Here is a 72,089-nt window from a genome sequence, read left to right as displayed (position 1 = left end):
CTGAGACCTCGATTACATGTATGCTCACACCTCCTCACTCCATGCTCCATGTCTCCTTTATATTTTCTAACTTTTTGTCTTTCTGCACTGCATTCTGGTAATATCTTTAGATCTTTCTTCAACTTCATCAATTCTTTTTCTCCTGTATTGAATCTTGGCTCATCTGTTGTATTTTATATTTTTAGTCATTCTGTATTTTTTTTTATTTCTAGAATGTCTGTTGTTTTTCATTTTACCCAAACTATTTCTGATGGCCCTTTATTTCTTCGTCATATTTCAATATCTTCCTTTATTTCTTTAAATGTATTAATATACCCATTTTATTTTATATCCTTTCAGTAGAGTGAAAATGCCTTTTTTTTCATGGTGATAAGAGTACTCTTTAATCATCATCCCCTATTTTCCCCATCCCCTAACCACCTCCTCTCTGATAACCATCAGTTTGTTCTCTACAGTTAAGGGTCTGTTCTTGATTTGTCTTGCTCTCTTTCTCTTTTTTTCCTTTGCTTGCTTGTTTTGTATCTTAAATTCCACATATGAGTGAGATCATATGGTATTTGTCTTTCTCTGACTGACCTATTTTGCTTAGCATTATACTCTCTAGCTCCATCCATATTGTTGCAAATGGCAAGGTTTCATTCCTTTTTTATGGCTAGATAATATTCTATTTTATACACACACACACCATATCTTCTTTATCCATTCATCTACCGATGAACACTTGGACTGCTTCCATAGTTTGGTTATTATAAATAATGCTGTAATAAACATATGGGTGCATATATCCCTTTGAATTAGTGTTTTTGTAATTTTGGGATAAATACCTAATAGTGTGATTCCTGGATCATAGGGTAGCTCTATTTTTAATTTTTTGAGGAACTTCCATACTGTTTTCCAGAGTGGCTGCACCAGTGTGCATTCCCACCAACAGTGTATGAGGGTTCCTTTTTCTCCACATTTTCACCAACACTTGTTGTTTCTTGTGTTTTGGGTTTTAGCCATTCTGACAGGTGTGAGGTGATATTTCATTGTAGTTTTGATTTGCATTTCCCTAATGATGAGTGATGTTGAGCATCTTTTCATGTGTCTGTAGCCATCTATATGTCTTTGGAGAAATGTCTGTTCATGTCTTCTGCCCATTTTTTAAAATTGGATTGTTTTTTGAGTATTGAGTTGTGTCAGTTCTTTATATCTTGGATACTAACTCTTAATCAGATATATCATTTGCAAATATCTTCTCCCATTCAGTAGGTTGTCTTTTAGTTTTGTTGATTGTTTCCTTTACTGTGCAGAAGCTTTTTATTTTGATGTAGTCCCAGTAGTTTATTTTTTAATATACTCATTTTGCATTCTTTATTTATAATTTCTGTATCCAAAGTCTTCATGGGTCTGGTCTTGAGGTTTGATGCTTTTGCTAATTCTGACTTATGCTGGCTCAGTTCCTTGGGTGTTTTTGATTTTTGAATATGAACTCATATTACTTGGAATTTTACCCATGGGTATGCCAGGCAGCTTCAGTTTATGCCTCCAGATCCAGCTTCACCACAACCTTTTCCACTCTGCTTTGCCTATTTGGGTCTAATTGGACCACATCAGGTATTTAATTCTCTGGATCTCTCCCTGTGAGGTTGCCTCACCTTGACTGGTTTCCTTCGCCAAAGATTCCTGCTCCTCTCAAGGTAATCTGCTGTACATGACCCTCTCCTTCCGGTTCTGGAAACCTCTTCTTCCCTTTGTCCTTTTAAGCCTAAAGGTGGGAGCAGTTCATATTGCCATTATACTGTGAAGACCAGGTTACTGCACTAGTCCCTGGGGTGCCCCTACTAGCCCACACATTTGGAAGTAGCCTTTATAAATAAACCATCTATTTCTTGTTGAGATCCCACACTGGACTGAGCTTATGTGCCTCCCCAAGACTTAGTGGGGCCTTCTGAACATTGGCTGCTTTCTGGCCAGAGCACCTCTGTGGTGGCTTATGCACTCACCACCATTGTGAAGTGTAGGCCTCCACCTCCCTAACCTCAGTTCCTAATAGTGCCTGTGTCAGCCTCCCCAGGGATGAGAGCAAGGCTTTAGGGCAGAATCCATCATGCCCACAGCACCAGGAGACATGGCAGCTCTGGTTCTAGGTCTGATCTGGCTACACCTATGGAGCCTCTGGCTTTCCCAGCAGCTCTCCAGAAAGTCCAGTTTATACAAGCTGGAAGTGCAAGGAAGTGAATGCTCCATGGAGGACATATTGACCAAAGAGACAGGAGAAGAGAAAGAACTGAGAATAAAATTGCTTGTCCCTGCAACCCACTGTTCTAAGAAATGGTGGTTCTGTGGGTCTTTACCAGAGGTCACACAGGAGTAGGTGATCACCTATGCTTTTTCATGAAGCTGTAGCAGCTCAGTCATGCACTGCTTTGTATTTGTTTTTTATCTCCCACTACACTTCCCTTTTCCTTCCCTTTGTTCCCTTGAATCTTGTACCCTATTATGGCATTGCCGCACAAACTCTGCCTCAGTCTCCATCTTCTAGGGAAGGAGCTAAGATAGGCATCGAGGAGGCTGCCCTTTGGGGATACTGGCTTTGTGTGGGTCTTCAAAAACTCCCAGCCTTCCCAGCCCAGACCTTGTCATTTGCAAGGGCATGACCCTCGAAGACCAGGCTCCTGGCCCTGAAGGACCGCAGGGGCCCAGGGCTATGTAGGCTCTAGCTGTCCTCATCTCTCTAGATTTGCATTCTGGGCTCAGGGGATTTCCCTTACCTTTCTGCCATATCAGTCATTTATTTTAAAAGGTGTTTTCAAATAATTTTCCAGCATCTTAGGTGTTCTGTACCAAAAGCATGTCTCTAGACATTCTTGCTACCTATAATACCTGGAAATTGCTTCTTTTCTCCTTAGTTTTTCTCTCTCCCTCTTTGTTTTTCCCTTGGTCTCCAGTCTTCCATGCCTTCCAGAATATGATATAGGTGTGTCTCTGGGAAGCTCCACACTAAATCTCTGGGATTCAAATTTCTGCAACCCACACCCCAGACCCAGCTCCATGTAGTGTATCTACAAGCAAATTTAGTAAATTTATTAGAACTGGCAAAGAATGGCAAGGACACTGTATAGAGCTGGAGAGGTCCTAGGGGAGGACATGGTCACTCCCTCATTGTGCAGAATGGGAAACAGAGGCACAGCATGTGGGCTCAGCATCCAGCCAGCCAGCACTTGCTTCTCACACACAGTTGTAGAGAGGGTGGAAAGAATGACTGAAAAGCACTTTTTAAATAGCTGTCAGCAACCATTACCAGTCAACCTACATAGAGGTCTTATTCACTGTGAAGAAAAAACATACACTGAGTCATTTGCTCATAGTGACACTCCACATGAAGTCATCTACTGAGACCCAGTGTCATCCTGTATGTCCTCAATACCTAAGTTCAGAATCAATTACCCTGAACAAATGGAGGGTTAGGAAATTAGCAGGTACTAATAAAGACAGGAGAGGAATGAGCAATTGCATGAATCCTCTGTGTGTCTGCTGTCTGCTGTCTGCTAGTGTGGGGAATTTCTGAAGGTTTCCTGACTGTTTCTTCAGCTCTGTTGTCACCTGAGTGGGAATTCCTTTGTGACCTGGCCACCCACAGTGCAGTGTCTCCAAAGCCTACTTTTGGAATGGGGGCAAAGCCAAATTAAAGGAACTTTCAAGATGGTTCAAGCAGACAAGATCAGGAGCGTTCAGGGTGGTATGGTCAAATGCTTTTTCTGCATCAATTGAGAGAACCATATGCAGAGAAAGCATTTGACAAAATATAGCATCCTTTCCTGATTAAAACTCTTCAGAGTATAGGGATAGAGGGAACATTCCTCAAGCTCATAAAATCCATCTATGAAAAACACACAACAAATATCCTCAGTGGGGAAAAGCTGAGAGCTTTTCCCTTAAGATCAGGAATACGACAAGGATGCCCACTCTCGCCACTATTGTTCAACATAGTACTAGAAGTCCTAGTAACAGCAATCAGACAACAAAAAGAAATAAAATGTATTCAAATTGGCAAAGAAGAAGTCAAACCCTCTCTCTTCGCAGATGACATGATACTTTATGTAGAAAATCCAAAAGACTCTACCCCCAAATTACTAGAACTCATACAGCAATTCAGTAATGTGGCAGGATACAAAATCAATGCACAGAAATCAGTTGCTTTCTTATACACTAACAATGCAACTGTAGAAAGAGAAATTAGAGAAATGATTCCATTTACAATAGCACCAAAAACCTTAAGATACCTTGGAATAAACCTAACCAAAGAGGTAAAGGATCTATACTCTAGGAACTACAGAACACTCATGAAAGAAATTGAAGAAGACACAAAAAGATGGAAAAACATTCCATGCTCATGGATCGGAAGAATTAACATTGTTAACATGTCTATACTACCCAGAGCAATCTATGCCTTCAATGCCATTCCAATCAAAATTCCAATTACATTTTTCAAAGTGCTGGAACAAACAATCCTAAAATTTGTATGGAATCAGAAAAGACCCTGAATCATCAAGGAAATGATGAAAAAGAAAAACAAAGCTGGGGGCATCACGTTGCCTGATTTCAAGCTATATTACAAAGCAGTGATCACCAAGAGAGCATGGTACTGGCACAAAAACAGACATATAGACCAATGGAACAGAATAGAGAACCCAGATATGGACCCTCAACTCTATGGTCAAATAATCTTCGACAAAGCAGGAAAAAATATGCAATGGAAAAAAGACAGTCGCTTCAATCAGTGGTGCTGGGAAAATTGGACAGCCACATGCAGAAGAATGAAACTCGACCATTCTCTAACACCATACACAAAGATAAATTCAAAATGGATGAAAGACCTCAATGTGAGACAGGAATCCATCAAAATCCTAGAGGAAAACATAGGCAGTAACCTCTTTGAGGTTGGCCACAGCAACTTCTTTCAAGATACATCGCCAAAGGCTAGTGACACAAAAGCAAAAATGAACTTTTGGGACTTCATCAAGATAAAAAGCTTCTGAGGTACAGGTCTGTGATTCAATAGTCTTACACAATTCACAGCGCTCACCATAGCACATACCCTGTACCTCTGAAACAAATAATACATTATACGTTAAAAAAAAAGAAGAAGATAGTAGGAAGGGAAAAATGAAGGTGGGAAAATTGGAGGGGGAGATGAACCATGAGAGACCATGGACTCTGAGAAACAAACTGAGGGTTTAGAGGGGAGGGGGTTGGGGGGGGTGGGTTAGCCTGGTGATGGGTATTAAAGAGGACACGTACTGAATGGAGCACTGGGTGTTATATGCAAACAATGAATCATGGAACACTACATCAAAAACTAACGATGTAATGTATGGTCACTAACATAACATAATAAAAAAATTTAAAAATTTAAAAAATTTAAAAAAACTAATGATGTATGGTGATTAACATAACATAATAAAATTTAAAACATGCAAAAAAAAAAGATAAGTTTCTGCACAGCAAAGGAAACAGTCAACAAAACAAAGAGGCAACCCACAGAATGGGAGAAGATATTTGCAAATGACACTACAGATAAAGGGCTGGTATCCAAGATCTATAAAGAACTTCTCAAACTCAACCCCCAAAAAACAAATAATCAAGTCAAAAAATGGGCAGAAGACATGAACAGACACTTCTCCAAAGAAGACATACAAATGGCTAACAGACACATGAAAAAATGTTCATCATCATTAGCCATCAGGGAAATTCAAATCAAAACCACATTGAGATACCACCTTACACCAGTTAGAATGGCAAAAATTGACAAGGCAAGAAACAACAAATGTTGGAGAGGTTGTGGAGAAAGGGGAACCCTCTTACACTGTTGGTGGGAATGCAAGTTGGTACAGCCACTTTGGAAAACGGTGTGGAGGTGCCTCAAAAAATTAAAAATAGAGCTACCCTATGACCCAGCAATTGCACTACTGGGTATTTACCCCAAAGACACAAATGTAGTGAAAAAAAGGGCTATATGCACCCCAGTGTTCATAGTGGCAATGTCCACAATAGCCAAACTGTGGAAAGAGCCGAGATGCCCTTCAACAGATGAATGGATGAAGAAGATGTGGTCCATATATACAATGGAATATTACGCAGCCATCAGAAAAGATGAATACCCAACTTTTACATCAATATGGATGGGACTGAAGGAGATTATGCTAAGTGAAATAAGTCAAGCAGAGAAAGTCAATTATCATATGGTTTCACTTATTTGTGGAACATAAGGAATAGCATGGAGATCATTAGGAGAAGGAAGGAAAAAATGAAGGGGGGGAAATCGGAGGGAGAGATGAACCATGAGAGACTGTGGACTCCGAGAAACAAACTGAGGGTTTCAGAGGGGAGATGGTTTAGCCCAGTGATGGGTATTAAGGAGGGCACGTACTGCATGGAGCACTGGGTGTTAATCGAAAACAATGAATCGTGGATCACTGCATCGAAAACTAATGATGTATTGGATGGTGACTGACATAACAACAACAAAAAAAAGATGGTTCAAGCAGTTTTTCCACCTGGGCCTCCAGTGGAAAATCCACACAGTACAGACTCAACTCTTGGCTCTCTTGCCTGGCTGAATTCACATGGGCCCCATGGATATTCCCTGGGACATTGGACAGCCTGCATGTGCAGGCTTCCCCTCCCTACAAGATCCTCTGAGATTTTAACTTCTGTATCTCCCCTCCTCCATTCTCTGCCTCCCTCAGTCTTCAGCAGATCCTTTGTCTACTCTTGCGCTTTACCATTTTCAGTGTCTTTGGCAAACTTGATAAGTCAATGTTAGTATCATCTCTGCGTGTTTCTGTGCAAGGCAGAAGCCTAGCAAAGTAGGTCTTGTGATATGTGCCCATGAGGTTGCAAGAGGTGTGCATATTCAGGTCTGCCTACTAGGGCTCCCTGTTGTGAGGAGGGCAGGAGGGGTGTGTCAGAGCGTCACTTTGTTGTTCTCACCTCCCTCCCCTTAGAGCATCGTCTCCTCAGCCCTCTCTCACAAAAGTCCTTCCACCTCAGGTTTCCCCCTTCTGAGGCTACTATTGTTTTGTTCTTATTCACACTCCTGCTTGTCAGACTTGTTTTCTGCCAACCTGGTCTGTTTGTGCATCTAAGAACTCTCCTCACCAGTTCAGTCCACCTGGGAGAGGGAAAGGTGAGGACAGGCGCCTCAGAACGCTTTGTGGGCCCCCCTCCCCTCCAGTTTCCTCAGCCTGGATAGGAAGGATGACACCTACTAGGCTACTGCTTTATGGAATTTTCCTGGCCTTGCTTCTGAGCACAACTTCTGCCTGCTCCCACTCTTCCATCTGGCTGCTGGAACCACCCCATGCTTGAGGATCAGGGCCCCTTGCCTCTCTACTCTGTCAGGGAGAAAATTTTCCTCTACCCCTCTTAGTTCTTTGGCTGGTCTAATAATTAAATTAACACAGATTGACAAGAGAAAAAATATTTAATTAAGTATATACGGGGGCCCCTAAGAATATGAGACTCAAAGAGGACACCAAAGCAGGGAGCTTTTAGACAAAGAAACAATAAATTTATGAAGAACTGAGAAGATGAAGAAACTTAGTTTTGGGTACTAATTAGTGAAAAAACCAAGCACAGTGTTTGCATAGCCTTTCTGGCCCTGAATTCCCTGACTCTGGTGATAAGAATGTTTTTCTACTTCTTGGTGCAGGGAGGGTGCCTTTCACACGGGAAATGTATTTCCTGCCTTCAGGGGGACAAAGATTGTCCTTCTTTCAAGGGGTATTTCTGAAGTAACTTTAATTCAAAATAATCAATACACCAAAGTGGGATATTCTGATGGCCTGCCCTGAACCCCATTGATGAGGAGAACAAAGGTAAGAAAAATGTAGCTTAAATTAAATCTCCTTACGGCCTGTAGCCCACTGATAAATACTTGAGACATGCAGAGCGTGACACTCCTCAAGGAACTCATGGCAGCCTTAATGTTGATATTTTGCTAGAGAGTAAAAGCAACCTTATCTTGACAATAGCCAGACCTGCAAGGTCCTGTAGACCCTGCTTTCAGCATACAGAAATTCCTTAGAAACTTATGTTATTTTTACCTCCCCTCCCTCCACAAACTTAAAAATATATAATCAGTCACTCCTCACAATCACATATGCAGCTTTTTCTGCCCATGAGTCTGTCCCCGTGCTATATAAAAACAACTTTTTGCACCAAAAATGTCTCAGGAATTCTTTTTTGACCATTTGCTCTCAGACCCAAACTTCAAATCACATCATTTTGGTACCCAGCGTGGGGCCTGAGTTTTCTCATCTGGACTCTGAGCCTTGGTGAGTACTTTCTCTTCTCTTCCTTTACTCTCATTTCAGGGGCTTTTCAAGGAGTACCGTCTTATTGAAAAACTTTCATGCCTATTGCTCAGGGTGCAATGCTCTAGCCCATGGCTACTCTATGGGGAGGAGAAAGCCTGCCTTTTGCCTGGAAGTTAGTACCCTGGCCAGCATGGTAATTAGACCCAGAAACTTGATGCCCTCTCTCTATTCCTATTCTCATACAAAGTTATCTTTCTTGGGCAGGGGACAGCCACCTAAGTCACTAGGATGGCTGCCAACCTTAAGACTTCCATATGAGGTTTCCTCCTCATTGGTCTAATGTGATCCCCTTCATGTCTCTGGTCTAGCCAATTCTGGCCATGAGACCTCTGCACAGAGAGGGCCAAAACCAGTACCCAACTGAATTAAAATCCAACTAGGGACCATTTCCTAGGGAAGTTGGTTATAAGGACTATATGTGTGGGAATGTCAGTTAGATCATGGTGGATTTCTGCCTTTACTATTTTCCATCAATGTCCCCTACTAACTACTTAAATTACAAAATTGGGTAATTCCCCCTTGTAAAACTTTTTTAGCATTTTCGTTGGGTTAAAAACAGTGGGTTCTTCATGGCACGGCATCTCAGTCCATTCACCAGCACCCATTTGTAGCCTAGGATGCAATGTGGAAGTGGGGGAATGCCAGCATCCCTCCTACAAGGCAAGGTGGTGTTCATAGCAGCTCCTTAGAGGGACACCGCTAGTCACTTTGGCACCAGGAACCTCTGACATTTCCTGTGTGGAATGCCATCTGGGAGTTGGGGGGGGGGCGTGCAGAATTTTCTTGGTAATGGAACTTCTTTGTTTCTTTTTCACTTCCCAAGGACTTTTAACCCACTGGAAATAATTCAGATTGCAAGATTTAAGAAACCTTCTGGTCTTCTGTAACACTGCATGGCCTCAGTACTCCTTAGGAGATGAGGGAAAATGGCCTGTTAATGGGACATTAAGCTTCAATACGATGTATCCATTAGATCTCTTCTGCAGGAAACAGTGCAAATGGATTGAGATACCCTACGTTCAGACCTTCATGGCCCTAAATCAGGATCTAAGGGCCTTTTACAGAATGTGTTTGGCCACTAACCAGGCTAGAAAACCCCATCCTAATATATTGGATGATGATTGAACAGGCTTCTTTCAAATAAACCCAGGTTGCTGGAGGAATCCCTGACAAAGGGGACACTGACTCTCTTTCACTGTTCCTCCTAGTAGACCCAGATTACTCTTACTGTACCTATGGTCTTCTTTCTCATTCATTTCCCAGGTTAATGACTGTGATGACTGGAGCCAACTGTGGTTAGTCTACCTTGGGATGGGGACTTAAAGGAATATTCCCAAGCAGCTGCTGAAACTCCTTTTTTTCGGGGAAGTTCCCTGTCTTCTCCAGCCCCACATGGACTGCCTATTTCCACTTGTTGGTAGAAAGAAAACCTGTCTTTTCATCTGTCCTAGCTGATGAGCTTTAAGACCAAGGAATCCTCATTCTCTGCCCTCTGGGCTTTTATCCACCTCCAGACTTGCTGGCAGCACCTCACCTCTCCTGCCTTCCCCTCCCCCTCCTTCTGTTTCTTCACTTCCTTGGGTGCAGCTTGCATAACTGGCTCCTACCATCCTGGGTGCCTCTGGCACCTTTGGCCCCTGCTCCTCCTCCCCTCACTGTCAAGGAGCAAAGAGCACCCCTTTGGACTTACACCACCCACTTCAGATTTCCCCACCAGTGCCCCAGGTAAAAATTGACAATGGGGAACAAATTGATTGACATTTAAGTGAACCCAGGTGAAACATATTCGATCTTTAAACTAATTTAAGTTTGTTGGTTTAATTAAGATAGACATGTCTTTTTTTTTTTATTTTTTTTCTTTTTTTAGGATTTTATTTGCGAGAGAGAGAATGAGAGACAGAGAGCATGAGAGGGAGGAAGGTCAGAGGGAGAAGCAGACTCCCTGCTGAGCAGGGAGCCTGATGTGGGACTCGATCCCGGGACTCCAGGATAATGACCTGAGCCAAAGGCAGTCGCCTAACCAACTGAGCCACCCAGGCGCCCAAGATAGACATGTCTTTAGAGTTGTCAGCATTAAATATAAAACTTTTATTCTACCAAGGTTTGTTGAAGGTCAAATAAGCTCATGATCTTTATTGCAATTTGTCAACAAAAAGACTTAAAATGGTGGTTCATTTTGTCAGTCTCAAAGTTTTCATGGGTAATTGTTAAGATAGCTTTCAAAGTCTTTGGTAACCTGAAACCTTAAAGTTTTGCTTGGATGATAAATTGGATTGAATTCATTGGACACCTAGGTTTTTTCCAAATAAAACAAAATACTAAAGCATTGATTACTGAACATAGGTTTGTGCTTTTGACTTCTTATTGCAGGGAAGCCGAGGATGCTTGGGTCTATTGATAAACATGTTTTGTGCTTTCTTAAAATGCTGCACCATGGAGAAACAGGTCTTTAAAATTATGAAATATATTCATAAATTTGCCAACTAAAGAATTCTGGTGTAACAGATAGTTCACATTGGAAACATGGGTTATTTTACCAAAGCTTTTTACTAGAATGCCATATTTGAGAGACATGCATGGACTCAGATATGACTATACAGTTTTAAGGAACTAAGACTGACTTTATGAAGCATGAAGGCAATAGAGCCCCTTAGGAATGCTGGCCTGATACCTTGCTTACAGAATTCCCTGCAGCCTTACCTGGTGAGCAAAGAATGTCACTTCCTGGCAGGTGCAGGCAACTCAGGATATATTTGAGACCTCAAGCAGAGGAATTCACCCAAATCTACAGATATTGCAGGCTTGTCTGATAGCAAGCACTTGGCTTGGCTTCTGGCCTAGAGAGGCTACTAAAAGTTCAATTGAGATTCCGTACAGAAGTTCCAACAAAGCAGATTCTGAAAGATTTATATGATCAATCACTATTCTTGGTGAGCTTATGTAAATCCTTAGGCCAAGTTTGTTAAAATTGGGCTTTTCTTTTTCCCAAGTGAATTAGTCTTGATTTGGCTGCCTATCTTTGATAAAAATGAGGGTGATTATAGAGAGAAAGTATCTCAATAACTTATCTTTATAGATAGTATATTTTAATACTATTTCTCATAAACTAGACTAGATTCTGAATTTTTCTGGTTTCCTCAAATATCTAGCTAATGAATACTCAGACTGATGAAGAATAGTTGGAAGACAGGCAGGCAGGGACAAGTCCCCCGCCCCCCTCCCCACCCTAAGAGGAAACCACCCTTAAAAGGATTTTACACTGCCCAGGAAGGAGCCCTCCACCCTTTCCCATATGATAGGTGACAAAAACCTGATTGGATGACGGGTGCAGGGAGGGTTAATCATATTAAAACAGCCCACACCAGAGAACCCATAAAACTCCTAGACTTAGAAACTCTGGTGGCAACCCACTTGGGTCCCCTCCCTCCTCTGGAGCTTTCTACTCTCACTTTGCTATCGCTCAATGAACCTTGCTTTGCTGCCCACCACTCTGTCTGGTCTACCTCTTCATTCCTCGAAGCTGTGTGACCAAGAACCGCGAGCACCAACAGAGAAAAATTCTGTAACAAGACCACATGCTCCCTAAAACTGATCTGACAGTCACTAGCAACCTACCCCATATAAACCCAGGAGACAAGGTTTATTTAAAGGATTAGAAGTCTAATACAACAGGGGATTTTAACTCCAAAATGCAAGGGCCCCTACTGGGTCATATTATGTACTCCCACGGTCATAAAATTAGAAGGACATTCCTCATGGGCTCATATATCAAGAATTAAACCTGTACATTCCTCACAGAAATCCTGTGTTACCAGCTAACACACGTTCTTTTTCCTGTGAACCTGTGGAAGACCCCAAACTTCTCTTCAAATGACAACGAAGGACTGGAGGAGAATTTTGGCCAACTATTGGAAGTCTTTTTTATTAGGCTTCTTTTTCTCATAATAATATTAACCTTATTTTATTGTCTTTTCTGGTTTCTCCCTACCTGGTGCCAAGACTCCTTCAAGCCAACAGATGGTCCTTTCTACTCAAGGAGGTTCAAATATGTTGTCTACATTGGATTCGGCTGCCGGGCTTTGGTAACTCCTATATGTAAGTTCCCCAGCTGACCAATGTTGACCCATAAGTAGGGACATCTCTACACCCCTATTTAGCAGGAAGAAGTTACAGAAGATAAGACCTTCCACACTCAGCAACCTTAAAGATGTAAAGGTCAAAATTGCTCAGGGGGAAAAATGATGAGAACAAAGTCAAGAAAACTGTTGCTTAAATTAAATCTCCTTACAACCTGTAGCCCACTGATAAATACTTGAGACAGGCAGAGCGTGACGTTCCTCAAGGAACTCATGGCTGCCTTCATGTTGATGTTTTGCAGCAACCTTATCTTGACAATAGCCAGACCTCCAAGGTCTTGTAGACCTTGCTTTCTGCGCACAGATATTCCTTAGAAACTTACCTTATCTCTACCTCCGCCCCTCCACAAACTTAAATGTATATAATCAGTCACTCTTCACAATCACAGATGCAGTTCTTTCTGCCCATGGGTCCTGTCCCTGTGCAATAACAAAAACACCTTTTTGTACCATAAACGTCTTGAGAATTCTTTCCTGACTGTTTGCTCTCAGACCCAAACTTCAAATCACATTACCATCAACTTGTTGCCTGTGTAGGGGAGAAAATTTAATCCTCCTTCCACTCTAGGTTCTTTGAGCTGATCTAAAAATTAAATTGATATGAGACAGATTAACAGGAGAGAAACAAAAGTTTAATAACTTGCATACTTCCTGTATACACGGAAGAGACCCAGGAACACTGAGTAACTCTCTGAAATGGCAGAAACCATCACCTTAAACACCATCTTCAGCTAAGGACAAAAGAAGATGTTGAGGGTGGGGGTTCAGTTTGGGGAACTTACCAGGAAAAGCACAGTGAACATGAGTAAGGTCGTTATGTACATTTAAGTCCTTGCTTCTCCACTGAGAAGAGTTCTAGAGATTTAGAGTCATCCCCCTCTTCATGGTACAGTGAGGGACCTGCACTTACAAGTTGAGATTTCCCTTATAAATGTCAATGTCTCTCACAAGAGTAACTTTTATATGGTTTTTAGAGGTTCTCCAGTGTTTGCAGTTTCCTCATGCCAAAGAGACATATTTTTGGGTTGGCAAATTCTGCTCCCTTTTGCCTGCACCCACCAGCCATCAGGACCCTGTGGTCTTCTCCCCTTGGTTCTGCTGTGCCAAGATAAGCACAAACCCTCTGAGATTTCAGGGCTTGGATACTGCCCACCCTGGGAAGCATGTTATCTCCTAAAGAACAGAGTAGAGCCAAGCTTGAAGGGATGAGCAAGTTCCTCTGAGATGGAAACTGAAAGCAGGGGCCACCCCCTGGTGAGGTGGAAAGCACTGGTATGGGAACCTGCCAGGCCTGGCTTCTAGTCCTGTTCCTGCTCTCACCCCACGGTGACTTTGGGTAGGTGGCTTTCCCTCCCAAGCTGGTGTTCCACCCCATAACTTAATTGTGACAGTGGCGGGGGCTGCCATGGGAAGTGATGACAAGGTGACACAGTGCCTACCGCAGAGTGGGTCCCTGGCAAAGAACCACTTCTCCCCTAATTGTGCCAAGAGTCAATGACAAATCCTTGCCGAGAGTTGACCATGTTGGTACTGCTTACAGCAGTGGACAGATCCCTGCACCCATGATGCTCCTGTTTAGTGAGCAGACAGACATTAAACACATTCCATACACAAGGGGTAGTGATGAAGTGTGCTTAGCTCTGTGAAGAGGAAATAATGGACTGAGACAATCAACAGTGTGGGAAACCTAATACAGCTTAGAGGGACAGGGAGTTCTCTATACAGAACCAACTTGCCATCTAGAGGGGCAGCCAAGTAGAGCATCCTGTTCTCTGCTCCCCTGTCTCCTGGCTAGAGGAACACTTCAGTGTGCCCATCTGGCAGAGAGACAAGACTTTAAGGTCACCTCTCCCCCAACCCCACCAGCCACCCCTAAATACTTCAGCAGACAAGCAGGCCTGCATTGTGGGACATCTCCAGGGCTTCCAGTATGTCATGAGTGTGTTAAAAAGAAAACCACAGGCACCTGGGTGGCTCAGTCAGTTGAGTGTCTGATTCTTGATTTCAGCTCAGGTCATGATCTCAGGGTCGTGGGATGGAGCCCTGCATCAGGCTCCGTGCTCAGCAGGGAGCCTGCTTGAGATTCTCTCTCCCTTGCCCTCTGCCCCTCCCCCCCCACAAGCACATGTGTGCATGCTCTATTTTTCTTAAATAAATAAATCTTAAAAAAAAATCATTAAAAAAAAAAGAAAGAAAGAAAAGAAAACCATAAGCCCCAAGATGGGGACTTAGGCTAGGCAAGTCACCAAACTAGGGCTTAATACCTAACTTAATTGCAGTTTCAAGCTCCCTGAGAAATAAAGTCTAAACCGGTCAGTCAGGAATTTTCTGGTCAGCATGAGTGAGGTAATCCGTCACCTGGGCCCCCCATTCCCCAAAGGAGATGACATAATCTGCATGATAAGACCCTCTGCCCTTATCCCTAAACTAAGGTGACTTTGCTTGGAACAATCTTTCTTTTCTTTTCCTAATAACTTCTTGCCCCACCCTCCTTCCTATAAAAACCTTCCACTTTGTACAACTCAGAACATCTGTCAGTTTGCTGGACAGCCTGCTGCCCCGTTCAAGAATCGCTTCAGAAAGCCAATCAGATCTTCAAATCCACTTGGTTGAATTTTGCTTTTACTAAGGGTCAACCTAAATCTGTCAGGAGGCAATAATTAAGCAAAAGCATTGATTTGGGATCAAAGAATTGCAATTCAGCATACAGAGGTACAGGCAGCAACCAAATTGTGTCCCAGTAGGGAGCAAATGTCCCAGGTTTGCAGAGCAAAAGGGAATGCTTATATATGTTGTTTACAAAGAATTGTGACTGATGCTGGTGGCAGAAAGCTGATCTTCACCAAACGTAATTCGTTGCTAAGGTTATCACTAAGCAAAAGTCCATCATTGTAACAAGCTTCAGGTGTTCATGCAGAGTCCTTGGAGTATTTGTGCTTTGGCTTAATTCAAAAGTTCAGGGTTCCACATGATGAGGACGTGAATAGAGGACGCACATATAGCTCATCTCTTTAATGGCCTCTGGCTCCATTTTAAAACCCTTGGCCTCATTTTACTTCACCTTTCACATAAGCAAATTCACCAAGACCAAAACTCTAGATCAGTGATATCCAGTAGTAACATAATGCAAGCCACATAGGGTAATTTAAAATTTTCTGGTAGTGACTTTAAAAGTAAAGAGAAAAAGCTAAAATTAATTTTAGTAAATACTTTTTATTTCTTTCTTTTTATTCTTATGTTAATCCCCATACATTACATCATTAGTTTTAGATGTAGTGTTCCATGATTCATTGTTTGTGCATAACACCCAGTGCTCCATGCAGAATGTGCCCTCCTCAATACCCACCACCAGGCTAACCTATCCTCCCACCCCCCTCCCCTCCAGAACCCTGTTTGTTTTTCAGAGTCCATCGTCTCTCAAGGTTCGTCTACCCCTCCGATTTCCCCCGCTTCATTCTTCCCCTCCCGCTACCTTCTTCTTCTTCTTTTTTTTCTTAACATATATTGCATTATTCGTTTCAGAGGTACAGATCTGAGATTCAACAGTCTTGCACAATTCACAGCGCTTACCAGAGCACATACCCTCCCCAGTGTCTATCACCCAGTCACCCTATCCCTCCCACCCCACCCTAATTTTAATAAATACTTTTTAAACCAAATACCTCCAAAATCGTATTTCAACAGGTAACTAATGCAAAATTATTGCATATATATCATATATAATATATTCTACATATTAGATTACATTGTATTATTATACAAATATAATGCTACATTATATTATATATAATGTAATATATATGACACACATATATTATACATTATATCACATTATATATATTACATATTACATATATTCTTTTTCATACTAAGTCTTCAAAAAATCTGGTAAAATATTTTACATTTACATCACATTGCAATTGAGACTAGCCAAATTTCAAGTACTTGATCACTAACACGTGGCCAGTGCTAGACCTTGTAATATTGAAACCACCGCTTCCAGGAGACACGGACCCATCAGCACAGGCTTTGGTCACCTGCCAGAGCTGCTCTAGAACCATAGTGGGGGTGGGGGCGGGGGGCAGCCAGCACTTACAGCAACTTGTGTGGAATGACAAGGCACTCCCTCCTCCAGGGACATACAGTCAGGCCTGGAGAGGAGCCTCGACCTCCGTCCCCTCTTGCAGAGCCCCCCTCCCCAGGAGTCTGCTCTCATGCATCTTTCCAACTTGTTCTTTCTCCCCAAAAACTGACTGTACCTGATCTTTTTTTTCTCTCTCTCTCTAAGCTTTCACCTGTAGTGTTACCTGCAGATACTGCAACCGGATGTCAGGGCCAGTGTGAGGTGGGAGAAAGAACGTGATCCAGTGTGTCAGAGAAGACAGGTCCCAGTTCCTGTCCATCTTTTACCAGACATTGATAAATGGTGATTAGTAAACCCTGCTTTATAGGGTTCTGTGAGGACCCCAAGAAATGACAAATGTGGAAATGTCTTGTGAAACCGGGAAGCCCTTTGTAAAGCCAGAAACAACTCCTGGGTTCCACAGCCTCGTCCAGGCCCTGCCTCTAAAAAGCCATTACAAACTCACAGTTAGGAAGGGGAGTCTGTGTTAGACCGGGAGCTCCCTCCCCGGACGAAGTCTAAAGCCCAAGCTTCAGCACCCTTTTCCTGAATAAACTCTGGCTTCAGTTCCGTCTTCTCATTTTTGTGATGTGCTATGAACACCCGGCTCAGGGTGTTCAGGTCAACAGGCTGAGGATCAAATGAGCCCCTGGCTATGGCGCGCCTGGCACACGGGCCACCGAGGGGACCTTGCTGCCTTCAAAGGGCTCAGCCCTGGCCTTGGCCCGCAGTTCATGTGATAACCACTAGAGAGAGCGCCAAGACTTCCATTTCGAACATGCTTCCACCCACCAGCAACCCCAGCTGCTCTCCCAGAGCCAGGAGGAAAGCCCTTTAGGAAGGAGCTGTGGTTGCCCACCTTGAGCGTGCCTGGAAGGCATCTGTGTTGTGTTCTGTAAGCTCAAGAGAAACAGCCAGACACTGCATGTAGGGAAATTCCTGACCTCGGGGGACTCCCTGCCCACCCACCAACCTACATGCCAAGTGGCCCCAGGTAGGTTACTCCTCTAACCTCCTCACTTGAAAGGGGACCGGAGCCCATGGGCATGCTTCATAAACCGTGTCTGAGCTGCCCATGCACATCGTGGCTGGCCTGTGCATCGTTCCCATTCTGTGGGCTGACCATGTGGGAATCCCTCATATAAGAAAAGAGAAAGAAAACTTGCCTGTCAGTGGCCTGACCAAGAAGTTCCCCCCGAACATCACCGATGCTCAGACAGGACCACCCCACAACTGCAAAATTACCAAAACACCCATCATCCCTGACCAGCATCAGTAATCCCTGCCTCTTTACCAGTGAAGTCTCTCAGCCAACTCCAATCCCCCCGCCCCCAACCTCCCAGGCAGAATTTCATAATATACCCGTCACTGAATGCCTCTGTGTCCTCATAGCCTCTGACCCAGAACTGACCCTGTCTCCTGCATCCCTCCTGAGCCTCATCCATCAGGAGCCCAGATCCTCTATGTCCTTCCCAACTGCCCCTTACGGAGATGCTCCCTCATTCCTCTGGCTCCTCACTGTTGCTCACAGTCTTCAGTCTGCAAACACTGAGAAAGAATTCCATTCGGACTGACATCAAACTGGGGGTATTTGTTTGTTACGGCTGCGAGAACAAAATACCATAGACTGGGTGGCTTAATCGACGGAATTTATTTCTTACATTTCTGGAGGCTGGAAATCCCAGATCAAGGTGTTGGCGGGGTTTGTTTCTCTGGTGTCAATGGTAACGTTCGTGCTGTGCCTTTGCATGGCCTGTCTTCGACATGCACATCCCTGGTGTCTCTTCCCCTTCTTGTATGGACACTGGTCCTGTTGGATCCGGGCCCTACTCTTATGAATTCACTGAACCTTAATTACCTCCTTAAAGATCATATCTCCAAATACGGTCACATTAGAGGTTAGGGCTGTAACATGAATTATGGAGGGATGCAAACATTCAGTCCATAACACTTGGATTTTAATTTTTCTTTAAGCACAGTACAAAGGTCATTTGGGGGAGGACCTGGAGAAGACTGTCAGAGTTCGAAGTAGAAGAGTCACTGTCACTCAGAAATCCTAAGCCCTGGAGACCCCAGGAGAAGGGGCACATTGAACGGCTTCCCCGGTGTGAGGCCTCTGACCCTCTGTACAGCTCGGTCCGTCTGCTGGTGTGTCCTCACGAGGGGCACACATCCACCAAGCCCTCTTAGGAAAAGATTATTCCTTCCCCCACGTGACCCCAGCATTCAGATTTCTAGTACTCATGACCCCATTTGGGACCTTCTTGCTTTGAATAATCCTTGATTTGCTGAAGGCCCACCATGTTCCAGGCACCGTGTGAGGTACTTGACCTGTGTTGTTGCTAATCCTCATGCCACCCTGCCACATGGGTTTTATTATCTTGACTTTCACAGAGAAATAACTTGTTCGAGGCCACGCAGCTTGAAAGTGGCAGGGTCCGCCTTTTAACCAGCACAACGTGACTCCAGATAATTGTAGGTCTGCAGGTTCTATATAAAATCGTCATCCAAAACCTCACAGTGTCACCCACACATACCACTCCTTCCTGGGAAATGCAGCTGTGGCAGATGTTTTGGGACACAAAGCCATGAGCTTTGAATGAAACCAGTAAACTGGGAAGAGTCCTGCAGACAAAAGTTGTCCCCGAGGCTGGGCCGTGTCTGCTGATGGGCAGCCCAGCCAGATGCTCCTGACCCTGGGGAGTGCTATGGAGAGGTGGAGCCAGGATGGGGAGGGAAACAAAAGAGCTGGTTGGGCAGAGGCAAGACAGAGCATTCCTGCATCCGGATCCCTACCTGTTAACTAACATTCCCTCAGCTCTCTCTTTTTGCAGCCTCGGACAGTGGAAGGCTGCCCTGTTCATCTTTGTGGTGCACACAACCAGCCCTGAGAATGAGCATCAATAAATACCTGACAAGTGAATGAGCGAGCAGAGTCAGGCAGATGATGCATGGCCTGTGAACAAAAGTGTAATGCAGACAACAGGGCTTACTAAAGACTGCTGAACAGTTAACGTGCAAATGATTACTTGTTTGGGAATAAAGGGGCACTTTTGCTTTAGTTTGCAATGAGCCTTTAAGACTTCTGCCTCCACCTACTGAGATTGAGAAATAATTCAATGCAAGGGAGACTCCTGGAGAAGAACGACACACATTTTCTTTTCTTTTCTTTCCTTTTTTTAAAAAAGATTTTGTTTATTCATTTAAGAGAGAGTGAGCACGAGTGGGGTGCGGGGCAGAGGGAGAAGCAGAGTCCCCACTGAGCAGAAAGCCCGAACGCGGGCCTTGATCCCGGGACTCCGGAATCATGACCCAAGCTGAAGGCAGACGACCAAACAACTGAGCCACCCAGGCGCCCCCATAGTTTCTTTTTAAAAAAAATTTCCAGGGACGCCTGGGTGGCTCAGCCTGTTAAGCATCTGCTTTGGCTCAGGTCATGATCCCAGGGTCCTGGGGTCGAGCCTGCTTCTCCCTCTCCCTCTGCTGCTCCCCCTGCTGTGCTCTCTCCCGCGTGCAGTCTCTCACTCTCTCAAATAAATAAATAAATTATTTTAAAAATAAAATAATAAAAATTTTAAAATTTCCAGTATTTTTTCCGGCTTTATAGTGTTATTGACATACAACATAGTATAAATCTAAGGCGTACAATGTGATGATTCGATACACATATATTGCAAAATGTTTACCACAGTAAGGTTAGGTGATACATCCTTTGCCTCACATAATTACCATTTTGTTGTTGTTGTTATGATGGAACATTAAGAAGCAACTTTCAAGTATATGACACAGTATTGTTAACTACAGTCACCATGCTGTGGATGAACTTATTCATCTTATAATTGAAAGTTTGTACCCTCTGGCCCACATCACCCCATTTTCCTCACCCCTCAACCCCTGGTAAACACCATTCTACTCTCTGTTTCTCTGAGTTTGGTATTTTTAGATTCCACACATAAATGAGATCATACAAGTATTTATCTTTCTTGGACAGACACATTTCCACATATGAATCACAGATGGATTTCATTTATTTTTAAAAAGCATACTAGGGACGCCTGGGTGGCTCAGTCGGTTAAGTGACTGCCTTCAGCTCAGGTCATGATCCCAGGGTCCTGAGATAGAGTCCCGCCTCGGACTCCTTGCTCAGCGGGGAGCCTGCTTCTCCCTCTGACTTCTGATCCCCCTGCTTGTGCTCCCTCTGACAAATAAATAAAATCTTTAAAAATAAATAAATAAATACAAAAGCGCACTAATCATCACACACACACACACGTGAGCTTTGGAATATAAAAAATGTTGCCTAATCTGAGTCTTAAATGCTCCATATGGAGAAATGTCATAATCCAGGAATTATAGTTACATTGCTGGATATACAATTTCACCCAATGTTGGCTTCTTTACAAGAGCCCAGACATACACTTAAGCTGCAGGACATGTACTGGCTTTGAGGAAATATACCTCTTTGGCCTCTTTTGCAAGCAAGTTAAATTGACTTGACATCGGAGGTTTACAAAATCTTGGTCATTGATCGAAAAACATTTTTGAAAAGGGGATTTTTAAGTGAATTTCCCATCTAATCCACTCACAGTGTTGAAAGATATGCCTCTTTGTGGCCAATTCAGATTTGAGGATATTCCAAATTTGTCAGAAGTCAAAGTGCTCACGGTACTGAAACAGCCTGATGTCTAGTCACCAAGTAGAACGTTGAAGCCTTTGAAGGAAGCCTGGCGTCAGCATGTGGCTCTTTTTAAGCTGAAGTGTTACTGCAGATTCCATCACGAAGAAGTGTACCAACTGAGTAAAATGACTCACCATCGCTCCCTGGCCACCAAGCATGCCCTTCTTGCAGCTGTCCCTTGAGGACCCATCAGCATGTCTACAGGATAGCAAACAGTCAGAGATGTCCTCAGCAGCTGCATGCGAGCCCAAGCCTTCGTTATCTACAAAGGTGGATCGAAATGTAACTGGGATTTACTCAGAACTGATTCTTTGGGCAGCTGGTTCAAACAGAAATAAATATTGATATTCTGTTTTAGAATTGAGATTCGAAGCTGGCTCTGAATAAAATACAGATCGATCTATTATAACAAGATTTTTTTTTTTTTTTTGCTATAAGAGTAAAAGCCTATAAAAGTACCTAAGAAGAAAGCATCTCACTGTAACAACAAGATGATTGTTGTGCAGAAACTCTGCAATCTGGTTTGCCTCTATTCACCTGTGGCCACAGCCATAACTTCACGGTGTCCAAGTTTGCAATGACAAGTGCTGCCATTTCAGATGCTCCGCATGCTAAGAAATTAAATGGCCAAAGATTTCTTTCACAGCCTTTTCTATCTTTGTACCTTATAACGTACCTTTGAAACAAATTTCAGTCACTTCAGGTGACATTATTGGTCCTGAAGGATTACAAAGTGTACCTGAGGTGCCTAAAATTTTGGTTCAAGTCCATCTGACCAAGGAAGTTCATCAGGAGCTAATCTGGAAGCACCGGACGCCAAATCCACCTTCTGTTTTGTGGTCCAATTACAGTCTTACATTAAACAGTATCCACTCCAGCCCCCAAAGCACAATAGGACCTCATAACACCCTGGCATCCATTTCTTAGGGTCAAGGGGAGCTGACGCAGTCGTGCAAACTAGTGCAAGCCTACCACTGGATTTGCCCCTCTACATTTGTACTTCACTATGAAGTTTTTGTTATGTTTTGAATGACAGTGTTCGAAATAAAGAAGATCCTCCTGGACACGTGAGTTTGTCTGTCACTGCTATAGTTACTGATGCCACATACAAGGTTATCCTGTAGGTGAGCATATACACAGGCAACTGGCGGACCTGACAGCTTATTTTTTTTTAAAGATTTTATTTATTTATTTGATGGAGAGAGCAAGCACACGCAGGGAGAGCAACAGAGGGAGAAGGAGAAGCAGACTCCCCGCTGAGCAAGGAACCTGACTCGGGACTCGATCCTAGGACTCTGGGATCATGACCTGAGCCGAAGGCAGACGCTTAACCAACTGAGCCACCCAGGCGCCCCAACAGCTTATTTTCAAGAGCTCCTCAATGATGGGGACCCAGGAGCTCTACTTTATTGCCCCTGGGTATTGAGCACTAGATCATCTCTAAGGCAGCAATAGAAAAAACTGCTTTAAGGGCATTGCTTGTGAAAGACAGCTATTATATATATATACATATTTTTTTCCCCTAAAGCAGACCCTCCAGAACATTAGAAAGCAATATAAAGACATTCTGGGAATTAATTTGAATTCCTTATGTAGTTCAAAGGGCTAAAATGGAAATATTTTTATAACTCCAGTTGGCAGTTCATTTGTTCATTTTCTTTTTTTTTTTTAAGATTTTATTTATTTATTTGAGAGAGACAGTGACAGAGAGAGAGAGAGAGCACAAGAGGGGGGAGCGGAGGAGGGAGAAGCAGACTCCCTGCTGAGCAGGTAGCCCGATGCGGGACTCAATCCTGGGACTCCAGGATCATGACCTGAGCCGAAGGCAGTCGCTTAACCAACTGAGCCATCCAGGCGCCCTATTTGTTCATTTTCTATTATTCTCCGTTAGTAAGTCCTACATGATTGGGAACACACACCATGTTTGGAGGGAGCAAAGTGGAATTTTTTAATATTTCCAAGAAAATAACTTAATGATGCCTAAAAATATTTTATCCAAAATGCTCCTGGAGCTCTTTGCCAGGTCATTACCTGTGTACCAAAGAGGAATGTTTTTTGTCCCTGTTGAGCAGAAATTATGAAACAAGCCTAAGAAATTGCAACCAGTGGTGTTAAAATGTAAACATTAGGGCAGAGGGAACAAGTAATTAGTATTTATTTTGTCTAACTTTACTCCTTTCTAACTTCTTAATTTTCTACGTCTGGTACTTCTCTTTTGGGGAAGAAGAAGAATGAGGAACCTCCTTCTGCTTCTGAAACCTTCTGGTATAATGGTACTGACTTTTTGGTAGCAAAATGGTCCCTGGCTCCTTGCTTGTTCCTAAATCAGCCCAATCTTTCACCGATTCTGTGCACTCTCCATTAGCCAAATCACCCTCTCTCTCCTGCTGTCCACCCCCTCCATGTCCTTCTCCCTGCCTACATTTAGAATCAGGGAGTTCAAGTCCTGCCCCGGCCCTTTTCCAGCTGGTGGCCGAGGACCTGTTGCTCCTGTCTCCTCATCTCCTCATCTGAAAGCGTGAAGGTGAAGATCAAAAGGAGACCTTATAGGCGGTGTACCCTGGCCCAGTGCCTGGCACGGAGAAGCACCTGACATGCCTCTGCTCCTTCCCTTGTATTCCGGCAGCTTTCCCTCATGTCCACTCAACCATTGGTGTATTTTTCTGAAGATGTCCCTCTTGTCCTATTACGCCCTGACCCCAGGTTTTAAGCACGAGACACAGCTCCGTGGTCTGATTAAGAGCAGAGACAACGGTTTCTCAACCTTTTTTCCATTATCATCCTCCACGGAGGTCTTTTTAAACATTATATTCTTAATCACCTGTCATGAAATTTCTACAACATAGATACATTATCTATTTATGTGTGTGTATCTGCACAGTAGACACAAAGCACAAGAATCAATTGTCACCCCCTGGGAAACAATGTCACACACACACACACACACACACACACACACCAAGAATGCATGGCATAGACCAGGAAACCGAAAGGCTAAATTCAGATTCTGGCTCTGCCACATATAAGCTGTGTGGTCTTGAGCAAGTCCCATCACCTCTCCTCCCCTCAGTGTCCTCAACTGTCCATGTCAAGGTGCTTCTGGGGTCACTGGGTTATGTGAGTTCACATGCACAGAGGACTTAGCTCACTGCCTAGCACATCTGCTGTGCAGAGTAAAGGTTTGCTGTGCTTACCCCCAGTGCCCCCTCAGCCTGTAGTGTAAAGTGGGAACACACTAGCCTGGCCTTCAAGGCATAATCGTATCCTCATTTCCCTTTGCTGTGTCCCTCCCACAGAGCTTTATTCAAACCAAGTCTCCAGTTCTCCCCTGCCTTGTGTGTCTGTGCATGTCACTGCCAAGCTGTCCCCACCATCCCCACGGCCTCTCTTGCCTGGAAGCCCGCCCAGCCCCCCTTACCCTTCCACCCAACAGAAACCAGGCTACGGTAGGCAGTTACTGGCTCAACTGGAAGAGAAACCGAGGGCGACAAGGACTTACAAGCAAGTGTGGGGAAGACAAATAATTCTTATCCTTCACTGGCTTTTGCCTGTGTTCCCAGACTCTCATCTGTAAGGCGTCTCAGAGGTCCTGTCTGGGTCACCAGAAACTGTCAGGGAGGAAAAATAATTTTCCCTCTACCCTTCTAAGTTCTAGGCTGAGGCTGTTGTCATAAAGACAGATTGCCAAAAGAAACACAAAAAGATTATTAACACGTATGTATTATATATACATGGGAGGTACGTAGAGAAAAATAAGTGCCTCCTCAGGGTGGATTAGAATTCAGGCTTAAATACCAGCCTCGTAGAGAAAGTGTGGGGAGGGTGTTCTTCTTAGAGAGTAAATGATTTGTAGGAAAGATGAACAGGTCCTTAGAAGAACAGATGGGAAGTATGTTGGTTTGTGACCAAGTGTGCCTAGGTGTGGGGACTTCTAGTTCCTTCTCTCGTGACAAACATCAATGCTCCCTGGTTCTTGAAACTCCTGGGGGGAAGATCTGTGACAACCAAGCTCCTTTTGGAGGCTCTGTCTTGAGGCAGATAGGAAGAGTTCAGAAAAACCTCCCCCTGTATTTGCTATTTCTTGAGGGCTTGCAGCTCAAAATAATGGATATACCCAAGTGGCATATCTGGTGCTGGCGTATTCCGTTACCCTTCATTAGGAACAGCTCAGACAAAGGGTGAAGCCAAAAGGGCTGTGAAAATGAGGGATGGAGACCGGCCCAAGGCAGCACAGCATGGGAGCACTGGGGAGGGAAGAACAGGGGTCCAGGGAGGAGAGGGTCCCCTGGGCAGAACCTGAGGGGCCTCCTCCGAGGTCCGCAGAGGTGGGGCCCAAGTGGGAAGGTTGCTGCGCTCTGCCATCTCTCGGAGCTGCCCTTTCCTTGGCCCATTTCTCAGGGTGGTGTTTGCAGCCTGAGGGATGAGGTAATGTCTCCCTCGGGGCCACTAAGCAGGCTTGCTCACTGCTGGCTATAAAATGGTGTGTTCCTCAAGCTCACATTTCCTCTCTCGTCATGCAGCCTCCTTCGTGTGCAAGCATCCATCTGGGTCCACCATGCACGTCGTTCTGGAATTTGGGAGGCCAGGGAACTGGCACCAGCGTGGCACTTGCTGGGCTGCGAGTCACAGTCCTGTCTGCTTCTAGCTCCTATGGGACAGTGGAAGCCGGCTCGTTAGCTTCAAGGAAGTGAAATCAAAGCCAGGCCTGCCAGCCTGGTGAGGTGGGAAGGGAAAAGCCGCCCACACATGCACTTGGGGTGGGGGTGGGGGGCTGGTTAGAACAGATTGGGATGTCCAAAGGGGTGGGATCATGCCAAGGCCATGTTCACAAGCCTGGGACTGAAACTCACAGTGAGGAGAAACCCTGGAGGGTTTAGGTGGGCAGTTCGCACTTTGGAAAGAGCTCTCTGGCTTCCAGATGGAGGAGAATTGTCAATGGGGTAAACTGCAAGAGATATGAAGGACACAGATGGGCACTGGAGGTTACTCAGGCCCTGGCTGGAGACAAAGATGGGGAATCAGAGCACAGAGGTGGTCACTGATGAGCAGTGAGCGAGGTTGTCCAGGAAGACAGGACAGCTGATGAGGATAACAGGGCAGTGGATGAGGTTGTCCAGGAAGACTGTGTGACTGGAAGAGAGAGCGCCTTGGCAGGATCCCAGAGAGGAGCATTCAGAGAAGCAGGAGGGGGGTCTCCAGCAGGCAAAGGGAAGCTGAAGCAGCTGGCCCCACTGGGTAGGCCCTGGGACAGGTGGCTGTGGGGTAGAGATGAGGAAGGGGTGCTGCAGGCTCCTGGCCGGAAGAAGGGAAACCGACCACAGACTTCCTCAAACGCCAGCAGGTCGCCCAGCCCGGGACACTGCAGTCCCACCCACAGCTCTGTCCTGGCCGCCAGGACGTAGGAGGAGAGCCGGTGGGGAGCACGCAGGACAGCCCTGCCCGCGGGAAGACACAGCTACGGGAGCCACAGTGGTGCCGGCGAGCAGGCTGCAAGACGGGCAGTGAGGAGCCAGGAAGGCCTTGGAGGAGTCCCTGACCCTCTAATAAATGTGTGCCAGGGGTGCTAGACCCAGGGTAGGCCCCAGGAGAGGGAGCCATCAGAAGTAGTGTTTGCCTTGTGGGTGAGCCAGGCAGGCAAGGAAGTGGTGGGAAGGCAGTGAGACCACGGTGGTGGAGGTTCGAGCTGCAGAGAGGGAGCAGGCTGGCCGGGGCAGGGAGCAGGGACTCGGCCTGGAGGAGTCAGGAACAGCGTGGCCTGGGGGAGACAGCGGGGAACGAGTCTGAGCCAGTTTGTGGGTGAAGCCTGTGCCCAGGAGACACGGACCTTAGGCTTGACCGGAGGGTATAGGGGAGTCGCCAAACGCCTTGGAGGAGGGAGGCTAGGAGTAAAAAGTTTGGAAGCACCTACCAGGTGCCCGGTACTCACTAAGTGCTTTTTGTGCCAACGCATCTCAAAATTCATGTACTGATCAATCTCCTAAGAATTTCATCAAAATGCAGAGTCTCGTTCAGTGGCGGAGCCCCAGGGGCTGCATTTATAGTAAGCTCCCAGTACCTGGGACTGTCCTTTGAAGAGAGAAGCTGTAGTTCATCTCATCTGCATGCCAATGCAGCCTGGTGAGTGCTGTGGGCCCCTTTTTACAGGCAGGAAAACTGAGGTTCAGTGGGCGTTAGTGGTTCCTGAGAACTGCACTGTTCCCTGGCCTCCCCCGAAGGGGGCAAAAACACAGCCTCCACATCCTCACTTCCTCCAAGCTGTGGGGGGCAGACCCCCACCCCCCACCCCCACCGTGGCTCTGTCCTCCAGGTTTGTGCATTCAAACCCTCCTGCCATCCGATGGTCTCCAGCCTGGAGCTTCTGCGCTTGACTGCGCCAACATCTAAAGATAGTCGACCTCACAGGAAACCCACTACTATTGGCTAACTTGGCAAATAAAGATGCTCTCAGAGGGAGGGAGAGGGAAATACTCTGTGACAGAGACAGAGACAGTGGGACGGGGTGGCTGATTGTCACGTCCGGAGGTTTCCTTCCCAGGCCCGGCCCAGGTAGGAGCAGGGAACTTGCCAGCACCTGTGGGCTTGCGGGGCGGGGCACCATGGTCAGAGGTCATGGTGGGTGCAGATGCTGGTTTGCTTTCCACGCTAACAAGAGAGACCGTTTTCCCAAAGCTGTTGCAGCCTAATGTCCAAGGGGCTTGAGGGGTGCCGGGCGGTGGGTGATTAGACCATCTTGGATGCACTCGACATGGGATACGATTAGAAGCAACAGTAATTACATGTTAGGGGCATGGAGAACGTTCATGGGTAGGTATTACCTGAAAGAATCATCATTTGAAAGTGCATCTGGATGACCGTGAGGATTTAGTAACTTCTTAAAGTGAGAAATAGTATCAAAGTTACTATTTTGTTTAAAAAGAGTTCTTATTCTTTTGGAGACTCATACTTACCTGTTTATGGGTGAAATGGTATGACACCTGGATTTATTTTGAAATAATCTAGTAAGACACAGAGTGGGGAATAGATGAAATCGTGACCATTAGTTGCTAATTGAAGCTATGTGGTGCGCGCCTGGTGGTGTTCTCTGCTTTTATTTATGTTTGAAAATTTTATAATAAAAATGGTTTAATATAACACTTGCATCTTAAATGTAAATATAACTACACTTAATATAAATATAAAAACACGCAGAGTGATTTCACGGGAAAAGGCAGAAAGCTCGCTGTGGTTGATTCTGGGAAGTTGGATGGTAGATCGTTCGCTTCTATGTTGTTTTTCCTTTTCTTTCCATGCTTTTTTTGTGCCACCTACATTTGTTACAAAGAGCACCTATTGCATTTACAATGACAACTATTTTAATGAATAAATTGCCAACACAAATTCGATGTCCACTATTAATATATGCTGTTATAATCATTGTGAGGACACGGGCTCAGAAGGTTTGTGTCATGGGAAAACAGTCTCAGGAATTCAGAGAGGACACACGCATGGGTGTATGAGAGGAGGAACTACATGGAGGACCCAGGCAAGGACTGACAGGGCCTCTCATTTCTCCTTGCTTGACCTTTATCTGGCCATCTCAGCCTGACAGATTCCACAGTCTCTGCTCTGTAGGTTCTCAGCTGAGCTCAGAGAGAAGCCAGGGAGTTTTAGGATTTCCCCTCCCCCAAAAAAGTTCATTTTCTTTTTCAAATACTTTAGATAGATAACTCAAGGTAGAAAAAAGTTGAACCTAAAGGAGAAAAGAAGACTGGATTGTGTGAGAAGCATACAAGAAAGCTTCCTGGCGGGGCCCCCCGGGTGGCTCAGTCGGTTGAGCCTCTTGGTTTGGGCCCAGGTCATGATCTCAGGGTCGTGAGATCCAGCCCCATGGCGGGCTCCACGCTCAGTACAATCTGCTTGTCCCTCTCCTTCCCCCTCTGTTCCTGCCCCTACTCAGCGTGCTCTCTCTCTTCCCTCTTTCAAATAAATAAATAAAATCTGAAGGAAGGAAGGAAGTTAGCTTCCTGGTGAAGCTTCTGCGGAGCTTCCAGGGTCTGCTCAGGGGCAGGTCATCCCATGCCCAGGGGTGCCTGGAGGGGACTGGGTTCTATGAGAGGAGGTAGGTGGCCACTGGGCACCACTGCGTGTGGGTGTGTGTGTGGGTGTGTGTGGGTGTGTGTGTGTCCGTGTGCATGCGAGCTGGTTCGGATTTACAACCTTTGCCTGCCTCTTGGCTTGGCTTCATTTTCACACAGGGATGCAGGGCAGGATGTGGCTCTTGCCCACACCCCCCAGAAGGGAGCTGGGACTGTGTGTCAGCCACATGCTGACCATACCCTAAGCCAGGTTCCACAAGTGTCACTGTCTCCGCTTCACAGTGGGTGGGAGAGGGAACTTGGCTTTGGAATGAAGGCTTGGCTCTGCACTTGACCTTGCTACGCCTCAGGTCCTGCTGTAAAATAAATACTAGTCATCGCTGAAGCCGAGTGATGGGTATAGGTTGAATATCTGTGAGAATTACGGGGAAGGTAGATAAAGTTCTGACCGCACTGTCTGGCCATGTTTGGTGCTTAATAAACAATATGTGTTGTCATTGTGGGAAGCTGAAGATCGGAAGGTTTGTGTACCTTAAGACCACTAACCACGTTCAAATGAGGTTGGGAGGGGCAGGGAGAAGGGGTCTGCCAGAGCCCACCCAAGTCAAAACCAGCTTCCACTCCCCACCCACCCCCTTCCACCGTGGCCGGGCTGTGGAAGGGCAGCAATATCAGGTATGGTCCCACTCCAGAGACCCTGGCCTCAAAGACCCTCCTTCTCAGGGTCTGGGACATTCAGCTACCCCCTCCCCTCCCTGGCCAGACCTCTGACCCAGAACAGAGTCCTCGGCTACCCCTGTTTCACTCAGGCACACAGATTCCCCCTCGGAGAGGGCCAGAGTCAGCACCCACAGCAGCTGAGCTGGACAGGGAAGGCAACCCCTGCGGTCCCACAGCGGGTTCCAGGGACGAGGAGGGGGCGCACAGGCCCGGTCTCTGCTGGCTTTTCCGGGCACTGGCTCCAAGTCCCAGCGGCACAATCCAGGGGTTCCAAGGGCTGGCCTCACCCACTCTGCCCAGGAGCACCAAAGCTGGGGCTTCCAGCTGAGTCCTGATCCTGCGCGCCCGCCGTGGGGGCTCAGAATGCACCGGCTGCCCCGGGGGCTGCCCCAGTCGGGCTTCAACTACCCCCTCTTCTGATCTGGCCAAAGAGCAACTCTTTGGGGTTATGCATCTTTGTAGGGAAGAAAACCTATATCACATCTCTATAAATATATATTTTTATATTATATATTATATATAGATTTTATTTTATTTTTTAAGATTTTATTTATTTATTTATTTATTTATTTATTTATTTATTTATTTATTTATTATTTATTTGAGAGAGAGAGAGAATCTCAAGCAGACTCCGCACTGAGTGCAGAGCCTGACGTGAGGCTCGATCTCACGACCCCGAGATCATGACCTGAGCCAAAATCAACTGACTGAGCCACCAGGAACCCCTCTTTAAATATCAAAAAAGAAATTTTGCAGGCCCTCTTTATCCCTTTCCTTAAACCTATGTTCATTGTGAAATATGGCACACTCAAAGAACAGTGGGCAGATTAACAACTTATAAATCAACCTGCCACCCAACCAACCACCAGCCAGACAGCAGGAGAAACCCAGGCCGGCCCCCAGCAGCCTCCCTTACGTCCCTTCCTGACTGCCACCCCGCCCTCCCAGAAGTCACCGCTTCCTTACTCATCCTTAGAGTTCTACCCCTTAGATATGCATCCCAAAATAATATGCATCATCGTTACTGGTTTTTGACCTTCGTAGGCATGCATTCACACAGTAGGTCTGCTTTTGGGTCTGCATTTTTAAAATGCATCCATGCTGTGGGAGATGTAAATGCACACACACCACTGTTCGTGACGGTGTTGTCCACAGCGGCCCCGGGCCGAAAGCCACCCAGGCGTGCATCAACAGTGGAAGAGATCACCGTGGAACGCTCACACGGTGCCCATCTGTTCAGCAATGGCAGTGAGCAGACACCAGCCACCGCAGTAGCGTGGATGAGATACTTTCAGAAACACTGGGAGAACATACAGATACATGCAAAATTGGTCCATAACCACAAGGGCAGTTATCAAGCACGTCTCCACCAGACACAGTTTCTATTTCTGCAAACAAGATTATTGCATTGCTATCAGTATCCTGAACTTAGAGAGCTGTATGTAGGCCAGAAAATGAAAGGGGAGGTAGCCCAGAAGGGTGTGCTAGCCAGGACACCCAGGAATTTCCCCCCTCTTTCAAAGTCTTATAATTCTCCTACAGTTCCTTAGCATGGAATTTGAGGACCCTCTGTTCACCTCTCTTCTGTCTTCTCGGCCCTTGCTCTCTCTGCATCTTTTCCTGAACCCTCCACACAGACTAAACTCGACTTCCATGAAGGCTCCAGGAGCATGCCGGCCCCTTCTAACCCCACCATCCTCACTTCCATCTGTTTCTAGTATATTCCCTCACACCCCCTCTGCGGAGTCTTGACCCTGGAAAACATCCCTGTGCTCAGACCTTCCAGTGCCTTTGGCTTCAATACCCCCACCCCGCTTCCCACCTCCACATTTGTCTACCTGGAAGAAACCCCCAGCTTTAAGACTCAGCTTAAATGATCCAATCCTTGGGTTTCCCCTAACTTTTCTTATATTCTGTTACTGAACATTAACAGCAACTTAAAGACTGTATCTTAGCCATTTTTACCTCCACCAAATGGAGCACAGAGCCTAGTGTTGCGGAAATAAAATTAAAAATAAGATCTCCAACCCAGAAAAACCTCTCACAGAGATAATAGAGAAAGAAGACATCTTTATTATTAACTAGGCATGAAACCAGAATGTGATGCCCATCTCGGGCAATCTGCTAAGAGATTGCAGAGATGGGGGGAAAAATCCTACCTCTTTACACAGCCAAGCAGATACAGTCCCTAACGTGAGAGACACATACCTAGTCCTCACTCGAGAGAACTCGACAGTCACACACATCCTAACTTTACCATGGTAACTGGGGTGACCATCTGTGTTAGCTGATTGGCTTCATCCCGAGAAGAAATAGACTCATATCTTTATGACGGGAAGTATTTTTGTAACTTGGAGCAAGGCACCCACCTACTCTTCCACAGAAACTGGGTGACAGGGGCACTAATTCTTTTTTTTTTTTTTTTTTTAAGATTTTATTTATTTGAGAGAGAACGCAAGGAGGGGGAGTGGGAGAGGGAGAGGCAGACTCCCCGCTGAGCAGGGAGCCTGACATGGGGCTCGATTCCAGGGCCCCAGGATCATGACCTGAGCTGAAGGCAGATGCTTAACCGACTGAGCCACCCAGGTGCCCCAAGGGTGCTGATTCTTGATGTTTGCTTTTCAAAGAGAAGGCCCCCAGGTCCTTGAGAAAGATTCCTGGGTCATAAAGCTGACAAAAGAGGTGATCACATTTTCAAAAGGACACATACCTACATTTCAGAGTGGAGAATGTACTTCCAGTGACAAGTTTTCTAAAGCAAGCATCCTAGGAAGGAGGAGGCAAAGGAGAATCTCATCCCTTACTTTCAAGGGGGAGAAGTAAACCTCTTACGCACAATTTTTTTTGTCCTTACACAGCATATGGTTAATATACATAACAGATATTGGCTTAGTTAATAATTACTTTAAAATCCACCTCTTCCTCAGTTACTAGACAAAAGTCCTAAAGCATTTCCTTTCAGAACCTCACAGTGCGGCGGAGATAAGAAAATGGCATAGTGTACTTGGAAGAGGAAACGAGAGGGAGACGCGTCAAACCCAGACCCACGGCGGCTTCCGTGAAAGGTCGGCTCACCGAGCAGCCTCAGGGTTGTTTTCTCCTGCTGCTGGTCTTGGAGGGGCATCCGTGTGGCCGGTCCAAATGCTGGTGGGTGGGTGAGGCTGTGTTGTTTCAGGTGGGCTGCTTGCTGACGTAGAGAGGGCCACTCGGGTCACCTGCACAGGGTAGGGGCTACAAGGTGTAAAATGTGCCCTTAGAGCTCCTCTGTGTGCAATTCGGGTCCCCTCCATATGCCCCTCTTTTGCCTTCACATCCTCACCTCTCCCTGCATCCCACAGGGTGTCTCAGAAAGTTAGCCGTCCCTGTAAATGGGAAAACCATCAGGACCTGGTAAGACTCTGGCGCCCAAACAGCTGAGGGTGTAGGCTTGGGCCCAGACCCAAAAGCCTCCTACCCAGGGCAAAGTGAAGCCCAAGACTTGTTAGGACCACAGTCAACTGACCCAGCTCTCTGTCTCCAAACAGAACCCCACCTGGATGCTGGCAGGCTGCCAGCCCAGAAGATTCATGTTCATGAGCAGCCACTTCTCTTGACACTAGGCCATGCTCTCCCTGACCCAGGACTCATGTTGTGCTTGAGTTTGGTTCTTGTTGGAAACTTAAGTGCGCCAGACTGGCCAGGCCCTTAGGGTCTGTCCGGTCTGATGCTTTCATTTCACATATGAGGAAACTGAGGCAGAGCCAGAGTGAGCTGCCCAGGGCCTCCCAGCCATCTGTGGGATGTGTGGGCCTCTGTGAAGCACACGGCTCAGAAGAGCATCACCCTTTTTTTGTTAACTTTTTATTTTAATTCCAGTATGGTTACCATACAGTGTTATATGAATTTCAGGCGTACCATACAGTGACTCAACAATTGCGTACTTTTCTCCGTACTCTGCATGAGAAGGGTACTGCGTCACCATATATTTGAAGGCAGGAAATAAGCCGACCCTACAGCCTTCAGCCTCTTCTTCTCCAGAGAAAAGGATTCCAGATTTCTTCACCAGCATTGATGAGAGCTAGATTCCGGGGGTCTGGCAGTGAGGACCTCCTGGTGGAGGCTGGAGGTCGTGAATATCCCCCCCCACACCTTCATCTCCCGACTTCCTGCCTTTCCCCTCAGGGTCTTGTGGGTTCTGAGTCCAGAGGGGAAAAATGCAGGACAAGTGTTCAGGCTGGCATCATGGGTCATATTCTTTCCAGGGGGTGCTGAGTCTGCTATTTCTCAGTTCTAGATCTAGAGAAGTGGTGTGCGATAAGCTGCAGACTTCTGCTCCAAGAGGGAGAGCCTGGTGCCGTGCAGGGAGCGTGGCTCTGTGGAGAGGCTCATGTGGGCTGAAATCCTGGCTCTGTTGCTCCTTGAACGAGTTTCCCGGATCTCTCAGAGCTGCTGTTGGTTCAGTAGTACAGGAAGGACAACCATTCTCATGGGGGGTTGTCAAAGGAATGAAATAGGGTCTTGTGTATGGAGCGGGGCACTCAGGGGGCACCCGAGAATGGTAGCTTCCTCTTCTTCCACACTGGGCTTTCCGAGGACAGCTTCAGGCTCTGGGACATTTTCAGCATGGTGGCACCCCCATGCAGAACGTTGGGGTCAGGGCTCAAGCAATCTTTACCATCCTCTAATTTCCTTTGCAAAGGAAAAGCATTCAACCACACTTTTCTTGGCATTAGAAACCAACAGAACCTCAAACCCGGTCTTCACTCAGGGGTCTAAAAAGCCATAAGCAGAGAGCAAAGAGGGAAAAACAAACCAACAGAAAACAAAAAAGGACGCACTGAGTCTAGCAGACAATAAGCAGGATGTGAAGCCAAAGATGGGGGAAGCAGCCCAAAAAGGATGTGGGACAGAATAGGAAAGTGGACCCGGGCTGTTTAAATGAAAAGGGAAGTAGAGAACAGGGAAGCTGATTGGAAACAATGGGTAAATGATGACCCCAAAAAAGTTGAAATATAAATGAGCAGGCCTGAGAAAAGGAAGTGGGCCGGAGGAAGCAGAGCAGGATCGGAGATGGGAGGCGAGCGAGTGAGTTGATCGAGCAGGTTTGTTTCTACTGGAGTATGCAACCCATGTGCACTCAAAGCTCTGCTTCTGGGCTCAGCTCAAACTCTTGCAGTTCAACAGCATTTGGTAAACCTTGACTGAGGGGACAAGAGGCTGAGGAGAACTGAGAACAGCCTGGAGCGGTTTCTGTTCTTGCCACGGCCCTCAGCTCATCCGGCATGCATCTCTCCTCTGGAATCCCCATCTGTATGAGACTCAGCCGAGGAGGCCCTGCAAAGAAGGCTTATCTCCTCGGATTCCTGCGCTTGGTCCCTGCTGTCCTCAGGGGCCAGGAAAGCCGGTGTCCAGCCAATCAGATCCCTGGTGGCCCTTCAGCCTGCCCGGAAGACCGCCCTCAAGGACTGGCCCTGCTCCCATCTGCTGCCAGAAGGCCCCATTGTTAGGCTTGTCTCCCAATCATGGGACATCTCAGAGGACCCAGAAATAATAAGAGGACCACCGAGCTCAGACCCACCGTTCCTAAAAAGGTCCCTCCTTTGATCAGGCTGTCCAGTTCAGCGGCATAATTCAGTGACGTCCTTCCTGGCTGTCAGGTTTCTGATGTAAATGGTGCCCTCGCATGCTCTGGGCTTCTCAGCCAGCAAAGCTGGGTTCAGACTGGCCCGCGGGCTCAGACTGCATAGAAACCTGGGCCACCCCGAGCTGCGCCGCAGGGAGGCAGGGCTGGGCCCTGACACCAGCACAGAAGAGTCTGCGGCCGCAGGCAGCTGTGATTTCTGAGCCTGGAGAGCTGGTGGGTCTGGGCTTGTCTCCAAGGGCTCTCCAAGGGTGGCCAAAGTGGCACTTCTGTTTCTGTATGCCCTCCATTCATTCATTCGCTCACTCATTCATTCCTTCATTCAACACACTAGGCATCCACTAAGCATCCAGAGTTCAAGCAAGGGCCCCTGGCCCAGGATCAGGAAGGACATCCGGGTGCCCTATGGGCACCTCTGGGAACCGGACAATCGAAAGGCCACTGTCACTATTCCTCCCACAGAGCAATTTGGAATGAAAGTCTAGGAGACAGTATTTATCCTCCTGCAAATATTCCTGTGGCATTGGCTTAGGGCCAGGCCTCTCCCTCTGTTGAACACCGGTCTGCAGAGCTGAAGGAGACCCTGTTCCTCTCTCAGGAACTCCCAGTCTTGGGCAGGGCAGACAGCCTGGCCACACATGGGCCCAAACAGTAGCCCTGCCACATGCCAGCTGTGTTGCCTTGAGCAAGTTACTCACCCTCTCTGAGTGCATCTACTTGCCCATAAAGCAGAGAGAAGTATCCTGTTATGTGTTGGCTACCATTTCTTGAGCATGTACTATGTGCTGGTTATCATATTAGACTATTTACTTACTTATTTATTTTAATTTTTCATATAACTCATATTATATTTTTATTTTTATTTTTAAAACTTCAAGGCAATTCATGAATGTTTTTCCCAAAATAGGTGATAAGTGTTTAGCAATGAGCCTAACAGCTGAGTAAAAACTCAGTAAAGGTATGCTTTTTTTACTCCCCTACATCCCCCCCCCCACCAAAAAAAACCCTGAAAAGAAAATATTTTTTATTTCAGGGAAAAAAATAAAACCAACTTTACAGACCAATACCTCGGGTGGGAGTGAACAACACAAGAGTTCACAGGCAAACTGGATGATTGCAAAGGTCTGAAATGTTTCTGCTTCCTCACCAAAAGCATTTATTAAGTGCCTGCTGTGTGCAACACACCGTGCCAGGTGCTGTCCTCAGAACAGCACTGTGGGCAGACATGAGAATGAGTCTCAGTCTTGCAGATGAGGAATGTCAGACTCAGAGGTTCCAAGTTTACCCAGGGTCACTTGGCCAGAGAAACAGACATGAGATTCAGCCACGGGATAGCCCGAGTCTGCCCACCTCCCTGTTCTCCCTCCTCGGTGACCCAGGGACACCTGCTGGAAGATTTAGAGGAGGTCCCTATGTATAAGGCACAGTGCCAGGAGTGGAAATTAAACCTACGCCATGCAGCTTTGGCAAAATCAAGCCAATGCACCAGCACAAAGTTCCTGGGCCACAGGACTGAGCATAGGTATGAAGAGATACCACGCAATCTTCCTTGTCCTTGACCTCCTCTCAAGGCCAACTGTGTCAGCTCCTTTCACTGGGGGAAAATGGAGAAGGAAGAGGGTGGTAGCTCAGGTTCCCTAACTTATGATCACTGAGGGCTTGACTATTTCCACTCTCACACAACTGCGCATCTGGGAAGATGGGCTGCTACCATAAGCCACGTGCACGGAGTAGGAATGTCCCCGTCTCCCCATATCTCAGCTTGAACCATTTGAAACTGACACTTGTGTAGCTCAAAAGGGATAGCACATCAGCCATTTTATGTGGTTAAATTAAATATTATTGATTAGGGTCACAAGTAGAGGTTCATCTCTGAGGAAAGGGGGGGTGCGGCTTAAAACAAAGAAAGCATACACTCTCCCTGGGGGTTGGGCACTCCATCCCAGCCTGAGATGCCCAGGTCAGAAAGGCTTAACCAACTTCATGCTGGAAGAATTTGGGGAAGATGCAGAGATGGGCCAGAACACAAAGCAGAGGCTGAGAAGGGAGAAGCAAAGCCCTGGCTGGAAGGGTGGGCCCTCACCTTGGCAGAGACACAGTCTTGGTAAAACCAGAATGAAAAGGATGCAGTGAGGTGTGAAAACTCCCTTGGTTAAAGAGGTGTGTACTTTGTTTTTAGTTGTGGTGGGAGGGAGGCAGCAACAACCAGGAGGTGTGCTCTGAACATACTTGGGGGTTTTCGGGGGCCTGTCTGTGGCATCACAAGGAAGAGGAGGAGGCCCCAGCAGGCCAGAGTGAAAGGGTTGCCCTTGTAGCCTCTGCAGTGACAAGCGAGTCCTGGCTGGGGAGGTCAAGGGAGAAGGGGACAAGTGTTACTTCTCTACCTGTGCAGAAATGTCTTGTCTTTCAATTTTTGTTCCGAAGAAACAAAATTCTTATGAATCGCCAGGCCACAGTGAGTGCAGCACTGGTAATTATGGGATAAATTAGCCACCTGGGCCCAGTACAGCAGGCTAACTGAGCATGATCCCCCATACAGGATCAATCAGTCCTTTCATAACAGCAGAGGCCCTATGATGGCAATGGCAACACTCCTCTCTCTTCACTTGGATTTGTGGGATGGCCATCCATGGCTGTCTACTTAGAACTGAGGGGTTTCCAACTTTGGGTGCTAAAACCAGAAAGTCTTGGGCAAACCAAGACAAGGTGGTCACTTTAGAGTGTATGACTCTGTGTCTTATCCCTTAAGGAAGAGAAGGACCTGTTGGTTCCAAGAGAAAGAGAAAGGGTTCTCAAAAACAAAGATGAGGGACTTCTGGGTACAGGTCTGCTCAGGGCTCTGTGTGTCTGAAGAGTGTCTGAGAACTCTCTCTTCAATCTCAGCCTCCTGCAGGAGAAATTGGGATCCAGAGGGTAAAGGAGGTGGGAATAAGGAAAGAGTTGGAGAATTGCTTCAGCGAAGTTTGGACTAGACATGTGAATTATGGCTGCACCCCCCTACCATCCCACCCCCTCTTCTCCACACCCATAGTCCTCTCTCCCACTATCCACACACTGGTCAACCTTTTGGATACATGTTTGAAAATCAAAGAAAAGATCTGTCTCAAGCTTCAAAAGGTCTAGATTCAAATGCTAGCTGAGCCATTCACTGTGTAGCTCTGGGCAAATCTCTGAACCTCTCAGAGACCTGGTTTCCTCTTCTGTCAGAGGAATCTGTTATAGCCTCCATCAAGAGTCTATTGTGGAGATTAAACAAGATGAAGTGCGTGACATTGGGAAGTGTATTGGTTAGGCACCCAACCAATATTTGTTCCTTCCAGCCTTGCTTATGTATGGGGCCAGATACAATCCCAACTTTGTTTCTCTGAGAACTAATGCTGTTACTTGTTTTCCTTCCTGATCCAGGCCCTCACCATGCCCACCCACTCCCCTGAATCAATTTTAGAATACTTTGAGTATGATGAGTCTGCTGAAGCCTGTGATATGGGGGACATCGTGGCCTTTGGGACCGTCTTCCTGTCCATACTCTACTCCCTTGTCTTTGCCTTTGGCCTGCTGGGAAATTTGCTGGTGGTGTTTGCCCTCACCAACAGCCGGAAGCCCAAGAGTATCACCGACATTTACCTCCTGAATCTGGCCTTGTCTGATCTGCTCTTTGTAGCCACCTTACCCTTCTGGACTCACTACCTGATAAGTGAACAAGGCCTTCACAACGCTGTGTGCAAACTCACCACCGCCTTCTTCTTCATCGGCTTTTTTGGAGGCATATTCTTCATCACTGTCATCAGCATTGATAGGTACCTGGCCATTGTCCTGGCAGCCAACTCCATGCACAACCGGACTGTGCAGCATGGCGTCACCATCAGCCTAGGCGTCTGGGCGGCAGCCATCTTGGTGGCAGCACCTCAGTTCATGTTCACAAAACAAAAAGAAAATGAATGCCTCGGTGACTACCCTGAGGTCCTGCAGGAACTCTGGCCTGTGCTCCGCAACGTGGAAGCAAATTTGCTTGGCTTCCTGCTCCCCCTGCTCATTATGAGTTACTGTTACATCAGAATCATGCAGACACTGTTTTCCTGTAAGAACCACAAGAAAGCCAAAGCCATTAAACTGATCTTTCTGGTGGTCATCATGTTTTTCCTCTTCTGGACACCCTACAACATCATGATTTTCTTAGAGACACTTAATCTCTATGACTTCTTTCCCAGTTGTGACATGAAGAGGGATCTGAGGTTGGCCCTCAGTGTGACCGAGACAATTGCGTTTATCCACTGTTGCCTCAATCCCTTTATATACGCATTTGCTGGAGAGAAGTTCAGAAGATACCTTTACCACTTGTATAGGAAATGTCTGGCTGTCCTGTGTGGTCGTCCTGTCCACGTCAGTTTCTCCCCGACTGAATCGCAAACGAGCAGGCGGGAAAGCATTCTGAGCAGCAATTTTACTCACCACACCAGTGATGGCGATGGGTCCATCATTCTCTGAAGGGATACCCAAAGCTTTATTCCCACAGAGAGCCTGGAGTTCCTGAGCTTGACACTGAATAATGAGGACAGACTCTTTTGTTTCTTACATGCAAGAAATGATGAACCGAATGCTCCAAAACAACCCTAAAGCATTTTTGAGAATTCTGCCAAGATTTGAATGATAAAGGGGAGGTACGTCTCTAACTGCAAATGTCAGGACTTTTTGTTTACAAATGATAAAAATTCAACTCAGACTAGCTTAGCTAAAGAGGAGGTGGGAAGTATTATTCACATGGTGGCATGAACAAGAGGGTGGCCGAGCCCTCCCTCAAAGTAGAAACTAGGGCTTGAGTCCAGCTAGAATTTCCTCTCTCTGGCTCTCAAATCTCTGAGGGGTGACAGAGCTTCCAGACACAGCTTAGCCAATAGTGAGGGACTGAAACCCATCCTTCTCTGGCCTCAAGGTTAAAATTCCCAGGGAAGGGCTCTCATTGACCGTGTTTGGATCAGATGTCCATCCCTGGACCAGGTTATATCCAAGGGGAGAGAATAGATAAGATGGCAGCTTCCATTCCAATCTCATGGTTAGAGGTGCGGGAAGACATATTTCCAAGAAACTGGAGGGGCGGGTGCTGTTTAGATCTGACAGAACAAGAGCTGCCCACCAACCTTACCATGTGTCTGGGCCAGCCTCCTCACTGATCACACCAGCCAGCACACACTGCCAACGCCCTCTCCCTGAAACCCCTTTCTATCATGCCCCCAAACCTACAATGGTTGCCCAGTGCCTACTGCATCAAATTTGAGACTCTCCATTATGCAGTCCCACCAGCAGATTCCCCGTTTCTTCCCCTTCCCAAAAGAATCCAGCCTCTCAGACAGCCAGGTCTCTTCCATCCAGCCTTATGCATCATCACCTACTTCCAGGACCAGGGAGATAAGTAGAAAGAACCCTGGCCCAAACTGAGAAAAGACGGTTTCCAATCCCAGTTCATCACTTGGCCTGCTGGGTAGCCTGGAGCCAGACCAGCTTCAGCTTCCTCATCTATAGAATGGAGATAATGGTATTTTTCACATAAGGAGCATCCTTTCCAGCATGAGGAACCAGCCACCAATTCTTACAGGTCCCAACCCTCTTATCTGATTCTCAAACTTCAGCTTCCCCCCCCCCCCATTTGGCACAGTGCTTAAGGGGGAATGTTGGCAGAGCCTTGGCTCTGCTGTTTGATGTAGCTCAGATACAGAGGAGGCTGGTTCTTACAGTGGCACTCAGTGGACACTCCTACATATACAGATTGCCAGTCCTCCCTGACCCAGCCCTCCAGACTGCCTTGAATGTGCCTTTCCAATTGTTTCGTGGCAAGCCCCTGCCCATCTGGAGAGAACCCCCATCATTCATGCCATTGCCAACCTGGAGAGCCAGGGCCCTAGGAGCAGATTTTTCCCCCTTTTCAGTAGACTTCTGGGTTGGTCTAATACTTCAGAGCTTGAAAAACAATTGTATTAAAGCTAAAGAGAATGTCACCTATAACCTAAACATGCAATACCTTCATTTGCCCACCAAGAACTTGTTCACACTTTCACATGTTTAGAGTTGAAAGCATCATGTACAGACTGTTTTGTAATATGCTATTTTTCTCTTAACATTAGGCCCCAAATAGTTCTCTGTTTCTGTATAGTTTTGTTATGATGGCTCTAGAAGTCTCTGCCAGGTTGTGTACTCATTGAAGGCATCTGACTCACTGCTGTATTTCCGACACCCCCTTGGCAGTCAGTATGTTGGTTTAATCAATGAGAGAATGAATCATGTTCCATCAAGATTGTGTACTGTAATTTACTCACCATTATCCTGTTGATAAGCTTGTTTCCAATATTTAGCAAATACATATTTACAGCACTTCTGTCTGTGTAATTCCCTGTCTCCTCTTCAGTGATTTCCTTTAGATAAATTCCTCATCATGGGGGTAACTGGGACAAAGTGCACAGGAAACGTTTGGCTTTGGACACATACACACAAAATTATTATGAAATTGTTATTGGGCATATATTATATGCATTATGTGGACTCAGATCCAGAGTGGTTCCAAAGATGAGTGAGGCCAGGCCTCTGCCCTCACTGATTTAACATTCAAGTGCAGAACAGAGAAGTAAACAAATAAACATACTCTGCATTAATTGGTCACACAAGAGCAGTCGGACCTGAGTCTTTAAGGGTAAGGAGCTCTCCAGGTAAAGGAAGGGATGGCATTCTAGGCTCAGTGAATGTCATACGTAAAGGAGGTGTGTGAGGGCATGGGGATCTTAAGATCTGGGAAAAGTGTGTGAATAGTGAGAGGCATTAGGAGCAGAGTGGGTGGGGAGACTCTCCTGGAACGTTGGCTCAAACAACTAACAGAGGGGCACATTCTCCTCAGGCTATCCACAAGTTTGTTCCATTATCACTTGAACCTCATTGCAACTGTTGAATCATAAAACTTTTAATTAAATTTTAACTTATTTCTGGACTCCCAAGAAAAGAGGGAAAAATTCTTTTGGCTTGAAAAACAAAAGTAGAGAGACAAAGCACTTTCATTTCTAAATGAAAATTAAATTTGTGTCATAAGAAACATTCACTCATTCATTTTGCTGAATAAGACAGAATAGGGAGGAAATAGGGAAGTTCATTGAAAAACCCTAAATAGCAATGATGTTGGTGGCTAAATAAAGGAAGGCACATTTGAAAAAGACAGTTGGCCCTAAGAGCACAGCTGGATCAGACCCAGTACTGCTTCTGAGTTCCGGGCTTCCCAAAAGCAGAGGGAAATGGTGGACTCCAAAAGCAGAGAGAGATCTGTGATTGAGTCCCAACATGTTAACTCTGTGACCTTGGGCAAGTTACTTGACATCTCTGAGGCTCAGTTTCCTCATTTGAAAAATAAGAATAAAAGTAGTACCCTCCTCCTAGGATTATTGTGAGGATTTAGGAAGATTACCTTCACAATGCTCACAGTGTAGGCCTGGCAAAGCAAGCTCAAATAAATGGTGGTGACTATTTTTGGTTTTTCCCTTCTTCTTCTCCTTTTTCTTAAATTGAACCTTTCCCAGCAAAGAAACTCATACTATCTTGTCCTTGCCTTCTTATTCTCCTTAGTCCCAGAGTCACAGAACTGTAGCACCGATGAGGGACAGGAGACCCAGATGGGGCTGGAGGCTGGTCCAAGATCACGCAGGAAATTAATGAAAGAGGTAGATCCCTTGACTCTCAATCTACTGATTTTTTTCTCATCTTGATAAAAATAGACACCAATCCTGTGATAACTGTAGTTAACAATGTTGTATTGTATATTTAAAAGTTGCTAAGAGAGTAGATTTTAAAAAATTCTGATCCTGCACACACAAAATTGTAACTATGTGAGGTGATAAATGTCTAAACTAACCTTTTTGTGGTAATCATTTTGTAACATATACATATATAAAATCACTACATTGTACACCTTAAACTTACACAATGTCATATATCAATTATGTCTCAATAAAGCTGGAAAAAAAATACAGACCAACCCTGCCTCCAAGAGCAGAGAACGCAGGTGAGCATGGAAAAAAAATCCAGAAGGAAGGTCTGCAGGTGGAAGACAGGCAGGGAGGGGATGTCTGCCCTCCAGAATGCCAAGTTTAACAGACTCAATCCACTCACAATGACAGATGCAGCCTGGGTGGGGCAGCTTTCGGCGACAGCTATTCTGTGACATCAGTATCTCTAATGAAGAGGGTAAACAGACATTCATCAGCAAGGATCCCAGGATTACCATAGGCAAATCTATAAACAGGATATGGGTTGGTAGGCGGAGCCTTAGTCGAGTAGGGCCACTGTCCAGGGATGGCCACACCCTGGGGAAAGTGCCCAGCCCTTTCCAAATAATCCTACCCACTTTAGGCTTATTCATGCTCATCAAATGATCATCTGAGGGAGAAGTCGGCTTCGCAAGGATGTTGCCACCAAGAAAGCTGAAGAATACACTCTTCGGATTGGTGGGAAGAGCTACTACCCCAAAATCTACTGCATCTGAAGTGTATATAAGGTCTGGTGGGCTTTCCATTGTCTCTCTCTCTGTGAGTCTATCCCTGAGCACCCAAGGAGAGAATTGACCTCTGGCCCCACAAGGCTGCCAACTATATGTGGGAACATGGCAACTTGACTGAGAGGTCCACCTTGCGTACCACCTGCCCCTGAGTTGATGCCTTATTAGTGCCCTCAAAATTAGGGTAGTCTGCCCCAACTCAGAAGTTAATTTTCTTCTCCATCCACACCCATTCCCCGGGTCCATGGGGACCAGTTCAGTTTCAACATGACTTGTAAATATAGCTAAGTTGGCAACCCCATGGTGGGCTACCCCAAAGTAGTATTATCTGAGAGCAAGTGACAAATGTAGTTCTTAGCAAATTTAGAAATATCTGGTTTCTCTTCAAGACACCCTCCATCCATAGGAGGGCCAACTCGTTTTCTCAAGGATACAGGCTCTATGTCTCCATTTCTGTTGAATAAGACATGTTGTTAGGCAACAGCCACTGTTCCTCCACAGACACGCCCTAGACAGCTCTAAAAACCACAAAACGTGCTCAGCAGGAAAATTACTCTTTTACTCCATATTTCCTCATTTCTTTAGTTCGTAGAAACAAAAATAAATTTTAATTTGCATTTCTTTGGGTACTAGGTAAGATTGTTCCATTTTCAGTGTGTTTGTTTTATATTCTTTATGTCTTTTTCTGGATATAAAAGAGGCGTACAGTCCTAGGAAATACAAAAAATAAATAAATGTATAAAAAGTTAAAATTACACAATATTCCATCTCCCTGAGAATTGTTTAACACTGAGGTGGTTCTCTACCATGTTATTCTCTGCAGATACAAATTTAAGAAAAGATTTGAGATCATAACATATATATATAATCTTATATTTTTCATTTAACATTATAGCATAAACATTTCCCCATGTATCAAACTCAAACATGGTTTTTAATGATTGCGTATAGACTTTACCTAGCCCCTACCAATGGACATAGAGGCAACACCCGGTTTTCATTATTATGTGCTGAACATAAATCTTTGTGCATCTCTTTGATTGTCTAAGAGGAATTACTGGATCAACGGACTGAAGCATCTGTGTGTCTTTTGCTAGCTACTGCAAAATTACTTTTCAGAACAATGACACCGTATAGTTAATGCTCTAAGAACCCCACTCCCTGACTCTAGCACACACATACCAGCCCCACCTTCCCAAGCTTTGGGATCTGGACATTATAGACTTTTGTTATTTTTTTCCCATATCTTGTTTATTTTTTTAAAATTTTTATTGTTATGTTAATCACCATACATTACATCATTAGTTTTTGATGTAGCGTTCGTTCCATGATTCATTGTTTGTGTATAACACCCAGTGCCCCATGCAGAGTGTGCCCTCTTTAATACCCATCACCAGGCTAACCCATCCTCCCACCCCCCCTCCCCTCTAGAACCCTCAGTTTGTTTTTCAGAGTCCATCGTCTCTCATGGTTCGTCTCCCCTTCCAATTTCCCCCTCTTCATTCTAGACTTTTGTTATTTTATAAAATACCAGCTACTGACTTCAAGAGCCAGAGAAAGAGAAAGACTTCCATTCCTCAGAGAAAGTAGTAAGGCTGCGATCTAGGAGAGAGAGAAGAAAAAAGAGATGGGGGATTTTTTTTAAGTGAATAATATCATCACAAAAGTAGTTGTTTTAAGATACTGCTTAGTGCTTGGGTTAAGGAGACACAGAAGAGGCCACCTGAGTCATAAAAAAATCTGGGGAAGGGAGAGTGGGGAATTATTGTATCACAGTATTAGAGTTTCAGTTTTGCAGGATGAAAGAGTTCTGGAAATGGATGGTGGTGATGGTTGCACAGCATTGAACGTACTTAATACCACTGAATTGTATGCTTAAAAATGGGTAAGATAGTAAATTTAATGTATATTTTACCACAATAAAAATTTAGGGGGAAAAAACCTCTAACAAAATCAAGGAAGAGAAGGAAATGGCAACATTTGCTCTGGGGGTGAGGGTGGGAGTGTCTTAGAGGGAGAAGTAAGGATGAACAGGGCACTCAGAGAGTCCTTGTGCAATTTGAAGGTGTAAAAAATTCACTACTGTACAAAACACAAATAATCTGAAAAAGGCAACAGAAGAGAAAATTTGTTCAAGATTTAGCACATTTGGTTGCAGGGAAGTCTACTTTCAATGCACCCACCATCCTTTTGGATATACTTGGATATGGCCGTCTCAGTGTCATGGGGAGCTTGTTACCTGCAAAATGAAAGAAAGGAAAAACCGAAGCACAGGCAACTTTATTTAAATCTCTAGTAAATTCTCTTCAGAATGCATTTCACAGATTGTTTATACCTTACATGGGAGTGAATTTATTAGAAATCCAAACCACAATGGCTTATGGACACCCTTCATCTTGGGCTTCTGCTAGCAGGTGCGATGCTCCAATGAGCCAGGGAACTCCCATCTGTGCCGACTCCGAGAATCCAGGGCTACCTGGTAGCCCTGGCGTATCCAGGTTTCCCTGTTTGGGGACAAGAGGATGCCCAGCAGCTAAGTTGGGAAGCCCAATGCCAAAAGACTAAGATACACTTTTATTGACAAGGGATAAGTGTCCATTTCTAGGCACCTTATTTCACTGAGAAATAGAAGAAACTGGAAAAGAATTTCTACAGGCTCTCCAACTCACATCTCCCACCAACCTGCAGCTGTGCCCACTTGCTCCTCCTCCTCTCCGGGTTCTATAGAAGGATTTTCTTTGCTCTTGTCTAAAGCCAAACCCTCCACTTATGCACTATATTCACCCCCATCTTACCTCCCCAAGGATTGTATCCCTCTCTGCTGGAGGATTCCCAGTTAGCACATGAGCACACCACAGTGCCTCTCATTTTTAGACCCTCCTCTGGACTCCATACCTCCCACCATTCTTGCTCTTGTCTCTTCTCCATTTGGAGACACCCAAGAGGTATCTCTAGTCCCTTGGCCCCCATCCTCTCTTGCTCTTCCTCTTCACCACTCCCCCAGACACCCTTAGCAAAGTCACAGATGTTCTCCACGTGGCTGGGTCAGAGGGTCCACGATCAGGCCCACCTCACCACACATCAGCAGAATTTGACAAAGCTCATCTCTCCCTTCTTCTTGAAGCACCTTTTCCTTTTGGCCCTGGCGATAACAGTCCCCCTCCTGCTTCACTGACGCCCTCACCGGCTGCCCTCCCAGGCGTCTTCTCTGGCTCCTTTCTGCCTCCCTGACCTCTAAGCTACATCCCCAGATCTCTTCTACCTACACTCACTCCCCTGGAGAGCTCAGCCAGTTGCAAATCAGTAAACACCATCTCTCTGCACTGACAACATCCAAACAATTTTCTGCAGCCCCAAATTCTCTGAAGTTCAGGCGTGTCTATTCAGTTTCCTAACCATTTCCCTTGGATAGACAATAAGCATCTCCTTTGCAGTCTCACATCCCAAGACTTTCCTCCCACACTCTGTTTAGTCACTCAGGCCCCTGAGCTCTTCCTGAAAAAAGCTGAGCTCTTCTCTACCACAGGCCATTTATACTTGCCCCTTTCTCTACTGGAAACTTCTTTTTTGGGGAGCAGGGTGGAGTCTCTTTTACCAGATCTGTGCATGGCTCACCACCTAGCTTCACTCAGTCTCTGCTTCAGTGTCACCTCTGCAGATAGGCCTTCACAAATCTCCCCTTCTAAAACCTAGACCTCACCACCACCCTCACTCTCTATCCCTATTCCTGCCTTTATTTGTTTTCTTACCTTTATCTCTACCTGACATTATATTAGATATTTGCCTATTTCTGATTTATCTTCCACATTAGCATGGAAGGACCAGATGCCTGACACATAGTAGGAACTCAACAAACATTTACTGAGGGAATTAATTTCTATTTTTGTGTGACTTGCCTCTTGGTGGATTTTGCACATGTTTATTAGTATGCTTGACATTTTAAAATTGATTTTTTAAATTTTTTAAAATTTAAATTCAATTTAGTTAACATATAGTGTATTATTAGTTTCAGGGGTAGAGTTCAGTGATTCATCAGTTGCATATAACACCCAGTGCTCATTACTTCAAGTGTCCTCCTTAATGCCCATCACCAGTTACCCTGTCCCCCCACCCACCTCCCCTCTAGCAACCCTCAGTTTATTTCCTATGATTAAGAATCCTCTTATGGTTTACCTCCCTCTCTGTTTTTATCTTACTTTATTTTTCCTTCCCTTCCCCAATGTTCATCTGTTTTGTTTCTTAAATTCCACAAATGAGTGAAATCTCTTTCCCTGACTGATTTATTTCACTTAGCACAATACCCTCTAGTTCCTTCCATGTCATTGCAAATGACAAAATTTCATTCTTTTCGATCACTGAGTAATATTCCATTGAGTATATATATACCACATCTTTTTTATCCATCATCTGTCGATGGACATCTGGGCTCTTTCCATAGTTTGGCTATTGCTGCTATAAACATTAGGGTGCATGTGCCCCTTTGAATCACCATTTTTGTATCCTTTGGATAAATACCTAGTAGTGCAATTGCTAGGTTGTAGGGTAGTTCTATTTTTAACTTTTTGAGGAAACTCCATACTGATTTCCAGAGTGGCTGCACCAGTGTGCTTTCCCACCAACAGTGTAAGAGGGTTCCCCTTTCTCTGCATCCGCACCAACATCTGTTGTTTCCTGTGTTGTTCGTTTTAGCCATTCTGATGGGTATGAGTTGGTATTTCATTGTGGTTTTGATTTGTATTTCCCTGATGCCAACTGATGTTGAGCATTTTTTCATGTATCTGTTGGCCATTGTATGTCTTCTTCAGAGAAATGTCTGTTCATGTCTTCTGCCCATTTCTTGGTTGGATTATTTGTTCTTTCGGTGTTGAGTTTGATAAGTTCTTTATAGATTTTGGATACTAGCCTTTTATCTGATATGTCATTTGCAAATATCTTCTCCCATCCCATAGGTTGCCTTTTAGTTTTGTTGATTGTTTTCCTTTGCTGTGCAAAAGCTTTTTATCCTGATGAAGTTCCAATGTTCATTTTTGCTTTTGTTTCCCTTGCCTTTGGAGATGGGTCTAGCAAGAAGCTGCTGTGGCCGAGGTCAGACAGTTGCTGCTTGTGTTCTCCTCTAGGATTTCGATGGATTCCTGTCTCACATTTAGGTCTTTCATCCATTTTGAGTTTATTTTTGTGTATGGTATAAGAAAGTGATCCAGTTTCGTTCTTCTGCATGCCTGTCCATAAAATTGATTTTTAAGAGCTTGTTATAGAGGAAATGGAATCTTTTGTCTTTCATACATGTTACAAATATTGTTTCCTGATATCATTTACTATTTTTCTGTTTCATAAGGCAAAAGTCACAGTGGTTTCTCTTTTCAAATGACCCTGCCTTGTAGTTAATGCAGATCGCTCCCCTATTCTGTCAAGGTTGTGTTTAGTCTTAGTCTGTGGTGTTACTTGGCATTTTCAGGTTGTCCTATGGGTGCATTAGCATTTTAATGAAATATTGCAAGGGGCTGCCCCAGAGGCTGCTAGCCAGATGCTGTTCAAACCTGAAAGTCAAGAAAATGACTTTTAGCTACAACCTGGTTATTGCAGTCATGGATGTAAGTTAATCAGAGGTAGCAGAAATCACACTGCATTAATTCATTGTTACTCAAAGCATGGGCAGATACACAGACTGGGGAATAATGGGCATGGGATGCTGATGCCAGTTCTTTGGAGTATTTATCACCCTCAGTTTGTCACCTTAAGGCATCCAGGTATTTTACTTGAAGAGGCATGAACCAGTAAAATGGCAGCAGAACCTTACAGAAGGAAGGATTTTTGAAAATGCTCAGTCTAGGGATAGCGCAATTGCAACAGTGAAGAACTGAGACTATGCCTGAAATCTCCTGTACCTTTACTGGCCACAGAGGACAATGAAAGCACTGTGTGCAGACCCTAAATATACTGTCAGAGCAACCCTAGGAGATATAAGGAGCCCAGGTAATCAATCTTAGTCTCTCAGGAAGTTCTATTTCACTCACCCTGATAACCTTTGGCCACTCCCAGGCTAAGGGAACGCCTGCCACACAGACTTCCTCCTCTTTCCAAGTATTACAGATGTGCCAGCCCCTGGGTCCAGCGCCTCTGCTCCACAGAGCCTTCAGTGAGACCAGAAGGAGCCCAGGGCCATCTTGTTATTGTCTTGTCCATGAAGATCTACCCTCACCCCTCCTGATGAGCCCAGACTTGAAGGTTAAGCATCCCTGCTCTGGCAGTGTTGGTCTTTGGAAATTATTTAACTGCCTTGGGTCTTAGTTTACTCATCAGAACAATGGGGTCTTGATGCCTATAGTCAGAGGAGAAAATGAGAGAGCGCTGTGCAAGCAGCTGCCACAGTGTCTAGCCCAAGGCAGGGGCTAACACAAGTTCACATCATGTTTCCTCTGCTGCCCCAGAAGGCACAGTCTAGCTGCCCTTACCTCAAGTCCTCCTGGCCTCATTTCCAGTGTTTAGGACCCTTCCCATGGGCTTCTCTTCCCTCTTCAGGAGCAGAGTGGGGGTGAGAATGTGTAGCACAAGACCTTGTGTACACAGGTATCCTGAGTAACCTTTGGTGATATCCTGAAGTGCCGGGGCTGCATATGCAGGTTTGGGCCCACCACGGGTCTCAGGTAGGACCCGAAGTTTTCCATGCATTTTCATGAACACAGTTTTGCTTACCAGGATATGAAGAGTGAAATGCAAGAGGTATTATTCTGCTCTGCAGTTAGCATGAGTGGGCCCTTGGAGGTATATGACTTCTGTGTTTACTGATATATGCTGGGTACATTCAACAGCTGCTATTTATTTACAGGGGTAAAATTAATACAGCAAAAAAAAAAAATAGTGATTATCCAATCAAAAAATGGGCAAAGGACATGAATAGATTTTTCTCCAAAGAAGACATACAGGCGACCAACAGATATGTGAAAGGGTGTTCAACATCACTCATCATTGCGGAAATGCAAATCAAAACCACTGTGAGATGCCACATCACACCTGTTTGAACATCTAGTATCAAAAATAAAAGACTGATGCAGCCACTGCAGAAAACAGTATGGAGGTTCCACAAAAAATTTTTAAAAATAACTACCGTATGACCCAGCAATCTCACTTCTGAGTATTTACCTGAAGGAAATAAGATCGCTATCTTAAACAGATATCTGCACCTTCGTGTTCACTGCAACATTACTCACAATAGCCAAGATATGGAAACAACCTAGGTGTCCACTCATGGATGAATGCATAAAAAAAGATGTGATGTATATATTCAATGGAATATTATTCAACCATAAAAAAGAAGGAAATCCTGACATTTGAGACAATATAAATAAAACTTGAGGTCATTATGTTTAATCAAATAAATCAGACAGACAAAGACCAATATTGTATGATCTCACTTATATGTGAAGTCTAAAAAAGCCAAACTCATAGAAACAGAGAGTAGAATGGGGATTGTCAGGGGCTGGTGGCTGGTGGTAGGTGGGGGGCGGGGGGGAGGATAGAGAGACGTTAGTGAAAGAGTACAAACTTCTACCCATAAAACTGATAAGTTCTGAGGATCTAATTGCAGCGTGGTGACCATAGTTAACAATACTTGGACTTTGTCAAGAGAAGAGATCTTAAATGTTTCTCACCAAACATGAAGAAAGATAATTATGTGCTGTAATGGATGTGTTAATTAAACTTATTGTGGTAATCCATTTGCAATATATATGTGTGTCAAATCATCAGGCTGTATATCCTTTTTTTTCAATATAAAGATTTTATTTATTTATTTGAGAGAGAGCAGAGAGGAGGGCGTGGCAGAGGGAGATGGAGAAACAGACTCTCAGCTGAGCAAGGAGCCCGATGCGGGACTCGATCCCAAGACCCTGAGATCATGACCTGAGCTGAAGGCAGATGCTTAACTCACTGAGCCACCCAGACGTCCCCAGGATGTACATCCTAAATGTATACAATGTTATATGTAAATTATATCTCAGTAATAAAGCTGGGCGGGGTGGGCAGAGGGGGGAAATAGTGACTAAGTTTCCACTGGTAAAATGCTGCCGTTTGGCTGAGGAGGAGGCAACTTGAAGTTACAGGAGTAGCTATAGTTAGTTAGCACACTGATATTTGTGAGCTGTATTTGAATATAACTAAAGAAGAATGCACTTCTATAATTATGACTCATTTTTTAAGGGTGGATCATTTGCATGGACTAAATTTATTTCCTAAATCAAAAACCACAACTTGCTCCTTCTTTTTCAGAGTAAAAGGAAGATAAAGAAGGAAGGGGTGAGGTGCCGGTGGCCGGGTGACACGGTGACAGTGCTGTATGCACTTGGGCTGCCCTAAGTGCAGAAGTCACAGAACCTCCCGATGTTCACACCACGAGGCGTTGGGTTTTCTGCTGCTTGCAGCTCCATGCAATTCTACCTGGTAGCTACCCTTCCCTTCATCCCCCCTCTCCATGCACGTGCCCACCAGACAGCCACCGTCCCCTCTACATGCCAGCCACGGAGCCAAGCAAGTGGACTGGCTCCCCTTCCAGTCTGCCTTGGTCCTCCGGTCCAGCTTCTGTCCTCACTTGTCTGTGCCACCCGTGGGCCCAGAATTCACTGCGCTGCTTCTAGGCCACAACCCAGCACAGGGTATGCTGGTGATGGCCCCGTCTGCCTAGATCTATTCCCTGTCTGGGGGACTGCTCCCTTCCAGGGCTCAGCCCAGGAAGCAGGGCACAAACCCCTTTGCCCCCAGGGCCTCACGGATGATTGAGGGCCCTGCAGCATGTCCAGGCTTCTGCCAGGACCAACGTCCATACATTCCCAGCGCCCTCCTCCTGCTCAAGGAAACTTCTTAGAGTCTAGAAGGAAAGAAAAGAGGAAACTTCCCTCTTTCCCATTGCTTACGGAATTTAGGTGTTAGAAAAGTAATCGGAAAAATATTAGGTGAAAACCCCCTGACTTTTCCTGCCCTGTAGGGCCTGGCACACATTCCAAATGGGGTAGATATGCATGTATCTGGAGAGAGGGAATGAGAGAAACGACGGACAGTGTGCTCCTGGGGTGGCCGAGCCTCCGGGCCGTCCAAGGTCAGAGGAAGAAGGCGGTGTGCGGAGGAGTTAGGTAATGTGGGTACTGTGGTGGCGGGCTTAGGAACCAGTGAGGCGGGCAATTTTTCAGCCTGGTGAGGAAGCGGCTGACTTGCTAAGTGTGGTCTCGCAGAACGGGAGGAGCGACCAGAATCACTGGACACTGGGGGTTGAAGGGGCCCCTCGGGTCCTCCAACTCCCGCCTCCACAGCCAGCCCTCAGAGTGGCCTGCTCACCACTGTCCCACACCCCGGGACCCTCCCTGCTGTCACTCACAGCACCCTCCTCTACCCGATGCCCGCCAGGCTGGCCTCAGCCTCCCCAGCGCTGCCCACCGACCTCCTGCAAGGTGTGATCTCCTCCTCCAGCTTCCCACAGCCCAGGCTGGACCTCCCGGCTGCTCCTGCCCAGGCCACTCCAGTCCGAGGCCACCCCGCAGAGAGGACCTGGGGCTCGCCTTTGCAGGGTGCCATTTTCTCTGTGTCAGCTCTTCAAAAGGCCCACCAGCACTGACTGGGGATCTTCACCCCGCCGTCACATTGTGAGGCTGGCACTCTTCCTGTCCTGGGGGCTCTGCAGCCAGGAGTGAGTGGGGCAGAGGCCGAGCCCTGAGTACGCCACACATGCGTGCGCACGCACACACACACACACACACACACACACACACACACACACCCCTTCCTCGGGCCAGCAAAAGGGGCAAGTTGGTACAGAACAGCAGCAGTGGCTTTATAACCTGGAAGTGTGGATTTTCTGTTGGCAGAAGAAGAAAGCATCCCCATGAGAACCCAGGGGACCACTAAGAGGAGCCTCAAGCCAGCTGAGAAGGTCAGCGATGGTTGAAAGAGCAGTGATCCTGGGGGCTCAGAAGGTCCTGTTGACATGTGGGCAAACCCACCCAGCCGCCCTCACAGTCCAGACAAGCCAAGCAAACATCCTCCGGGCCTGCTGCCCTCCAAAGGACCTGCTCCTGGTGGGGGCCTGACATCTTCGGAGATGCACCCTCCCTCTTGTCTTTTTCTATCTCCCTGTTTCAGAGCATTGCCGTCCCCCTATCCACCCATCATTTTGTATCCTAGCTGCTGTTACTTCCCTGTCTTCCAGGTCTTTCCACCACTGATTCAGAGAAGACCAGGGCTTTCATACACCAAGGCAGATGCAAGTTTGAAGCTCAGCTGAGGCAGGATGTGCCGTCCGAGCCCTCCCAGAACCCAGACATGCGCTGCTCCCTGGTAAGCAGGATGCAGCCTTTTTGGGGGTGCTGGCGTGTAGCTCGGGGAGCTGCTCCCGTGCAGAGCTACTTGGGCCTGGTGATGCAAAAGGAGAAGGAGAAGCAGGAAGCATGTGGCCCCAGCCCTTCCTGGGACCTTGCCAGACCATTTGAGGAGCAAGACCATTTCCCCAGATGCACATGGAAGCCAGCAAGCCTGCAGCCGCTCAGAGCATCCAAGGTACATGGCACACAGCTTCGCAGGAGCCATGGACACCAGGCAGGAGACGGCTGATGTCTGGCAAAACATGGGGGATGCCATCCGAGAGCATAGACTTGTCCCTGACACCTGTGAGCTGCCCCTGTGACTCCGGAAAGGCATAGGGAGATGTCATCCCCACCCAGGAGGAGCTCAGGGCCCCAAACCACTGAGGGTTGGTGTTCCCTGGGTTAATATGTACCCTGGGGCATCTGGGCCACAATAGCCACGTGACAGCGGGTTCACCTCTGACCTTACCTCAGACTCTGTCACCCCATGTGTGAAAGGGTATTGAGAGCGGATGGTGGGTACGCAGGAGGGTTCAAGTCTCAGCGTGGCCACATACCGGCTGCAAAACTCGAGGTAATTCACTGTAGCTCTCTGTGCCCTGGTTTTCCCAAATGTCAAGTAAACATAACACTAGTACCTAGTGTTAGGGTTTCTGCTACTTCTGGTCCTCGGAGAGGAAGAGCTGGGCTGGGAAGGGACGAGACACATAGGAGGACCTGCGGGGAAGTTGGGAAGCATGGAGAGCTAGGACAGCCTTCAGACCATCAGGTAGGTGTGTCCCCTGCTGGATAGAGGGAGGACAGTTGGGGCAAGGCCACTGGGGTGTCATGGAGCCAAAGTCACTGCCAGAGGAGTCCCGTGTCTCCTGGAGATGGACCAGTCCTGGTGTGGGGTGCCACCTCGGGGCACAGTGGCCCATTACACCCCCACAGCCAGAGGTCTGAGGGAGCTCTGCAGGTGCCTTCTCACACCACTGCTGTCATGAGAATGTAAGCATTTGCTTAGTTCTGGTCGGAGTGCTTGGTGTGGAGCTGGGTCAGGTCTGCAGAAATGTCTCCAACTTCCAGCCCTCTGGGCCCGCTTTCCTTCTCCCCACTCTCCCTGCTCCTTTGACTTCAGTGGCCCCCCTGTTTTTATTCTTTCCCCCTTCTCTTCTTCCTTCTCTCTCTCTCTCTTTAAAGTCCCTTCCCAGACGTGCCCTCCAGCCACAATCCCCAGCCAGAAAGGCAGGCCACAGAGGGGCAGTGGGTGAGAAATGGTGGGAAGGGCTTGGAAGGGCCTAGTGTGAGGAGGGAAGGTTTGCACGGACTGCCCCACATGCCTCCTCCTGCCCATGTAGGACTTGAGCGCAGTGTGGTCCAAGTTGGAGGCTGCCTCCAGAGCTGAGGCCACACTTCCTGCTTGCAGGATGTGCTCCTGGGTCTCTCTGCTGGCTGATATCCCTCAGGGAAGCCCGGCCCCCCCAGCACCCAGCCTCCACTGGTCAGCGCCTCTGCTGAGGACAGAGGGAAGCTGGGAACTTTTGGTGCCCTCACTCTCCTCCCAGCATGATGCAAATCTATTTTACTGCCCACTGTCTCTTGGTCACCAGTGTAATGACATTCATCTCCATTGTCAAGGGGAAGCTGAGGAAGCCCATACTTCTCCTTTGGGGTGTGAGTTGCAAAAGTCTTCTTCAATCCCCAGTATTAGAAATCCTGTTTTTGCTTTCACAGCTCTGTGTGCAATCTAAGTAGCGTCCTTCTAAAAATGGACAGAAGAAGCCACGACTTATCTGGAAATGAACCCAAGACCCTAGGAAGTGAGGACTGAGAGAGGCTACTCCAGCGGGGGCACCTCTGTGCTTGACAGGACAGGAGAGGTGCCACGAGGCACTCTGCAGGATGAGCTGATTCCCTCCCTTGTGTTTCCAATTCCAGGCACCTGGCCAGGGTGGGGTAGTCTGGAAATTACGCACACCCAAAAGGGTAGCGTCATGTCATCCAGGGAAATGTCAGCATCCCAGGATAAACCAACTCACAGAAAGGAACTCTCTTTGGTGTGTATGTGCCGCACAGAGGCACTGAGCTAGGTCGCTATGCCGAGGGTGTCTGCAGCCTCCACAGCCCCTGGCCTGATTGTTACCCAACCACAGGGCAGCCCCCAAAATCTGAGAACTCAGTCCCTCCAAGTCAGTCACACCATCGTACACCTACATGAGGCTAATAGGGAAGTTTGGGGTACAGCTTCAAGTTGACAAGGTCAAGTGCATGATCTTTCCTGGAGCTCGTTCTCTCATTCCCAGAGAATATCTGTGACTGGTTCCTGCCCCAGCCCCCATGAGGGAGCCTCTCTGGCTAAGCTGACGGGAAATCCACTCTGGGTGCTCTCTTCCATTATCAGTGGAGGGGGAAGGAGTGTGCAGCAAAGAGGAGTAAGCATCCAGATTTCCACAAGGAGGACATTCAGGCACATATCCCCCGTGGAAAGGCTGACTTTCTAGAACTTGCTAGCTGACCCACCTACCACCCAGAACTGAATTTGATGGACTTTTACTTCATTCCATATAAAAGATCTCCCATTTTGTGGATTGGAGTTGGTTCCCTTCAAAACTATCCTTGCAGAGACCTCATCTGGAATGGCCCAATCATAGGATGACCTCTATGGTGAATCTAGTGCGGGCTTTATCTGAGAGCATTAACGGTCATGCGCATGCACTGGCCCTCCTCAAACCAGCCAGTTGACTTTTACCATGATTCTTCTCCCGAACAACCATATCTGAAAGATTGTATGGTGGCACGGTGACAAGTGGGAGCTCCAGAGGGACACAGCCTGGTGCAAATCCTAGCTCTTTCATCCACCAGTTGGGAGACTTTGGGCCAGCTTTTAACAGTTTGGGGCTCAGTTTCTTCCTCCATAAAGTGAGAATGACAGTAATAGCTCCCCTCATACTGCTATAAGAATTGAATGAATATTTGTGAAGTTCTCAGACCCGCGCCTGGCACATAGCTAGCATCCCCTGAGTACTCGCTACGGTGCTGATGGTCATCTTTATTAGACATGCCCTGCTAGCAGAAGCTGGGATTTGAACGCAGGACCATGTTACTACTCAGTCACACTTTTTTCCATGAAGCTGTTTTTAACTTGGAAATTTCCATTCCTTAAAGTTCAAAACCAAACATCAGGAACTGAAAGGAGAGGTTACCTGCTCTCTCTAGTTACTGCTGTGTAACTAGATGTTTTTAAGTTATGGTGGCCTTCTCTTTCAGCCTGCTGATTCATGTTGCCTGGGCCTCCCCCTGGCTGAAAGCACCCAGTTCTCCTCCTCTCGGACAGAAATCATCGTTCTATCTATGGGAATAGGAAGAGAATGTCAGAGGGATTCTGGGGATATTCACTTCAAATTTTTTCATCTTTACATTTTGAGAAAATTAAATGAATCATTTTAAGCAGCCTGAAAAATGACTTCTGGAATATTTAACCCGATTAAGAATTAAGATTAAGAAAGTTTTCTTTTGCTTTTTTCTCCAACTTTTACTTTGAAAAAGTTCAAAGCTAAAAAGTCAAACAAGTTATTATAACAAACACCAGCCTTTATCTGGATTCACCAATTTTAACAATCTGCTACATTTGTCTGGCCTTTCTTTATAGACATACACAAACAGAGAGATTTTTCTTTGGCTGAAGAATAAGTTACAGACATCCTGATATTGAACTCCTAATTGTATCAGCACATATCTTCAAAGAGGAAGGACTCCTCCCACATAACCACAGAACCGTTATCACACCCAAGAAATTTAACATTAATCCAATAATATAATTTAACATATAATATATAACAATATAGTTCATATTCAAATTTTCTCCAATTTTCCCCAGATTTTCTTTTACGGTCTTTTAAAAAATCCAGAATCCAATCAAGGTTCAGCCTTATACTTATGGTTGATTGTCATGTTTCTAGTCATCACTAATCTAAGGCAGGAGTTGGCAAGCTTTTTTGTGAAGGGCCAGATAGGTGTCTGTTTCAACCACTCAACTCTGCTCTTATAACACAAAAGAAGCCATAGACCATATGTAAACAAACGGGTGTGGATGTGTGTCAAGATGTGACCTATGAATTATAGTTTGTCAAACCCTCATCTAAGGCATTCCTCCCATCTTTTTTGTCCATAACGATATCAGCATTTTTGATGAGTCCAAGCCTGTTGTCTTGTAGAATATCCAATATACGGTTTGTTTGATTGTTTCTTCATAATTAGATAAGGTTAAAATGGGGGTGCCTGGGTGGCTCAGTCAGTTGAGCATCTGTCTTCAGCTCAGGTCATGATCCTGGAGTCCTGGGATTGAACCCCATGTCTGGCTCCCTGCTCAGCGTCGAGCCTGCTTCTCCCTCCCCCTCTGCCCTTCCCCCCACTCGTGCTCTTTCTCTCTCTCTCAAATAAATAAAAAATCTTAAAAAAAAAAAAAAGATAAGGTTAGAATGGTGGGCAAAAATTCAAGACAGATGAAGCTGTGGACTTCACATTACTTCACACCAGGAGGCACATAAGGTCAGTTTGTCCCATTATTGGTGAGATTAAGTTTGATCTCCTAAAGTGGTCTCTGTCAGGTCTCTCCATTGTAAAAGTACTTTTTCCTTCTTTATAATTAAAAAGTAATTAAATTAAAATAATTAAAAAGTGAGGAGAAATTTCAGAACCATGTGAATATTTTGTTCCCCCAAAACTTTTCAACAAATCTTTTTAGCATTGATGGTCCAGGCATTGATAATCTTTGCCTAGATAGATGAATACATTGAAATTTGTGAAGTTGTAGTTTTCAAATTCTATCATTTCTCCACATTTATTATCTGGCATTGTAGTGGATGTGGTGGTGTGCTTTCCTGGTTCCCCCTTCAGGACGGGCCCTCACTCCTCCAGCTGCTCCGTGTTGTCTGCTGAGAACTCTCCATTCCCACTGTTATTCTTTTCTGAGGTTCAAATTCTCCCAGATTTGGCCAGTGGGAGGCTCTTCAGGCTGGTTCCTATGTCCTTTTCACAGGTCCCTATTAGTATTTGAGTAACTTCCTTGCTTTCTGGCACAAATAGTGCTCCAAATGTCCTTAACATCCTCAGACATGGAATTTGCCTTTTTTTTTTTTCAAGGAGTCCTAGTTCTTTTAGTGAGGAATGGAATTTAGAAACCAAAATCTGGGTGCTAAGCATCCTATGTGTTCCTGGATATAATTGCTTCTAGACTCTTGCAAAGGACAGAGGTAGGATAAACACACACACACATAAATGCACATGCACACATGTAAAATCAAGAGTCCATATTGATACTGACTTCAAGCCACCATTACAGGTCCCCCATTCCATATTTGTATTTCCCTTCTCTTATAGTAAAAACAAAACCAAAAAAAGTGCTGAATAACATACAAAATCCACCCTCTTGAAGGCATACATTATCTGAAAAAAGAGGAATACTCATGCAGGGACTTATTTAGTATAGGTAAATAGAGCCCTGAGGCCAGGTTCAGTCTTAACAGCATTATAAAACTTTGTGAAATTGAGTATGACTTTTTCTAGTCAAGGAGCAAAGAGACAGAAGAGAAACTTATGACTTGCCCAAGACAGTCTAAGAAGGGATGCCTGGGTGGCTCAGTGGGTTAAGCGTCTGCCTTTGGCTCAGGTCATGATCCCAGGGTCCTGGGATTGAGTCCCATATCAGGCTCCTTGCTCAGCGGGGAGCCTGCTTCTCCCTCTCCTTCTGCCTCTCCACTGCTTGTGTTCCCTCTCTCTCTCTCTGATAAATAAATAAAATCTTTAAAAAAAAAAAAAGACAGTCTAAGAGGATAATAGCCCTAAAGCTGGATCCCCAAAGGACTGCATCCATAGTAAAACAGTGACCTAATAGAGACCTGCTTACTCCTAACCCAGGAAAGTGAAAGTCTTGATCCTTAGTGTGGAATAGAGAGAGGAACTATCTCCCTCATAATTTTTTAACCACACGCCATTACTTCATATGAATTTGAAGCCCAAATTTACTCTTTCCCACTGGTCAGCAAAACCTCAGATAATCACTTGACATAAAGTGATTTTGGAAAGACAGTTACTCTAGTGCAAGGTAAAAGCAAATTCAAATCTCTGGAGGAAACTTTCCTACCCTAGTTCGGAATGTCCACAAATTCCCAAGAAAAGTAAAAATAAATAAACAAACAAAACATACAAGGAAAAAATGCACCATGAGTAAAGGCTATCAGGAAGAAAACTGACAGAACAATCAGTTCTAAAGAAATTCAGATATTGGAACTATCAAAATGAGAAAATAATATATATTTAATATGTTTCAAGAAACAGTAGGGAAACTTGAAAATGTGAGTTAAAGAAAAGCAGCTTTAGAATAAAACCAAATAGATCTCCTAAAGATAAAAATTATAATAATTAAAACTAAAAATTCAAAGGACAGGGTTAGCAGTAGAATAAATACAGCTAAAGAGAGAATTAGAAAGCTAGAAGATAGAACTTACGAAGTTAACCAAAATGCATGCCACAGAGACAGAGATGGAAAACATTAAAGAGAGATTTAAGAAAACAAGGAGAATAAGATCATTTGAAACACTGGTTGATAATTGAGGCTCAGTTCTATGGACCAGCTTACTTAAGGAAGGGGAGTGCAAGAGAGATGAAATCTATTCTCCAGCCTCATCTGAAAGAGTAATACATTGTACAATTTTAAGCTGTGTAGCATGCTGTTTCATGCTTTTATGCCTTTTCACACGCCATTCTGTATGTCCCGAATTTTCTCCAAATCTTATCTACCTAGTAAACTTGTATTTATACTAGAAGACCCAACTCAAGGTTACCTTTCTCTGTGAAGTCTTCCCTGATGGACAGTCAGATTGATCATCTGTGCCACTAATATACCTTTTCATGACTCTATTTTTGTACTTATTATACTACTTTGAAATAATTTCCTTACATGGCCCAGATTGTTCCCATATGAAGGGAGAAGCCATATATTATTTATCCCACTATTTAACAAACACAACAAATCTTTGTTGAAAGAATAAATGCATGAATGGATCTTTAATATCAACTAATATTTCTAAACCTAGAAAAAATATATTTCAAAATTTGGATGGAAAAATTATATTCAGGGGCACCTGGGTGGCTGTCAGTTAAGCATCTGCCTTCAGGGACGCCCGGATGGCTCAGTCGGTTAAGTGTCTGCCTTCAGCTCAGATCATGATCCCAGGGTCCTGGGATGGAGTCCCGCATCAGCCTCCTTACTCAGTGAGGAACCTGCTTCTTCCTCTCCCCGCTCACTATGTCTCTCTCTCACTATGTCTCTCTCAAATAAATAAATAAATTCTTTTTAAAAATTATGTTCAAAGAATTAAAGGAAAATTTTGTTTTAATGACTGAACAGATAAGGAATATTAACAGAGAAACAGAAACTATAAAAACAGAGATATGGACATTCTAAAACTGAAAATTATAATACCCAAATTTTAAAAATTCATTTGATGAAGTTAGCAGCAGATTGGAGGTTATCAGAAGAAAAAGCCAGTGACCTTGAAGGCAAATCAATAAAAATTATCCAATTTGAGAGAGGTGGGGAAATAATGAGGAAAAATGAGAGAGCCTAGCAACCTATGTAATCTTATCAAATTGTCTAAGATATATATAATTGGACTCCAAATTAGTAAAGAGGGGAAAACTGAGTGATTAAAACATTGAACCCAGAAAAAAGCAAAGAAAATAGAACAAGAAAAATAACAGATACAAAAAATATAGAAGCTTAAAATATGATAACAAACATTAGTCAAAATGCCAATAGTTACAATAAACCTTGTTTGGGGACACATACCTAAGTGGTAAAAAAATAATAAAGCCAAACAGGGAATGACTGCTATAAAACTCAGGATGTCATTAGCTCTGGGACCAGGAGAAAGAATGCATTTGAGGAGCATACACAGGGGCTTCTGACATAAGCTAATGTTTTATCTCTTAGTCTGGGTAATGACTACATGGGTGCTCCTTTTATTGTCTTTCTCTAAACTCAACTATGTCTTCATAAACTGTTCTGCCTATAGGGTATGTTTCACAATTTTAAAAAGATTAAAAAAAATTCTAAAATCAGCTCTGTTTGTTCTCCTTTCCTATCAGCCCAGGGATGTCTGAGTGAGAAAAAAAAAAAAAGGAGGGGAACCACTCTTGTTCCTTTTTGTTTGTTTTTCTCCTCAAGACATGTAACTGACAACATGGATGTCTCTGTGCCAAAAGGCACAGATATGCCCTGTGGTGTTCCCAGGGTCAGGACCAGGATCAATGGGGGAGGTTACCAGAAATAAACTCTCCAATCAATGTTTGAAAGAACTTACCTTTTTCTATATTGTTTGTAATATAGGTAATAAAGGCTTATGGAAGAAAATTTGGAACATTATAGAAAGATATAAAAGAATTACCCTTGAGGACACTGTCCAAAGATAAATATTTTACATAGGTTTATTAACTATTATATTTTCTTTTTTTTTTCATTTTTTTAAGGAGAGTGGGGGGAGGGACAGAGGGAGAGGGAGGGGGAGAGGGAGAGAGAGAGAATCTTAAGCAGGCTCCATGCTCAGTGTAGAGCCCAACACCGGGCTCAATCTCATAACCCCGAGATCATGACCTGAGCTGAAATCAAGAGTCAGATGCTTAACTGACTGAGCCACCCAGGATCCCCAAATACTATATTTTCTTCTTTTTAATTTCATTTACTTATTCAACAAATATTTGTGTACATGCTCTATGTGTCAAGAAACAATGGAAGAAACTGGGGGTGCAGTAGTGAACAAGGCCAACTTGTCATCGCAGAACTGACAAGCTAGAGGGGGACAGATAGATGACACATGTGAGCACATAGACACCAAACCTAGCCTTGGAGTAGAAAAGATCAGTATAGTCTTCCCAGGAGAAGGGAACACCTAACCTGAGAATTAAGAGGTAAAAATAAATTTTTTTAGGTGGAGATGTGAGGGAAGAGTCCTCCAGGTAAAAGAAACACTACGCATAAAGCTCTGGAGGAAAGAAAAAAGAAAGAAGGATAAAAGAAAAGAAAAAAAATCAGTGTACCTGGAAAGTAGATGGAAAAGATGAGAGTAGGGCAAGGGAGGAACCTAGACAGACTTGGAAGGCAAGTCTTGAGGCCTAACAGCTAGTTCTTGGAGGACTTTGTAAGTTATACAGAAGGAATGGGACTGTATCATACAGGTGGCGTGGGACAATTAAAAAGTTTTAAGCAGGGTGATTATGCAAGATTTATAAAGATAACTCTGGCTGCAATGCAGAGAGATAGGGAACATAAAGGAATAGACATATTTGGAAACATTGATGATATTGTGGACTTTATGGCTATCTCCCCAACAATTATTCCTCCCTCACCTCATTTTTATAACAGCTATGAAGTTTGGTGGGTTTGACCTCACCCAGCTCCTGGGGTGGGGTCTGATGGACTTAGACGAAATAGGATAATTTCATCTCTTTCCAAAGAAACTGTTTCAAGAACCAGGTCTAAGCCAATAGGCCTGTGGCATTTCCTTGTCCCTGGATGGGTTTAAGGATGATCCAATCAATGTGAAGATCAAGTGTTTTGTTTGGAATTCTTGATCACACACTCTCAAACCAGAGAGAATGATGTCAATCTATGAAATCCCGAAGCTGCTGCAGCCTTTTTGTCACCATGAGGGCAGCCAGCCTGAGGAAGAAGTTGGACATGGGAAAAAAGGAAGAGCAGAGGGGATCTCAGAGAAATAAAACTAGAGCTCTGATCAAACCATACCTGAAGCCAATGTACCTCTCGTCTTTACATTTATAGTTTAAACTAGTATGTGTAACATTTTCTGTTACTTGCTTGTTTTTGTTGCTTGTAACTGATATGAATGAGGGGGTCCATTTTGCAATCTGATTTTGGTGTATTTGTGGGATGTCTTAGTGGTGCTGTCAATTGACCATTTTTCTAAGTCACAGAGGCAGTGTTTTTCTCATCAGTGTGTGTACTCTATATTTTAAGACTATAATAAGACTATTAACCATGAATTAGGCAAATATTTTTGTTCAATTTTCTGTTCACTTTTGTTTATCATGGATGTTGACATCCAAACACTTTTAATTTTCCATTAGATAAATCTACTAATTACTTCCTTTGTAAGTTCCTTTTTGTCAGAAAATCAGGAAGGATTTTGATAGGCTGTCCAGAGCTTGGATGGAACCCAATAGGAAACCCATCATATTCCACTCCTCTGACCACAGAGATTGATCAGGGGTAAGCACCTGTTCCAAGACGGGCCAATGAGAGTCCATTTCAGAACATTTGTGGGAACCACTGGAAAGCAGATGTTCTCTCTCTCTGCTGCAAATCCTCAGCTGGTGGAGTGAAAATCTAAACATGTTCCTCAGTGTCTTGCTACCATTTGGGAAAAATCTGCTATAGAATGAGGCCCACACAGAGAAAAGCAGAACCAAAACATGATGAAAAAGAGACCAAGTCCTGATGACATAGCTTAAGAACTTGCATCCCATCACACCCAAACTTTGGCCAGTAAATTCCCTTTTTTATTTACTTCAATATGATTGGGGTTTTCATTGCTTGCAACCTAAAGAATTGGGCAATGAAGAACATGGGACAGAATCTCACCCTGAGATAGCTCTTTTAAAGACCAGGACTTTCCCAACCACCTCTGCCTCAAAGCACCTTTGCCCAAGCTGCTCACATACCCCACCTAAAGGGGCTCCACCTGCTTGGGACACTGCCATTGTCCAGTTCCCCTCTGCTCCCTGATGGTCTCTGGATGACTGTTACTTGGAGGGGGATAAACAAGGACAGCCTAACAGAAAAGGACAGGATGGAAGGATCAGAGGAATAAAGATACCCACTTCTACTCACACCTCGGTCTCATCTCAACAATACTTAGCTTGTGATAGAATGTTGTGAACATCAAATGAGATAAATTATATTATGTGAAAGTATGTTTTAGTTTGAGACTTGTATTAGTCAGAGTTCTCGAGAGAAACACGATCAATAGAATATATATATACCTATTAAATATAATATGGATATCCTATTGGTTTTATATGAGAGAGAGATTTATTTTAATGTGATTGTAGGAACTGGCAAGTCTGAAATCTGCAAGACAGTCTGGAGATAAAATTATTTTTTCCTCTGGGAATCTTAGTCTTCTCTCTTAAGGCCTTGAACTGATTGAATGAGAGTGGGCCTCATCCTCGAAATGAAGTGTACCATTCGGAGGGTAATCTGTTTTATTCAAAGTCTACTGGTTTAAATATTAATAACATGTAAAAAAAATACCTCACAGCAACATTCAGCCCACCTCATCAAAATGATTTCTAATGATCTGTCAGCTGCTAACTCCATTAGTTTCTTCCTCAATTTTGCTGAAAGCACAAAAATGTACCTCTTCTTATCTGGTTCCCCTCTAAAGACAGGAAACAATTACAAAAGATCTCATACTCTTCCTTAAACCCTGAAGATGGTTATAGATTTTTATAAACAGATCCTTATCTTCCACTCTCCTCCCAGGATCTGTGAATGTTTCAGCTACTTCCTCACTATTCTCAAGGCCCGACCCTACTTTCTGCTCTGATTGCCACATTCCTAATTGCAGGTCATTAATTCCATCACCATTTGGTGTCCACTAGCCCTCACTTCTTAAATAGTTCTTGCTTTCCTCTCTGGGATGAGCAATGTTTTTAATGCCCCGAGTCTATGGGGCATCTGGGTGATTCAGTTGGTTAGGCGGCTGCCTTCTGCTCAGGTTGTGATCCCGGGTCCTGGGGTTGAATCCTGCATTGAGCCCCACGTTGAGCCCCCACCCAGTCGGTGTCCCTACTCAGTGGGGAGTCTGCTTCTCTCTCTCCCTCTGCCTTTCCCCCCCATACTTGTGCTCTTGCACATGGTCTCTCTCAAATACTCTCTAAAATCTTTTTTAAAAAATTCCCCAAGTCTATTCCCCTGCAGTTGTCTATCGAGAAATCCTTAAATGTCCAGTTTCTCTAATTTATTGGTCACTATTGATGCCTTTTTTCCTGAGCTGTGGAACCTCATCCAAAATGGTATTTCTGTAACCATCAGTGCAAGTCCTTGCAGCTAGGAGTCTTTGCATCTAGATGCAAGGATGCCTTACCCAGCCAGCCACACCCACCCAGGACAGGAGAGGCACACAGCAACTCTGGAGGGTCTTACCATAGGGTGTGTTATTCTCACTTCTTAGCTGAAGGAGACACCCACTTGTTGCTAGGGTCTCAGGAGGCACACAGCTCTTGGCAGGAAATAGAACCACTCCCTCCTTCACCCCCTCTTTTTAAAGATATGGTTATTTATTTTAGAGAGAGACAGCAAGCGTGAGCCCAAGGGTGAAGAGAGAGGGAGAAGAAGAGAGAGGGTCTTAAGAAGACTCCCCACTGAGTGAAGAGCCCAATCCAGGACTCCATCCCACCACCCTGAGATCATGACCTGAGCCGAAATCAAGAGTTGGCCACTCAACTGACTGAGCCACCCAGGCACCCACCTCAGCCCCTTTTCAAAGAAAAGTTAACCCAGACTGTTCAAGGCAAAGGGCAGCGTCCTGAATTATCACTGAGTAAGCTCTCAGTACCTTCTAAAGTCAGCAGTTTTCTCATTTACTTTTGCTCATTCTCTCCAGCACAAGTTCTGTGGTCTGCACACGCCCATCACTTGTCTGCGTGGGTTACGTTCCTTCATAGAGAGACAGGAAAACTCTGAGAACACAGGCGTTCCCCTCCCCACCCCAGTGCCCCTCTCCTTGCAGAGAGTGATCTGCCCATTCTTCAAATCCTAAATCAGAGTTCTCAGCTCAACCTGTGAACCTCCCTGGATGGAGTGGAAAAAGCATTTATTTTACGTAATCCTTCCCATGCCTCCCACGCAGTTTGATTGAAGCCTGGAGGCAGAGCCTGAGAAAGATTCTGCCTTCAGTGAGTTCACCATCTCCTGAGGAAAATCAGCATGATAAACTACCTTATATCTGCTGTGGTGCTGGTTACATCAAAGTCCACACAGCAGAGGAGACCAAGCCTCCAGCCTCTCTAGGAAGAAGGCTGTAAAGCAAGAAGGAAAAAGGTGCTGGCCTTTAAGAGCTGAACCTAGAGCTAAATTACAGGCTGAGTGGAAGTTGGGAAAGGAGAGTAAAGGTGATGTGGGAAACAAAGGCAAAAGAAAAATTATTAAATTCCCTTACTACTTATACTACTTAGAGCCCACTGACAAGTCCTTGAAACAGGCAGAGTGACATTCCTCTAGGGACTCAGCTGCATCAATGTTAATACTTTGCTAAGGGCAACAGGTAATCTTAGCCCAATCCCCAGGATCTTGTAAGTCTACTTTAATATATAAAAATTCCTTTGGGGCACCTGGGTGGCTCAGTTAGTTAAGTGACTGCCTTTGGCTCAGGTCATGATCCTGGAGTCCCAGGATCGAGTCCCGCATCGGGCTCCCTGCTCAGCAAGGAGTCTGCTTCTCCCTCTGGCCCTCCCCGCTCTCATGCTCTCTCTCTCTCATTCTCTGTCTCTCAAATAAATAAATAAAATCTTTAAAAAAATAGAAATAAAAATTCCTTTGGAAACTTCCTTTATCTCTATCCCCCAAGATACATGTTGGCAAGCATCCCCCAAGCATATGACCCACCAGTATACATCTGAAGGGTCTCATGACTCAAGTTTTATTAGACAGTAATAAGTGACCTTTTCCCAACAATAGCTAGCCTCCTCAGGGTCCTGGAAACCTTGCTTCCAAAATTCCTTAGAGACTTAGCTATCCCTAACCCCCTCCCAACTTGGAAGTATATAATGGGCCACTCCTCATGACCCTGGGGCAGCTCTTTCTGCCCATGGGTCCTGTCCCTGTGCTTTAATAAAATCACCTTTTTGCACCAAAGACGTCTCAATAATTCTTTCTTGGCCATTGGCTTTGAACCCTAACATCTTTCTTACATCAAAGGGAGCATCTGAATCCAAAGGAACAGCCTGTGCACAGTGGACAGCTTTTAATCTCTCCTAACGGCAGGGATGGAGGAAACAGAATTGGGAAGGGGTCCTCCATGGAACAACACCAAGGAGAATTAACAGAGGGGATAAGATGAATCAAAGTGGGCATAGGAAACAGAGTTTAGCATAAGATCTAAAAATTATACCAGCCTTAGTGATTGTCAACCACGTATGAGTTTTTTCACCTGATTTTTTTAAAAGTAAGCTCCATGCCCAATGTGGGGCTTAAACTCACAACCCTGAGATTCAGAGTCACATGCTCTACTGACTGAGTCAACCAAGCACTCCACAACCACATATGAATCTTTTTGAGGAGTCGTGGCAGAAGATCAATCCAAGTGGTGACAGAGTCCAAAGTTTAAAGATAAAAGGGAGGAATGCAGAAAATCTTCCCTTCTCCTTGCCTCTCCCTACTCCCCCACTTCCCAAAGGTCTAAGGAGAGGAGGAGCTATGATGAGACCTGCCAAAGGCTGTGTCAGTTTCCAAAGAAGAAAAAAGAGTCCAAAGGCTTGTGATTTTTAGAAAGTGTCATGACACAAGAAAAGAAGAAATCTGGGTACTTTGGGGAGAGGATTGAAAGGACATTGGAAGGTAAGGAAAAGGTGGGAGAGTGAAAAAAGGTGAGGTGGTCTGTGTGGGACCATCTGCACCAGTAAAGAGACCATCCACATGGTGATCACAAAGATCTGAGCAGGAGGACAAGGAGAGATTAGACCAGGAGACAATTCCCACTCCATATGGTTTCCATTCTATTGCTGGGGATCTGGAAGAAAAATGAATAAAAGTCTGTGGTCCTGTGGAGGTGCATGGGTTCTCTAGGCAGAGACAGAAAAGCAGGCCATCCACACACCTCACAATCTCCTGGCTAAAGCCAGCACTCCTACACAAATCTGTGTACTACAAAAGTCCATGCTCTCTCCACTGTTCCCGTCTCACCACCTTCTAGAAGTGAGCAACTTTTTCAGTGGTGGTCCACTGAAAGAATGTTTCAAGGTGCCTCCTTTGTTTCAAGCATGGTGGCAAATGCTGAGGTTACAAAAATGAAATAGATGCAGTCCACTTCCTAGTGGGGCAGACATTAGAGAGCTGAAAGAAAAGTATAGCAATACAGAGAGAATCTCCCATGTAAATAACAAAGATGAGCCAAGCGGTCCACAAGGAAGGTAGATTAGGTCTGGGAATGCTGCACAGAAGATGAGGTTTTCTTACTGTTTCTGGACAAGACAAATTCACTTCTCACTGATGGTGCCTCTGCCTGGACCACTCTTCCCCCAGATTTTACCTGAACCATTCCCTGGCTTCATACAGATTTGTGATCAATAGTTATCTGCTCAGAGAAATGGTCCATGTAAGATAGCATTCTTCACCACCACACTTCCTCCTTCTACCTTCTTTTACTATTCTTCAATTTATTTAACTGCATTTGTGCCCATGTTCTCTGCCTTCACATCCATTACTAGATAAACTGTCCATTCTCCTATTTAAGGCTAAATCTTGGGCATTAGATGTCATGCCCCTTTCCTCCTCCAAGATATCTTACCAGCAACTATCTCTTCATTCCCTATGTCATTCCTGTTTTCCCTACCATTCCTATCAGCATGCAGATATGCCCATATTATTTCACATCTCAAGAAGATTTTTAAAAACCTCCCCTGAAACTCTGCCATTTCTGGGAAGATGGAGTAGATATACACCTATCTATTCTTTCTCCTAAGTGCAAGTAAAAATCCTGGACATTATATATAAGACAAATACAAGAAACTCTGAACAGTGAGAGAATAAGGCAGACTGTCAAGAGACCTCAGGACCCAAGGGACGACATGATAGTGAGTTCCTTAGCTTTGTTTTTTGCCTCATATAGCCTAAGCAAGAGCCTAGAAAACTGAAAACTCAAAACATTAAAGGGCACAGATAAAAAATAAATAAATAAAACCAAACAAAAACCAAGAAAAGACTTCTCTGTCTAACCTAAGGACCAGGAAAGAGGCAGCCTAGCAAGACAGAAACCTTTAAATAATAACCACTCTATTTCAGCACCACACCACAGAAAACAAACCGGCCTCACCCCTACTCATGCCAGCAAATGCGGGTGGGGATCCTAGACTTTGACCTTCCTCGTCTGAAACAAGCTTTACCCTCCAATCCCCACATTCCGTGGTGTTAGTGAAGACCATCTGGGAGCCTGGACTGCTGCTCCCACCAGGCAGTAATGAGGCACCCCTCCACTTCCCTACTGGGGTGGTGTTGGTGGAGGCCTACTGGAGAGGCAGGACTTCTGCCACTGCCTGGTGATAATGAGGCCGCCCACTCACTGTGGTGTCATTGAAGTTCACACGGGGAGTAGTAACAAGGCCCTCCCACCTCTTGTGGCCAAAAGAAATATCAGTGGAAGGTAGGTGGGAGGCAGAACTCGACAAGCATAGCCAACAGCAACAAAGAGTTTCCCTCCTCAGGTACCAACAAAGGCCAAGTAGGGAATCTGGACTTCTATGTTCACCAGCTGCAACACCACCCCTCCCCTTGCTTGAGTGGTATCAAGTGGAAGCCAGCTGAAATAGAAGGTTTAAATAGAGTCTCATAACATGGTACCCCAAATGTCCAGGTTCCAGTAAGAAATCATCTTACTGGATGGTCTCAAAATGAATCAAGACTGTCAGTAGATGCCAACACCCAGATGTCAAAAATGTTAGAATTATCTGACAAAGACTTTGAAGCAACCATCATAAAAATGCTTCAACACACAATTACAAGCACACTTGAAACAAATGGGAAAAAAGTAGAAGTTCTCAGCAAGGAAATACAAAGTTTCAGTAAATAAATAAAAGATATAAAGAAGAATCAAATGGAAATTTTAGTACTGGAAAATACAATAACCAAAATTAAAAAAAAAAAAACAGCAAATGAGCTCAGCATCAGAATGGATGAGACAAAGTAAAGCATTCATGAACTTGAAGATAGAACAATAGAGAGAAAATAGACTGAAGAAAAGAATAGAGACTAGGGGATGTGCGAGACTATAAGAGATCTAACAATCATGTCATGGAAGCCTTGGAAGGAAAGAAGAAAGAGGGCCAGCCTAGAAAAGTACTTGAAGAAATAATGGCTGAAAACTTCCCAAATTTGGCAAAGGACATAAACCTACAGATTCAAGACACCATAAACCCCAAATGGGAAACCTAAATGTAAAACATAAAGCTATAAAACGCTTAGGGGAAAAAAAAAACAAAAACAAAAACAAAAACTTAAGATGATATCTTCAAGATCAAGGCAGAGAGTTCTCAGACTTGACACCAAAAGTATAATCCAAAAATCAAAAAATCAATATATTGGGCATCATCAAACTGTAAAATTTTTGCACTGTAAAAGACTGTGAAGAGGATAAGAAGACAAGCTGTATGGTGGGAGAAAATACTTGCAAATCGCATAGCCAACAAGAGACTAAGAGCAATAATATATTTTTTCAGACTCTCAAAATTAA

At 45.0% G+C, this 72,089-nt stretch overlaps 1 protein-coding gene across 1 annotated transcript; it reads left to right on the top strand.

The window, feature by feature from the left end:
- Nucleotides 1-27,762: 27,762 nt before the first annotated feature.
- CX3CR1 (C-X3-C motif chemokine receptor 1) lies at nucleotides 27,763-42,489 on the top strand. Its single transcript, XM_034992400.1, has 2 exons — nucleotides 27,763-27,846; nucleotides 39,121-42,489. The coding sequence occupies exon 2, from the start codon at nucleotides 39,130-39,132 to the stop codon at nucleotides 40,198-40,200; it is 1,071 nt and encodes a 356-aa protein (XP_034848291.1). The 5' UTR covers nucleotides 27,763-27,846; nucleotides 39,121-39,129; the 3' UTR covers nucleotides 40,201-42,489.
- The last annotated feature ends 29,600 nt before the right edge of the window (nucleotides 42,490-72,089 follow it).

This window comes from Mirounga leonina, unplaced genomic scaffold, assembly GCF_011800145.1.
Source record: "Mirounga leonina isolate KUSES-001 unplaced genomic scaffold, KU_Mleo_1.0 Mir_115, whole genome shotgun sequence".
In the NCBI taxonomy this organism is placed as follows: domain Eukaryota; kingdom Metazoa; phylum Chordata; class Mammalia; order Carnivora; family Phocidae; genus Mirounga; species Mirounga leonina.
The sequence above is the reverse complement of the archived record's forward strand: the minus strand, read 5'-3'. Positions and strand labels throughout refer to the sequence as shown.

Bases quoted from the DNA above. Each gene is read 5' to 3' on its own strand.
- CX3CR1 (XM_034992400.1), top strand. From the start codon at position 39,130: ATGCCCACCCACTCCCCTGAATCAATTTTAGAATACTTTGAGTATGAT.